The 72,089-nt window shown below is 33.0% G+C and overlaps 2 protein-coding genes and 1 long non-coding RNA gene across 6 annotated transcripts; all 3 read left to right on the top strand.

Moving 5' to 3' along the window:
• The first annotated feature begins 11,191 nt into the window (after positions 1-11,191).
• On the top strand, positions 11,192-13,759 carry LOC127260171 (subtilisin-like protease SBT1.1). The gene has a single exon (XM_051287873.1). It carries the CDS (start codon positions 11,306-11,308, stop codon positions 13,589-13,591), a length of 2,286 nt encoding a protein of 761 aa, XP_051143830.1. The 5' UTR covers positions 11,192-11,305; the 3' UTR covers positions 13,592-13,759.
• A 22,055-nt stretch (positions 13,760-35,814) lies between these two features.
• On the top strand, positions 35,815-43,063 carry LOC127261187 (phospholipase D gamma 1-like). 2 transcript variants are annotated; one of them, XM_051289433.1, is made up of 11 exons: positions 35,815-38,054; positions 38,644-38,760; positions 39,715-39,909; positions 40,131-40,379; positions 40,614-40,682; positions 40,769-40,916; positions 41,273-41,421; positions 41,632-41,802; positions 42,014-42,211; positions 42,336-42,657; positions 42,806-43,063. In XM_051289433.1, the coding sequence occupies exons 1-10, from the start codon at positions 36,321-36,323 to the stop codon at positions 42,627-42,629; spliced, it is 3,324 nt and encodes a 1,107-aa protein (XP_051145390.1). In that variant the 5' UTR covers positions 35,815-36,320; the 3' UTR covers positions 42,630-42,657; positions 42,806-43,063. The 2 variants fall into 2 exon arrangements, with proteins under 2 accessions (XP_051145390.1, XP_051145382.1); XM_051289425.1 differs by having other exon boundaries at positions 42,336-43,063.
• Positions 43,064-51,257: 8,194 nt separating this feature from the next.
• Positions 51,258-54,620, top strand: LOC127260281 (uncharacterized). 3 transcript variants are annotated; one of them, XR_007840690.1, is made up of 3 exons: positions 51,258-52,281; positions 52,365-54,286; positions 54,376-54,620. It is a non-coding gene; the product is annotated as an uncharacterized LOC127260281 (long non-coding RNA). The 3 variants fall into 3 exon arrangements; XR_007840689.1 differs by having other exon boundaries at positions 51,258-51,470; positions 52,244-54,286; XR_007840688.1 differs by having other exon boundaries at positions 51,258-54,286.
• Positions 54,621-72,089: the final 17,469 nt, after the last annotated feature.

Consider the following 72,089-nt stretch of genomic DNA (forward strand, 5'->3'; position numbering starts at 1 on the left):
TTGCTAGATAGTTTGTTGGGACCTCCAATCTATAGTAGTTTCAGGATCAAATGTGTGGTCCTGGACATCAAACTTATTCACCACAACTTCCATGTGTGCCAACTGCCTTGCAGATGTTTTGCACTACTTTCTTCAATATACCCCCCCTCAAACTTCACTAGGTAATCACCCAAGTGAAGTTTGCAACGTAGAAACTCGAAAGGAGAAAGGCTCAGTAGTGACTTTGAGAACAGATCCACAATATGATCTTTGGAAGGGATATTGATTGGATTGATGAAACCCTTCGCATAATGATCACAGATGAAATGGTAGTTTATATCAATATATTTTGTGCACTCGTGATGAACTGGATTATGTATCATGTGTATAGCAGATAAGTTATCACTGAAGATCTCAATAGGAAGTGACACATCAAGTTTGAAATCACGGAAAATATAAGAAATCCAAAGTAGCTCTGTGATTGTTTGAGCAATTGCGTGATACTCTGCTTCAGCGGATGGTTTGGCGACAGTAGACTGTTTCTTATAATTCCAAGAAATTAAAGAAGTGCCAAGGAAAATGAAAAAGCAAGTGATGGATTTTCTAGAAGATAAACAACTACCCTAGTCTGCATCTGAGTATATTGATAGGGTCAGGGCAGAATTGTATCTTTAGAGCAATTGGAATGACAAGGTACATTTGAGATAACAGAGAAGATGTTGGGCAACTTTCAGATGATATGTAGTAGGCCTAGACATAAATTGAGATAACTGTTGAACAACATACATAATGTCTTTTCGAGACATTATTAAATAGATCAATCTACCAACAAGTCGTCTAAAGTGATCAGGTTTGCCCAACTCACTACCTTGATCATGAGTGAGTTTTCCTCCAGGAGGTAAGGGGGTAGAGGACATTAAGTGCATCATGCCACATTGAGCATCAAAAGAGGGGGAATATGAGAGCATAGAGCCAAGGAAATAGTCCTGAAGATATTTGGGTTTTTCTCTGGTTCCATGTGGCTTGGAGGGATTTGGAGAGATAGGAGGTAAGAATTGAGGAGAGATATTAGAGAGATTATCTGTGAGTGAAGGTTCTTGAAGGGGGCTGGAATTGTTTGGTCAAAGGTTTGAGAAAGAGAGAAAGGTTGGTTATTTGATAGGGGCTCTAGACGTGGCGAACTCTGCGGCAGGACATGTGATTCAACATTATAAGAATCTGAAAAAATTGCAGGAAGAGATGGAGAAGTACCAGAATTAGATGGAGATTGAGCAGAGTCCTTTTGATGTTCTTGTGACAGCCCTGCGTAAGGAAACACCTTTTCGTAAAAGTGAACATCCCTAGAGGTAAACAGGGTGGAGGTTTCAAGGTTATACACTTTATGAGCTTTTTGGTTGGGGGAATGTCCAAGATAGATGCACTTGTGAGCTCTTAGATCAAGTTTGGATTTGTTTGGGGATAAGTTTGTGGCATAACGCAGACAACCAAATATTTTTATTTCTTGATAAGATGGTGGTTTGGAAAAGAGGAGTTCATAAGGGGATTTCCAGTTGAGGAGTGGGCAACCTGTTTATTAGGAAGGTTGCATGTAAGAGGGCTTCCCCCCAAAAATGTTGTGGTAGGCTGGCTTAGAAGAGAAGGGTTCGGGTTATTTGCAGCAGGTGTCTATACTTCATTTCTACTCTCCCATTTTATTAGGGAGTATAAGGACAGGAGAGTTGGTGACTAATTTCAAGCCTTTGAAACAACAGCTGACAATTTCCACTCAAGAATTCGGCTTCATTATCAGATCATGTGTTTTTAACGGTTTTATTGAACTAATTTTGTATCATGATAAAAAAAAATGACTCAATTATGTGAGATAAGTTGGCTTTTCAAGGTAAGAGATAGGTCCACACACTCCTTGAGTAGTCATCAACAATAGTGAGAAAGTAATGACAATTGCTTAATGTAGGAACTTTATAAGACCCCCAAATGTCTATGTGGACAAGTTGAAAGGAAAATTCAGACTGTGATAGACTGTTATTAAAGAGAAGTCTATGTTGCTTAGCCTTGTGGCAATCATCACAAGGACTAAGTTTATTTGGAGACTCGAAAGGTAAATGAGATAACACTTCAACACTAGGATGGCCGAGTCTTAAATGCCAAAGCTCATCTTTGTGAACTTAGGAACATAGAGAGAGTGGTAGGATCCTGTGAAGATATAGAGATGCTCCTTCTGCAAGGCTATTCCAAGAACTTCATCAGAACTCTGGCCCCAAAAAACACATTTATTAGAGCAGAAATTTATGGTTAGCTTAGAATCATGAGCAAGGCAGCTCATATAGATGAGGTTAAATTTAGAGTGAGACAGGAAGTAAACATTATACAATGTAATGGAAGAGGTGATGGGAACAGAACCAATAAACCCAAGGTATATGATTGTTCTAGCAGGTAAGCATATTCCAGTTCTAGTTTAACGAAGGCAACTGGACTTTCAGGAATTGAGTTCATCATTTTCCTTAACTCAAAAATCAATTATTAAAGGTCCTTTGGGGAATGAGTACCTTCTCTAGTGGTGTTGCCTTTCTCAATAGTAGTTGTCATATTCACTTGCATTTTCTTCTTCTCTTGCATCTCTTTAAACCATTCAGGCACACCATGAATCTTAAAGCATGTGTCCCTCAAATGCCTTTTCCTTTTATATATATCACATATTAGATTTCTCTTGTCCAACTGAGTTTTCTTCTTATCAAATAATTTTCTTCCAGTGGCAGAAATGTATTGAGAAGTGTTTTGTTGAACTATGTTGAAGGCTTTCATGTCGACAGAGTCAGGCCTGTTGTTCTACTTCTCAACTTGCAGAATCATGGAGAAAACCTTACTAACCGATGGCAAAGGGTCCATCATCAATATCTGATTCTTGATAAATTGGTAAATTTCATTAAGACCAGTAAGGAATTTAATTAGATAGTCCCTATCATGCATCTCAGTCAGAAGACCATTGACATTACATCAACACATACCACATTTACACTTTACTCCAGGTTCAATTACCTTAAGTTCATCAACTAATTTTTGCAATTTTGTGTAGTAAAAAATTAAGGAATCAGTACCTTGTCTTAGGGCAGAAATATCACATTTGAGTTGATAAATGAGGACACCGTTAGATTGGTCAAACTTCTCTTTTGCGCGTAACGACAAGTCTCTTGCAGGTGAGACATACACGAAACCTCAATGTAACTTAGTGGAGATTGAGTTCCGGAACCATGAATGAATCATAACATCACAGGCCCTCCATGAATCAAACTCAACTGACCCTTCGGCAGGCCTGGGAAGAGTGCCGTCTACATAGCCCAACTTGGTTTTTGCCATCAGCGACGTTTTGATATTAAAGCTCCAAGATAAATAGTTGGAGGCATTCAATGGCACTGTCGTGAGTGCCATACCTAGGTGTTCCTCTGAACCAAGTAAGTAGGTTGACCATAATGTTAGATGGGGATTGATGTTGCTAGTGTCACCAATATCTGAGCCAGCAGAGCTTGAGTCATCAGCCATGGAAAATGAACATCACAGTTCCAGGAGCAGAGGTTGCTCTGATACCATGAAAATAAAATTTTAGAGAGGGATGAAAATAAAAGTTTAGAGAGGGATGAAGACAGATGAATTCTTCTGCTGTAAATTATTTTCTATATTCACAAAGAAATAAAGGTATTCTCCTAGTTACATATAAATAGTACGAATATACAACAAAGGTTCTATATCTACAAATCCACACTAACAATAACAGTTTGTTAGATAGTTTGTTGAGACCTCCAATCTATCGTAGCTCCAGGATCAAAAGTGTGGTCCTGGACATCAAACTTACTTATCACCACAGCTTCCATGTGTGTCATGCAAATGTTTTGCACTACTTTCTTCACTACTTCTGTCTCAAAAGAAGGGTAATATTTTTCATTTTTGTCCGTTTCAAAACAAGGATGTCGTTTTCTAATTTAGTAATTATATTAGCTACATAGCATAATAAATACTCTTATAATTTAAAATTTATTACACAAATGTCATTATTTTTATATTATACTATACAAATAGGGGTATATTTGTATTTTTTTTTTATTAATTTGTACTACATACCAATATAATACTAATATTAAAAAATTTACGTGCAAAAAATAAATGACTTTTTTCTTCCAGAACGGAGAGACTAACATAAAAATTTATACTTCATTTGTCACGTATGTTTTCCATTTTACTTTGTTCTATATCACTTTATACGTTTTTATTTTTAGTAAATTATATTCATTTAAGACATATTTAACAAATATAACTCAATTTAATTAATTCATAGCATATAAGATTATACATCATGTATGACTCACTTAAAAAATTTCTATTCCTATCTCTCTCCTCTATAAATCAATTTCAAAACACCACTATTTTTATTTATTTTCTAAATAAAGATATATTCTTTTTATATTTATATTTTTCGATTTTTTTTTATAAAATCAACTTATATTAATTATAAAGAGATAACTATATTTTTTATTTGTTGTTATTATATAAAATTTTATTTTCTACAAAATGATATTCATAAAATATATATTGTATTGAGATATAGTATTTAAAATATTGAAACACATATTATAAATTTTTTTATTTATATATATATTTTTTTTTCTTAAAAAAAAAACATCACTACTCACATAAAATTAACTCCGTCCGCCCAACCTTAGTTTTTCAGATTTTCTATAGATACGAGAATATAACTAAGGGTATAATTAGTATTAAATAATTAAAAAATATATTAGTAAAAATAATTATTGTATAATACAAATAATAATATATTAAAATTAAAATAAATTATAAATTATGAAATTTAAAATGCGATTAATTTACTACACCAAATTATTATTTATATTATATATATAATCTTAATAAACACACCCCAAATTATTACACTACTTTATGATAATTTTGGTTGTATAATTCATAATTTACGACGTTAAAACTAGGCATGACAACATGACGGATTCATGACAGGTTTTGTAGGCCCAGAACCCACAATGCCAAAAAATTTTAAGCCTTAAAAACCGCCCCGCTTGCCTCGGCTCCGGCCCAAAATTTGCCCGTGCCTTAAATCCTTTGGATTCGGGACTAACCCAAAAATCTGCTTTTTTTAATAAAATATATTCTCTCCGTTCGCAATATTTAGCCCATTTCGGCTCAGCATGGGAATGGAAAAAACATATATATATTTTATTGAAGAAGTAGAAAAAAAAATTAGTAAGATAGTTTAAGGTATTTTTGAAAATATAGTTAGTAATTAAAGAGAATGAATACATAAAATGTAATAAAGTTAGTGGTATTTATTATAAATAAATATTGAATGAAAAGGAATTAGATAAATTAAACAGGCGGACAAAAAAAAAAGTAAAAATAAATTTGATGGATATAAAGTATTATTTTTATGGGACATTTAATATAAGATAATAAAAGTATTAAATATTTAAAATTTAAAAATCCCAATCACAACATGGATAATATATTTTCAACCGTAGTGGTGTATCATGCGATAATTAAAAAAAAAAGTGAGATAAAAGATAAATATATTGAAAATGTGAAAATTTTAAAAAATAAAAGATAATGAAAACGAAAAAGATGAAAGATTATATATTTAAATAATATGAATAACTATAGAAATATATAATATTAATTTTTAAAACTATTATTTAATCGAGTTTGGAACAAGACCGGGTTTGAGGCAAGTTTATAGCAAATCTGTAACTCGTTCGAATTCGCCCAAATTTAATTTTTTAAAACTCATAATACGCTCCGAACATAAAATTTCAAATTCAAATCCACCCCATTAGCACCGGCGTCGGGGCAGGACTATTGTCATTCGTGGATGAAATTACTGAGTTGAAAATAGAATATTTATAATATTTAATATAAATAAAAATATATCTTATGATATTTATAAGAGAAAATTATAGCATTTTCTCTATCTAATATTAATGCATTTATCTTATCATTTTGGATTGTTTTACTCTATCTGCCTATTAATAAACTATTCATTTTTTTCATTTTGATTTGTCCTACATAACAAATTATTTATTTCATTTTTAGTAACTGTACTATATATTTAATATTATATATAAATAAATATCTTTACAAATTTACAATATATTACACAAATACCATTACATTTGTATCATACAATACTAATAAAATTAGTTTAATTTTTTTTACCTTTCTACTACATCCTAATATTATATTAATATTCTTAAAACTCCGTGTATAAAACAAACAAATAAATAGATAAGGAACTTAGGGAATATAAGATCGCATAGTATTAAACATTATTCATCACATATATAATGTTACTATATTTCAATTTACGTACAAAAAATAAATTAATACACATTGTTTGGACGTATGAAATATATTTTTATAGCAATTTGTGAGAGTTATACTTCCTCCGTCCCTTAACAATTTATCCATTTTTTTATTTTGGTCCGTCCCATAATAAAGTATCCTTCTAATTTACAATATATTACACAAATGTCATTACTTTTATATCATACAATACTAATAAGGTTAGTTTAATATTTTTACTTTTATTTCGACTATATCCCAATATAATACTAATATTTCTAAAATTCCGTACAAAAAGTAAATGAATAGATAAATATGAGACTGAGGAAGTAGTAAATAATATAGAACAAATTCAAAATAAACATATAGTCTCCGTTCATCTAGCGTTTTCAGATAAAATGATTTTTTGTGTGTGCTATGGAAAATTGTGTCAATAATATAAAATAGATTGAATATTCAATTTTTTTACTTTTTATAATGTATATTTGAAGTTTTTTTACTTTTTAACTTTTGTACAAAATATTTTGTATTTTTTATTATTATTGTTTTAAATCGTAATTGAAAAATAATGTTAAAGAGAATATAGCATAGGGCTCTATTTGTTTTCTGTTTTTTGTTTATTTTCTTATTTTTTAAATATTATTCCCACCGTCCTGGCTACCGTGTTCATTTTACTGTAGACACGAGAATTTTTTCGAGATATAATTAGTAAATAATTAAAAATGTATAAGTGAAAATAATTATTGTATAACAAAAATAATAAAATACTAACAACATTACTAATATAGAAAATAATAAAATAATATTATAACTTATTATTAATAATTTATTATTCTATATTAACTAAGATTCTGAATCCTTAACTAAAAGGGTCACCTTAGGGGGTGAGCAAAATATCCGAAATTCGAAAATTCAATTCGAACCAAACCGAAATTTAAAATTTGGTTCGGATTTTTTGGATTTTCGAATTGGATCGGATTGAATTTTTAACAAATTTTGGATTTTCGGATCAGATCAGATCGGTATAGTTAAAAGCCGAACCAATCCGAAATCCGAAATATAATATTTTAATATATTTTTATTATATATTTAATATTTTATTAGAAAATATTATATTTTAATATAAAAAACTCAAATTTATTAATTATATTTTAATATATTTAATTTTTATACATTATATATATTTAATATTATAAAATAATAATAAAATATAAAAGAATTTAAAAAAATAATAAAAATATTTAGAATTTTGGATTTTTTGGTTTAGTTCGGATTACGGATTTTCGGATTTCGAATTTCGGTTATTTCGGTTCGGTTCGGATTGGTTTTTTCAAAAATTTCGAATTTTTCGATCGATTCGGATTTTGCAAATCCGAACCGAAAATCCGAATGCTCACCCCTAGGTCATCTTGATCTTGAAGGGATTATTATTATTATTATTATTATTATTATGTGCAAAATATGGATGTGTTTACTTGTAATATTTTAATTTTGAATTTTGGTTTTAAATAGTAATATTTTGAATTGAGATAGTTATTTGATGGGATATAAATATGTATTAATGTGATATTTTGAATGTAAAATAAAATTTTAGTATAATATAATAAATAAATAATAGATGTTTGATTTGATATTTTCGAAAAGAAAGAAAAGTTGAAATAGTAAAATTATGGTAAAAAATCCAAAAGTAAACAGATCCTAATTATATCACCCAAACAACATCCCAATACCCTCTAAATATTTTTACAATTCTTAATAACTAACAACAAAATTCTCTCAAAAGTTTAAATTCAAGATGTGTATTTTTAGTATTTAAATTTTTCGGAGGGTTTTGTAGCAAGCTATTGGAAATTGTAGAAGTATTATTAAAATCTTTAGTTTTGTTATTTTGTTTTTAGATATTTTGTGAAAAATAAATACTATTATTTATTTTATCCATCAAACTTATGTCGGTTTTTCTTGTTTGTTTGTAAATAAAAGAAATAAGTATACTTTTTTTATTTATAAGTTATAACAAAGAATTTTCACACTTTTTTTTTAAATTAATATTATTCAATATTACATCTAAGGCCGTTTGATACCGAAGATAGAATTACAGACAAATGGAGAATGAAATTGCAGAAAATTAAGCAGAGAATGAGAATTAATTCTCATAGTTTAGTAAAATAAAGAATTCGGTTGAGAAATGTATAAAAAAAATACAGTTATTTGAATTGATCGAATAAGAATAAATGATTAATCGAACAAAAGAAAATTTTAACGAATGAGAATTCATGAATAAATATTTTTGGTGATTTTTTTATTTTTATTTTTATAAATTATAGGAGTATATGATATTTTTGTAAGATTATATTTTAGTATAAATTTTTAAAAAATCATAAAAATTAAATATTTAAATAATAAATTAAATATAAATATTATAAAAACTAAATAGTATAAAACAAAGAAATGAAAATAATTTATTTCTATTTTTTAGATATGCGAGAGAAATAAAAATAATTTATTTATTAGTTTCATTTTTCTGATTTAAACAAAAGAGAAATGAAAATGTTTTCGGCCGTCAATTTCTTGTTAAAAACCACTCCCATTACAACTAATTATACAATCAATCTATCAAGATTTGATGATCTTATTAACTCATTCATACGTTTCTTTTTCAACATATTATTAATTTATATCACAATTAATTAATATAAATATTATATTTATTAAAATTCATATCCAACTTAAATAAACATATATTTTGTACAAGTATACTTTTACTAAAAATAAAAATGTATCTTAATAACAATAGTAAAATATATATATTTTGTACAAATATACTTTTACTAAAAATAAAAATGTATCTTGATAACAATAATAAAACATATATTTTGTAGAAGTATATTTTTATTAAAAATAAAAATGTATCTTGATAACAAATAAAATCCTAAAATAACACAACCAATATGTATATATATTGAGAACTAGAGAATATTGCAAAAGAATAGAAATAACGATTTTTGCAAACATGTGAAATACATTTTGTCAGCGAGATAAATACAGGACAAAAATGATAATGGGGTATACGTGTGTGATATTTTTTGCAATATTCCCTTGAGAACTATGATGATGGCTTTGAGTTGAAGCAAAGGGAAGAAGAGAATATAGATGATGAGCACAGTGGCCCATACTCTATGTGGACAATCATATCATCATATTGATGGGCTTTTGTTTATTTTAGAGTGGTAAGAAAATGTACTAGCTATAGAATAAATATATTTATTATTTGTAAATTAATTTTGGAATTCTTATACGAAATAATAAAATATTTTTATTTTGAGATTTATATTTATATTTATTATTAATGGGCAAAAAAAATTATATATATTCATTGTTCAATATTTTATTTAAAACTCGTTTATATTTGTTTGTAAAATTCATCACAATATGTCAGATTTGGTTTGTAGATTTAAAATACTGTAATGAAATATTAATTCGAACTTCTATGATGTAATTTTATTCTTATTTTTATTCATTTATAATATATGTTAAGATATATGTGGAAGATAGTATATTACATTTATGGTATTTATTTTATTTTGGAAATTTATATGATTTGTTTCTTTTCTAAACTTTTTTTAATACTTTCTCTCAAAAAATTATACTAATACTCACTAATTATTTTTATAATATCCTCACAACTTCTTATGTTTCACATTAAAATATTTTCTTCAAATTAAAACGCCAAAACAAACACACCCCTATAATTTTCAACTTATTTAAGCCTTTGTGTTCATAACCAACTACATTGAGTTCTTACCATTAAAAAAACACAAAAAACAATTTTATATTCTAATACTTCGTTTATCTATTTTTTAATATCCTATTTGATATTTATACGTATTTTTAGACAATTAGAGTTTTTGTTATAAAATGACAAATTTGTCCTTAATCTTGTGTATAGAAATCAAAGAGTAAATAAAGTAAGGGTAAAAGAGTAAATTTTGTATATAAAAGTAGAAAGAGGACAATAATTGTTGCATATTTCAAATAGGAAAATAGAACTTTAGCTTGTGGACGGAGGGAGTAATATAAAAATGTAATTAAAAAATTATCTTATTTATAATTTTTTTTTTCTTCTTCTTCTGCACGGAATACAAAAAATATTATTTTCATTCTTCTCTTTCTTTTCAATCAAACACACATGGCAATTTGGGGTGTGTTTGGTTATATACGATTGAAAATATATTATTTTTTTATAAAAATATTACATTGAAATATTATTTAAATTCAAACTCAAATCTAACACCTTAATTTCAAATCAAAATAAAACAACTAGGGTGTGCTTGTTTCTAGGTTTGAGGTTTTGGTTTGGATTTATAAATACTAAAAAATTGAATTTGAATAATTGATTGAAGTGATATAAATAAATATTGATGTGATATTTTAAATGTAAATTAAATTTATAATATAATATAATAAAAATGTAATTATTTGATTTGATATATTTTTTTAAAAAAATTAAATAGTAAAAATATGTATTAAAATCCACCAAACAACACAACCTTAATTTTCCTTACCTTACTATTAAACCAAACACAATTTTAGACTCATTTTGTAATCTTCAATTCTATTTGTTTTTTATTTAAATAACTTTTAAAACAACATATTCATTAATCATTTTTCTATAAAATATAACCTCAACTAACAACTTTCTTCTAATACCATTTAAAAACATAATAATCACAATAATAATAATAATAATAATAATAATAATAATAATAATAATAAATGCAAAAGAGCACACCCTTACTCATTACCCATTTGTCCTCTATAAATTTCAAGCATGGCGTGGCACATCAAGGCAATGCAAAAACAAATCTCTGTCGGGTGCTGACATGATTTTTCAGACAACAACGTAGCAGCAGCTACTCACAGTCATAGTCACAGAAGAACTCTTCCTGCACTAGTCGAAAGCCGTGTTGCCAACATGGCCGTGTTGCCAATGCCAATGCTCCTCCTCCTACTCTTTCTCCGCGCTTCAGCTGCCAAGAACTCCGACTCAAACCCATACATCGTGCACATGGACGTGAACAAGATTCGATCTCTGGACCCCGCTCCCGGACCTCCCAACACATTGTATCACTCCCTCCTCCGATCCGTCGCCGCCGATAACCGCCGGCTGCCGGCCGAACCTCCCGAGCTTCTTTACGTCTACGAAAATGCCTTCACCGGCTTCTCCGCAAAACTCTCCGATCAAAACCTCCAACGCCTTAAAACCGTCGATGGCTTTCTCTCGGCCACTGAGGACGAACTCCTCACCCTACACACGACCCATTCGCCGCGTTTCCTCGGGCTACAAAAAGGCCGGGGCTTGTGGGAGCCGGAGAATCTCGCTTCCGACGTCATTATCGGCGTCGTCGACACCGGGATATGGCCCGAGCACCCGAGCTTCGGAGCGTCGGGTGCCCCGCCGCACGACCCTTCCCGATGGAAAGGCAAATGTCAGCGCGGCGCGAATTTTACGTGTAACCAGAAGCTCGTCGGCGCGAGGGCCTTCTTCAAAGGGTACGAGTCGATAGCCGGACGGATAAACGAGACGTTGGATTACAGATCGCCCCGGGACTCTTCCGGGCACGGGACGCACACGGCCTCGACGGCCGGGGGCAATTTCGTGAGCGGCGCGAATCTTTTTGATCTGGCGAAAGGATCGGCAGCCGGAATGAGGCCTACGGCGAGGATCGCCGCGTACAAGGCTTGTTACCGGTTGGGCTGCGCGAGCTCCGACATATTGGCTGCCGTCGACCGCGCCGTCAAGGACGGCGTCGATGTCCTGTCCCTATCCTTAGGCGGCACGGCGAAATCGTTTGACGCGGATAAATTGGCGATCGCGGCATTTGGCGCGGTTAAAAGGGGCATCTTCGTCACGTTCTCTGCCGGGAACTCCGGCCCGACCGAATCGACTGTCACGAACATCGCGCCGTGGATGATGACGGTCGCTGCGAGCTATACGGACCGGACTTTTCCGGCCGAAATCCGGCTCGGAAATGGCCAGTCTTTCGTCGGTGCGTCGTTGTACGTTGGCCGGCCGACTAGGCCGCTTCTATTGGCGTACGCCGAGGGCGGCACCGCCGCCGCCCGTTTCTGTGTCGGAAACTCGCTGTCGCCGGAATTAGTCAGGGGTAAGATTGTCATTTGCGACAGGGGAATTAACGGCAGGGTAGCGAAGGGGGAGGAAGTGAAGAAAGCCGGCGGCGCCGCCATGATCCTGGCGAACAATGACAACCAAGGCGACGAGCTATTTGCCGATCCGCATGTCCTCCCGGCGGCGGCGATCGGCGCCACGGCAGCCAGGGCACTCAAACTATACTTAAACCAGACAGCCAACGCCACCGCCGGAATAAAGTTCGACGGAACAGTGTACAACAATCCGGCGCCGGTCGTGGCGGCGTTTTCATCGCGCGGCCCGAGCCGGATCGCTCCGGAGATCATCAAGCCGGACGTCACGGCGCCGGGGGTGAACATACTGGCAGCATGGCCGCCGAACATCAGCCCGTCGGAGATCCCGACGGACAAAAGACGCGGACTTTTCAACATCGTCTCCGGCACCTCCATGTCGTGCCCCCACGTCAGCGGCCTGGCGGCGCTGCTCAGGTCACGCCACAAGAACTGGTCGCCGGCGGCGATCAAGTCCGCCCTAATGACAACAGCTTACACCAAGGATTCAAAAAACTCCCCCATACCCGACGCCGCCGGGCCCAAATCTGCGACCCCATTCTCAATCGGGTCGGGGCATGTGGATCCGGAAAAGGCGTCGGATCCGGGTCTGGTGTACGACATAGACGGGTCGGATTATCTTCTCTACCTGTGCAGCCTGAGCTACAATTCATCGCAGATTGCGCTGTTCGCCGGCGGGAATTTCGCCTGCCCTAAGGGCTCCGATCTTCAGCCCGGCGATTTGAACTACCCGTCGTTCGCTGTCGTGTTTAATGCGAGCAAACCGAATTCTGTAAAAACGTACAGAAGAACAGTGACGAACGTGGGGATTCCTGTGAGCAGTTATGCAGTGAAAGTGGAGGAACCTGAAGGAGTGTCGATCGAAGTTAAGCCTGCAGTTCTTAAATTCAGGAAATTGGGAGAGAAGCTGAGCTATGGTGTGAGGTTTGATGCGCGGACCGGGGTTGTTTCGAGCAAATTTTCATTCGGTTCGATAGTTTGGGTTTCGGAGCATCACTCTGTAAGGAGCCCCGTTGCAGTGAGTTGGGTGAACCAGTGAGAGAGAGAGAGAGAGGATTAGGGTTTCCAATTTGAACGGTTACATGTTATTGATTCTGCAGTTTCAGGAATCTTCCATTATTTGCACTTTATTTATCGGGTTGGGATTAGGTGCATGATGCTCGTTTAACCATGTTATTACAATTTTTAATGCTTAAGGCTTGTATTAATTTTTAGAAGTTTAATAGTAATTTTAAATTTTTTTAACTAATTTATGCTTTCATTCTCCTTCGCCTTCTCACGTAGAAAAATACCTAAAACTCTTTCAACAATATTAATAGATGAAATTGAGGGACGCGAGTAAAATCAATTATTCATTATTAAAAAACGATCTGCATCAAATACGATACTTCGATAGTCAACATTTCATCTTCTATAAATCAGCATCTTGATACAATGTACACAACATCTCGTAAGTTGTTTTCATGTATTGGATTGTAATAATACTTCAATATTAGGTGTTTTTGTGGGATTTAATAATTACCGTCAAACATCTATATTTTGGGCAACATTGTTGTACGAAGAAACACAAGATTCATTCAAATAGATTTTCAATATTTTTTTAAATGCATAGGTTGTCGTGCACCAAAAACTATTTTTACGGATCAAGATTTGACTATGGTTCCAAAACTAAAGGAAACATTGCCAACAACATATCAGTCTTTGTACACATGATTTAATTGCAAAATATTATAAACATTGTATATAAGCATTTACATATACTAAACTAAGTATTTTACTAAATACCAATAAGCATATTTGTTTATTATATTTAGAATGTTACCGTATTATCAAATATTATAAGTGTTATCCAGAAAATGCCAAAAAATGAATTTAAACATACTTTTCAAAACCTATTAACACAAATAGAAAAAGGATGAATAAGCATTTAAATATTCTGAACCCAACATTTTATTTAATACGAACAAGCATCTCCATGTATTGTGTTTAGCATGTTACTGTATAATCAAACATTATGAGTGTTATCTAGAAATTGCCCAAAAAAACACCCTAAACATGTTTTTATAACACTACGGATTTAAACTAATATCCAAACAGAAAAGAGCCATCAAAATATCAGATTAGAAAATGCCGAAATAAACTTCGGTTTACGACGGGTCAATTGGGCGACGGTAGTGGTTCGCGGCGGGTCCTAGGTTAGCAGAAGAACGACGATTTTCGGCAGCGATCTGATCGACTGGTGGTCAACTGTTCGGAGCAAAAAGAAAAGAGGGAGGAAAAGATAGATAGAGAAGAAGAAGTAGAGAAGAAAGAAGAAGAATATGGCAGCAGCTGCTAGCGCTGGGGAAGGCGCTTCCGCGACTAGGCAGTGGCTATTGTCGGCGCGATTTGGTTGATCGCGAGAGAGAAAGGGGGAGGGGAAGAGAGAAAGAGGGAGTTGAGAGAAAGAAATATTTACGCACATATAAATCCTTTAACTTTTTTAAAACTTAAAAAGACAATTCTACCCCTCTTTAATCTAAATCATCTAAATTTATTTACTGTGATGGACGGTCCATATTCTATCAGCATGATGCTGATGGTGCACCATCAGCACTGAATCCATCTCCTTATTTACCTGTATTTGTCTATTGTAATATGTTGGATTTGGGATCAAATATGTGTATGGAATATATTGTTAAAGTCATTATTTTATCAAGTCATATTATTTAAATGGTCTAATTAATATAATTAATTTTATACTGGTAGGTTTGATTGTTATGGAATGAAAGTGCAGCTATCCGTATAATATTATTATTTTGGTGACGTGACAAATTAACAATATTAATTAAGGGTATAATTGTAATTGCAATTATGTTTGCCCTATTATAAATAGGCTAGAGTTAGGTCTCCAGGATCAGCACGCCGTAAAAGAGATCTTATTTTCCTTGCAGTTTTTGCTCTTCACCCGGTAATGACAGAAAGGAAGCCGACATCCTGATCTTGGAAGACCAAACCTTTAATCACCCAAGATTTGTATATGGCTTCATCTACAGGTACGCTTCCACTCTAAGGATCGGACATTTAAATTCAACAATTGGTATCAGAGCATGTTGAATTATTTGGATGTTTTGTCGGATCAATCAAATTTATTGGTATCGATTTTTGGGTTTCTTCCTTAGATGAAGTAATTTTTTTTAATTAAATTTAATTAATTGAAAATTTGATTGAATCCGGTGACTTATTATGGTTCGGCTTTTGTGCATCTGCTGTTTCTTTAATGTATTTATTTAAGTGCAATTTATGAAATTACAATTTAATAATATGGATACATTAATGCCATGTTTGTATGTATATATATATATATATGCAATTAATTAATTATGCATTGTTGGAATCCATTCACGAAATCAGAGATGCATATGACGTTTACTCATTCAATCATTTATTCGTTGGAATCAATTCATGAATATGCAAATTTTAATGACCATGCCTCGATCCCGCACCTGCGTTAGTTTGTTATTTATATTTTATTTATTTATTTTGGGAGAATATATGCATATATATATATATATTATGCAAATGATATGCAAAATTTTCTAGAAACAGCATGTGTATTTATTTATTTATCATGACTGTTTTAAACGATTTATGAAATTGATATATGCATCTTCAGAAATTAATTATTTTTTTGTATTGCAAATAATTTTAATAACTTGGAAACTCATTAATAATGTTTGCTGCGTTTTGAAAGTGAAAATCTAGTATAACCTCTCTTATATGAAATTTTTTCTTGATAACGTAAGTTTTTATATGTGTATTTTAATTCATGTGATTATTCTTCGGCCCAAAGGCAGCCGGTAATTGACAGAATAAAATATATATCTGCGATAATATGAATGGAACAATTATATGGATTTAACTTATGTGAATAGTGAGTCAGTCCAAATAGTGATTCATTATTTGACATTACCGTATATGATTATTGCAACAAGATGACTGCTTGCAGTTAATGGCATTGATCCAAAGATTAAACATTAATGTTGCGTTTAGTGTCTTGAGATGGGATTGCATTATTTTATTTTGAGTTTCATTATGCTACTTGAGTACTTATGTGTATATTTATTCCTTGTTATCTTCAGGATCGAATCTTATGGTATCTTCTAACTATTCAGTTCCAATATTGTCTGGGGACAACTATCAACACTGGAAAGAATCAATATTGATTCATTTGGGCTGTATGGATCTAGACTTGGCATTAAGGATAGACCAACCCTCTTCTCCTACGGAAGAAAGCACTGCAGATGAAAAACAGTTGTTTGAGAAGTGAGATAAGTCTAATCGCCTTAGTCTAATGATCATAAAGAAAAGCATTCAAGAAATCTTTAGGAGCACCGATATCTGATGATATTATTACTGCCAATGATTTCCTTGTCGAAATTGAGAAACGTTTTACCAAAAGCGATTAGGCAGAAATGAGTACTCTTCTGAAGAGTTTCATTACCATGAGGTATAACGGCAAAGGAAATATAAGGGAATACATCCTGAACATGTCTAATACTGCTATTAAGTTAAGAGCACTTAAGTTAGACCTTTCAAAGGACATGTTAGTCCTATTGGTTTTGCTCTCACTTCCTACTCAATACAATCAATTTAAAATCAGTTATAACTGTCAAAATGAGAAGTGGACTCTTAATGAGCTCATCTCTCACTGTGTTGAGGAAGAAGAAAGGATGAAGCGTAATAAGACTGAAGAGGTAAATGTAGTTGATACCTCAAAGGATGCATGCGGCAAGAAGAGAAAATATAAGGCCGTTAAGGTTAAGACTGCTAAGGTTCATGTTCCAGCTTCAGCTCCTCAGGCTCATCCTGAAAAGACTTGCTTCTTTTGCAAGAAACCTGGACATGAGAAGAAGAATTGTACTAAGTTTCACGATTGGTGCGTGAAGAAGGGTACGTTTCTTACTTTGGTTTGTTCTGAGGTTAATTTAGCTTCAATACCTCGAAACACTTGGTGGTTAGACTCTGGATCAACTACTAACATCAGCGTTTCAATGCAGGTTTGCCTGAGCTACCGAAACCCAACTGATGCTGAAAGATGCATTTACTTTGGAAATTGGGACTCAGTAGAGGTGGAAGCCGTGGGCATTTTCAAGTTTTTATTGAGTACTAGACATTTTCTTGAATTACAAGACACTTTTATTATATCATCATTTAGACGGAATTTGATTTCTGTTTCTTATTTAGAAAAATTCGGTTATCATTGTTCTTTTAGAAACAATAAAGTTGAGTTGTCTTTTAATTCATGTTTGGTTGGTTTTGGTACTTTTATGGTGAATGACAATTTATATACGCTCGATATGTTGGTTTCATAATAATGAGGCACTTAATACGGAATCAAAAAGTACTAAGCAAAAATTGCATGACTCTAGTTTATTGTGGCACAAACGTTTAGGTCATATTTCAAGAAACAGAGTTGAAAGACTCATTAAGGATGGAATCCTTGATTCCATAAATTTTTCAGACTTTGACGTTTGTGTCGATTGCATTAAGGGTAAACAAACCAAGGTTAAAAGGATAGGTGCTTATCGAGCTACGGATGTCTTAGAATTGATACATACAGACATTTGTGGGCCTTTTCCCACTCATTCGTGGAACGGTCAATAATATTTTGTGTCATTCATAGACAATTATTCTCGATATAGTCATATGTACCTTATTAAGGAAAAATCAAAGGCACTGGACATGTTTTAAGGCTGAAGTTGAAAATCAACTAAGCAAACGCATTAAGACTGTCAGATCTGACCGTGGAGATATTACGGCAGAAATGATGGTTCGGGTGAACAGCGTCCAGTTCCTTTTGCTAACTTCCTTAAGGAGTGTGGAATCGTCCCGCAGTACACCATGCCCGGTTCACCTAGCATGAACGGTGTTGCTGAGAGACGAAACCGCACATTGAAGGATATGGTTTGAAGTATGATTAGTCAATCTACTTTGCCACCATCATTATGGGGAGAAGCACTAAAGACAACAGTCTACATCCTTAATCGAGTGCCAACAAAGGCGACTGCCAAAACACCCTATGAACTCTGGATTGAGCGCAAGCCTAGCTTAAATCATCTTAAGGTGTGGGGTTGTCCAGCTGAGGTGAAGGCCTATAGGCCAAATGAACCAAAGCTAGCACCTCGTACAGTGAGCAGTTATTTTATTGGCTACTTGGAACGGTCAAGGGGGTATAAATTTTATGATCCCACATCAAGAGCTATTTTTTAGACGGCTACTGCCAAGTTCTTTGAGGATGTTGAGTTTAGAGGGAGAAATACAGTTTTAGACTTTACTTTTGAGGATCAAGAAATCACTGATGTGATTGATCAAACACCTTATGAGTTAGCAGTCATTCCAGCTCCCATATAGTTTCAAAGTGCGACTGAGGAACCCGTTCATATAGAACAGAAACCTATGCCTATGGAACAAACTCAACAAACTCGAGAACATACAGTTCAAGAGCCAACGCAATTGCGTAGATCCACTAGAGAACGAAGAAATGCCATTCCGGATGATTATGTGACATTTCTTCAAGAAAGTGAGGACAATGATGGCATCACTGATGATGATCCAATTAATATTTATCATGCCATGAAGGGTCCTTATTCAGATAAATGGATCGATACGATGCGTGATGAGTACAACTCAATGCAAGACAATAAAGTTTGAGAACTTGTCCCATTGCCAGAATATGCAAAACCCATAGGTTGCAAATGGATCTTTAAAACCAAACGGGATGCAAATGGTAATGTGGAATAAGGCACGTCTTGTAGCTAAAGGCTATACTCAGAAAAAGGGGATTGATTATAAAGAGACTTTCCTTCCGGTTTCTTCGAAGGACTCTTTTAGGACAATCATGGCTCTTGTGGCATACTTTGATTTAGAGCTCCATCAAATGGATGTTAAGACGACATTTCTGAATGGTGACATTGATGAAACGATCTATATAGTACAACCAGAAACTTTTGAGGTCGGTGACCCAAAGCAAATGGTTTGTAAATTAAGAAAATCCATCTATGGGCTAAAACAAGCGTCTCGACAGTGGTATCGCAAGTTTCATCAAGTAATTCTCTCATATGGTTTTGAGATGAATGTAGTTGATGATTGTGTTTATCACAAGTTTAGTGGGAGCAAGTTTATCTTCTTAGTTTTGTATGTGGATGATATTTTGCTTGCCACAAATAATGTGAGCATGTTGCACGAAACTAAGAAATTTCTCTCGAGTAACTTTGAAATGAAAGATCTTGGTGAAGCATATTTTGTATTAGAGATCCAAATATATCGTGATAGATCTCGGTGTATTCTCGGATTATCTCAAAAGAGCTATATTGATAAAATATTCGAGCGATTCAATAAATTAAGTCTCAGCCAATGCCCTAAAGTAAATCTGAAAATTGAGGAGATGAAAAAGATCCTCTATGCCTCGGCAGTTGGGAGCCTCATGTATGCACAAGTATGTACGCGTCCGGATATTGCGTACATAGTTGGTGTGTTAGGTAGATACCTTAGTAATCCTGGATTGCATCACTGGAAGACAACCAAGAGGGTGATGAGATACCTGAAGAGAACTAGTAATCACATGCTCATATATAGGAGGTCAGACCAATTGGAGATCGTTGGATACTCTGACTCCGACTTTGCAGGATGCCAAGATAGTAGAAAATCTACATTTGACTATGTTTATATATTGGATGGTGGGGTCATCGCTTGGCGCAGTGCCAAACAGACACTCATTACCAGTTCCACGATGGAAGCTGAGTTCGTGGCGTGTTTTGAGGCATCACAGCAAATGATTTGGCTAAAGAACTTTGTCGCTGGGCTGCGAATCATTCCGATGGTTGAAAAACCCATCAAGATTTTTTGTGACAACAATTCAGCCGTTGAATACTCCAATAACAATAGGAGCTCATCCAGGTCAAAACATATTGACATTAAGTTCCTAGTTGTGAAGGAGAGAGTGAAAGATCATCAGATTTCGATCGAGCACTTAGGGACAAAATCCATGTTAGCAGACCCCCTAACTAAAGGTGTAAAACCTAAGGTTTTCCATGAGCATACAGCTCATATGGGTGTGTTACAATTTGAGGAAGCTGCTGTAGTGGGAGTATGCATTTATATTCTTTTGTCGTTCACTTGACATTTGTTTTATACTCTTTTGATCATTATTTTGGTTATGATGTTTTGGACATTATGATTAAGTAATTTACAATCTCATTTAGTTTGGACTAGTAGAAAATTGACATATTCAGATCACACTTATGTAATTTTCTCTCTGCACGTTCCATGATTGATCTATGTCATTTGATTACACTGATATCCGTAATTACTGTGAGTTTAGCTGTTGATATGGTGAATGCTTCTTTAGTCCTATATTGCTGTGATTGATGGACCAAATTGTTGTAAGCCTTATTTTATAATGACTAAAAACTGAGCTCATAAGGAATAATATGTTCATTCAGACACATACTAGATCCAATGGGAGATTGTTGGATTTGGGATCAAATATGTGTATAGAATATATTGTTAAAGTTATTATTTTATCCAGTCATATTATTTAAGTGGTCTAATTAATATAATTAATTATTGACTGATAAGTTTGATTGTTATGGAATGAAAGTGCAGCTACCCGTATAATATTATTATTTTGGTGACGTGACAAATTAATAAAATTAATTAAGGGTATAATTGTAATTGCAATTATGTTTGCCCTATTATAAATAGGCTAGGGTTAGGTCTCCAGGATCAGCACGCCGTAAAAGAGATCTGATTTTCCTTGCAGTTTCTGCTCCTCACCCGTCAATTACAAAAAGGAAGCCGGCACCCTGATCTTGGAAGACCAAACCTTTAATCACCCAAGATTTGTATACGGCTTCATCTATAGGTATGTTTCCGCTTTAAGAATCGGGCATTTAAATTCAACATAATATTCTAACATGCAGTTGCCTCTATAAGAGCACTCATAGTACATGGTTCTTAGCCTTAAGAACGGTGAAGTGGAGTAGAGAAAAGATATGTTTTTTTTTTTCTCATTTTATTTTATTGTATATATTATATTTAATATAACTTAGTATTATATAACTATAGTTTTATTTTATTTTTAAAATTAATAATATTTTAAAAGATAATATATAATTTAATATTAATGATTAAATTATTCATTGATTATTGCTTAAAATAAAATTTAAATAGTATCATTAATTATTTTTAAAATTAAATACTTAATTATTTATAATGTTTGTTTGTTTATTTAACATGTTTTTATACGATTTTTAATATATATTATTTTATTATAAAAATTAATATTTAATATAAAATATTATTTTTCATATTATCGACCTTGTACCTTAAATCAAAATAAATTTAAAAAATAAAATAAAACTAAACAAACAAACTCTTAATTTTATACACTTTAACAGTAGTCCCTCAAATGTAATCCTACTTCTTTGAAAATAAATACAAAGAAAATGGGCTATTTCTTGGAGAGATGGAGTACTATATTAGAATTTAAATACTATTTTCTCTTTTTTTTTTAATACTTATATATAAATAAAATTAATTAAAATGCAAGTATCAATGAAAGTTAAAATAAAATTGTATATACATATAAACATAAATAAAGTACTATAAAAATTTTTTAGAATGATTTAAATATAATATATAATTTTTTATTTAGGTGGTGTTTGACAAATAGCTTATTGAATAGCTTTTAGTTGTTTGACCAGTTAAAAAACTAATTTAGGTGTTTGGTAAATCAACTTTTTATAATAGCTTTTTTGACCCAAAAAGCTAATTTCTGAAAAACTAACTTACCCAGCGTTTTGAAATAGTTTTTTTTTTCTGTAAATTTTTATTTATTCCTTATATGCCCTTAAAAATTTATTATGCATTTTACACAAATAAATATATTTTGATTATTTATTAATTATTAATTATATTAGAATATTTTATTATATTATAGTTTTACTTTTATAAATTTAAAATAATTAATTTTAATTTAAAAATTATTTTAATTATAAAATATATAAATTTATTAAAATCAACATAAAATAGAGAATATAAATATTAATTATATTAGATAATTTAGTTTTATATTAAAATTATATTATATAATTAACTAATCGATAACTTCCATAATAAATATATACATAAAAATTTATTATTTTATATTTTACTTCATTTTCAATAGAAAAAACTATTTATATATTTTAATAAAAATATATTATTTTTTAAATCTAACTGTAATAAAAATAAATACTTTTATAATTTTCAATAATTAATAACAATTTTTTTTAAATATTCTAAACTCAAAAGAACATAATTGAATATATTATAAACAAAAATAAAATAGAAATGTACTCGATTGTCATTTTACGTATAAACAACTAATATCAAACAGTTGTTTTACCTAACATTTTAATACAAACAACTAATCGAATCAGCTAACAACTATCAGCTAATTGAATCAGCTAACAGCTAACAGCTAATTGCCAAACACGCTCTTAATATAATAAGGGTGCGCTTGGCAATTAGCTTATAACATTTAGCTGTTAGCTGATTCAATTAGTCGATTCAATGAGCTAGTTTAACTAGTTGATTCAATTATCAGTTTGTATTAAAGTGTTTTGTAAAATAACTGTATGACATTAGTTATTTATACATAAAATGACAATTAAGAACATGTATATGCTATTCCTTAAAATATTTATTTTGTTCATTTTGGTTTAAAATTTTTGAAATTTTTTTTATTAATTATTGAAAATTATAAAACTATTATAACATATTTATTTTTATTTTTTAGATTTGAAAAAACTATTTTTATTAAAAAATAATAATAAATTTTTATTGAAATTTTATAAATATATAATAATAAATTTTTCGTATATATATTTTTATTATGTTAATTATTGTTTATTAATTTGTTCTATTTTATTTATTTTTTTGTAAATTTTTATATAATAGAAATATATATAAATAAATGAATAATATTTGTCTTTTTTATTTGATTTAATTTTAATAAATTTATATATTTTACAAATAAAATAATTTATATATAATAAATAATAGTCATTATATTAAATTACGAAAAATAAAATTATAATTTAGTAAATACTCCCTCCGTCCCACATAATTTGTCCTTATTTTCTATTTTCGTCCATCCCATATAACTTGTCATTTCCTTTTTTGGAAATATAATTATACACTTTAATTCCATTTTAAACTTTATATTTTATAACTTTTTTAAAATCTAAATTAAAGTATTTAGTTATCTTAATCTTAATCTATAATTATTTTTACTATACAATAATTATTTTTACTAATACACTTCTTAATTACTTACTAATCATACTTTACATAAATTATCGTGTCTACGGTAACACGCCCAAATTACCTAGGACGGAGGAAGTAAAATATATTAGAATTAATTAATAAATACTGCAATAAAAATATACTTATATGAAATAAATAATTAGTTTTTAAGGGTAAATAAAAAATAAACATAATTAGAGTGAAAAAACTTTTTTAAAACGTTGGATAGATTAACTTTTTTAAAAATTAGCTTTTTGGGTGAAAAAGCTCTTTAAAAATAATATATATATAACGGTTGACGACAATTCAAATGTAATATTGGGAACAAGTAGCCATTGTGTTAATGGAGGCTAGAGATTTGAGCAAGTGATTTAGGTGCCTATGTCAGAAATAAATTTCAAAGTATAACTATTTAGAGCAAGCAAAATGGGCACGTAATAAAAATCCTCAGAAGAAAAAAGCTTTGTGTATAATAATACTCCATCAAATAAAAATAGTTTGTATTAATTTATATATTAATATATTAGATAATAATACTATTATATCGTATTATTTATTTATATATTTGTATTTAATTTAATAAATAATCTTTTTTTATTATAAAATATATTTTTTATTATAATTATGTATTGAATAGTTTGTGACATAATTCTTTTTTTTTGTTTGTTCGGTTATAAATTTTGAAACTTTGGACTAAGAAATGAAAATTTGTTACATTTTCTTTGGTTGTAAAATTTTTGTTGCACAATTTGAAAGATATAGCTAACTCTGTTACAAGTTTGCGACGGAATACAATTTTATCAAAAATATTTGCTACAAAAATAAATAATCTTTTGTAGTGGCGGCTGTTTTCGTCTCGCCTGTTAGAAATATAATAGTAATATTATATTGCAAGAATTTTATTATCAAAATAAATTCGATATTACAATAATTTTATCAAAATAGATTCGATAATCAGAATCATTTATGAAAATGAATTCGATAATTACGTTAAGTCAAAGTATAACATCTCTCCGTAAGAACGAATACGCCCTAGTAGTACCTCCGGTTCGTGGCGCAATATTTCTAAAGATAAAATAACTTTTGTCTCCGAATTAGGTGATATTTCAATATTTCGGAGCTCCGATGAACTAAAATGAGGCAAACTTTCACTATGTCGGGAGGGTCGGAAAGGAAGAACAATAGCCGGAATATTGGCCGGAAAAACCGTCGGAAGGAACTAGAGAGATATGAGAATAAGAGAGGGAAGAGTATGGTTTAGGGTTTAGGGGATTTAAATTCCAGCCGAAACCGATGATTTATCACTACCAAAAAAAGGGCTATTCACCACGGGTTGAGAGTCCGTAACAATAAAATCGTAACAAATAGATATATTAGTTACGACAAAATCCGTGACGAAAAAAAAAAAAACCTTTCTGACAAAGTCCTTGGTCAAGGTCTTCGTGACATCCGCGTCAGTCCCGGACACACCCCTTATTTTGCCGACCATTTCTGGGGCGACTACCCTTCGCGATGTCGTCGGCGAAGATCCTATTGAGTGGAGCTACAAGGACGTAAGGATCTACTTTAATACCTTTCTTGTATTGCCTTCCGAAATTTATAAGAAGTATGACTTAAAGTAATCTCTGTGTTGGCAATTGCAGCTCATGCGCCGGGCTTGAAATGTTGGTACCGATACACCCATGTTAATTGCCCCGTTTGTCATATGGATTGAATGTCGAACCTGTCTTTGGATGGATTGTGTTGAGTTTTTGTTGAACTATGTCTGGAATTGATACGTAGACCTTTGTGGTTTGAATTCGTATGGCGAAAAATGTGCCTAATGGGATTGATGGATAACCGTATTTGCTTATTGCGTTGTTTACTTGTGTTTGAACTGTTAAGCACGTTTTGCGGAACAGGTTGTTGATGTGTAGATACTAGTAGGCTTGTTCTATGGGTTGCTTTACTTTGTTGGTAGGTATGGAATTCAGATTTTAATATGAATTAATGTTTGCGCGGGGCGTAATGATGATGATGTTTATAGCAATCTTTGTATTCGTAATTTATTTTCGTATCATACGCATCACAGCAGGTCCATTTGTTACGAACAATTTCAATTGCAGCGTACCCCCTGTTTTTCACAATACGCTATTTTTCCGTAACAAAAGGCCAGAAAATCGTTACAAAAAGTGGTCTTTGGATATTTGTTGTTACAGACGGTTTCGTGACTATAAGTAGGTAATATTTTTTTTACGGGGTTCAATGCCGTTACAAATAGTCGTAACAAAAACCAAGTTCTGAGAACCGGTCAATGGAAAACACTTGTAACGCGAGGAACTTCCGTAACAAATACCGTAACTAAAAGTCCTGCCACACGCGCGGAAGGATCTACCTTTCGTTACGAGAGAAAATTCGTAACAAACATCGTAACAAATACCATACTTCAGGGAGCGTTGACCGATCGTAATAGTTACGAAAAGTGGCGTGGCAAAAAACATTCGTTACGCGAGTACACATTACGGAAAAAAATCGTAACAAAGGCGTAGCAAATACGCAAATTGCACGAAATATGGCTTTTTGTTACGATTTTCCGGCCGTAATAGAAAACAGTTTTTTTGAAAGTGTATGTCATTGAATCAAATAGACAAAACCGACGAAATGGCCCCAAAATCATCTGGATCGTGCATGAATTGAGACGCACCCACTACATTTAAATCAAATGCATTTGCAATAAATATCATGCATGCTTTATATCAAACACATACATAACGAGATGTACGAATGCCTACATGATATTATTTTTCTACATTTTTTTCATTTATATATTGTTAATGTATTAGCTTTGTTGTGTTAGGTTGTAAAAATGCAAGTCTTCGAAGTCCTAGAGTGTCATTTTGCTTATATTTTGTACTTTTGGTTATTGATATTGGATGTTCTTTAGAGTTGCGTTTTTTCAATTCCATTTGCTATTTTGTAGTAAGTTACTTGTACAAAATATATTGATATGGATATCATTTTGTAGATCGTAACGTTTTCTCTAATACAATAACTTAGTTACAATATTCTAATGCTATAATATATAAAAAAAATGCATTTGAAACTAATGCAGGGGTTTTTGAATTTGTTGGGCACACAAAACAAAAAAAAAAATTAGTCCGACTGGACGGCTGATCTTACAGAAATAGAAGACATCCGATTTTGGGGCAGTCTCAAATGGTAACCGACCAATTCCCTCAAATTCATAATATAATTAAAATAATTAAAAAATAATTAAAAAAAGTTAATTTTTTTAAAAAATTCATTTGTTGCACAGAAATAAATATATATATATATATTTATATAATTTATTATATTTGTTTCTCTCATCTTTCTATCCCAACCGACTACTGGACGGTTCTCCTCCTCTTTGTCATACAACCAATTCAGTATATATATCATTTTGTAGAAATTATTTTTAATAAAATAGAAAAAAAATTATCCAAAAAAAAAATATATTTTTAAATTGGTTGCGTTGAGTACAAAAAAAAATAAAAAAAAAAAATAATAATAATAATAATTAATAATAATAATAATATTATTATTAATTATTATTATTATTATTATAATAATGGCAGTAGAATTCTGGATGTGTCTGAATATAAGCCAAACGGCCGATACAGAGGTCGGACAAGATGAAGTCGCGCGAAGAAAGAAGTATCGGCAGACACTGAGGTCGGACAGGATAAGGTCGGGCAAAGAAGAAGTATCGGCAGACACGGAGGTCGGACAGGAGAGGAAGTCGGGCGAAGAAGGATGAGACGGCCGATGCGAAGGTCGCTTGATTGGTTGTTCAGCCGAGTGAAGGAACTAGATGGTGGTCGCTTGATTGCGCGACCAATGAATCGTCTGGACGAATGGTTGTTCAACCGATTGAAGGGACCAGAGGGTGGTCGCTTTATGGGGCGATCAGTGAGTCGTTTGGTCTAGCGACGAGTTAGTATCTGGATTGGTCGGTTGGTCAATCGTTGGGTTATGCGGTAGGTTCAGTCGGTCGGCTTGCAGTCTGTCTAAAGTACGCTGGGCGGTTGAATAGTCGTTCGGGACTAACCGTTCATTTAAGGTGGTAAGGTGTTCAGAGGCGGTCGCCCAAGCCAGTTGAATGTTGAAACTGGCGCGAGCGGTTGGTGAGTCGGTAACACACGTGTCGACAGAGGAGAACCTTGTGGGCGGTTGAAAGCTGTTGTTGTAACCGGCCGGATATTGGTTGGTTGCACAGATATAAAAAATATATATTTATATAATTTATTATATATTTTTCTCTCATCGTTTTATTCCAACCGACTACTTACTGGAAGGTTCTCCTCCTCTTTGTCATCCGACCAATTCAATATATATATTCATTTTGTAGAAAATAATTTTTTAATAAAATAGAAAAAAAATATCCAAAGAAAAATATATATTTTTTTAAATTGGTTGGTTGCACAGATATAAAAAATATATATTTATATAATTTATTATATAATTTACTGGAAGGTTCTCCTCCTCTTTATCATCCGACCAATTCAGTATATATATTCATTTGGTAGAAAATAATTTTTTAATAAAATATAAAAATATCCAAAGAAAAATATATATATTTTTAAATTGGTTGGTTGCACAGATATAAAAAATATATATTTATATAATTTATTATATATTTTTCTCTTCTCTTTCTATTCCAACCGACTACTTATTTGATGGTTCTCCTCCTCTTTGTCATCCGACAAATTCAGTATATATTCATTTTGTAGAAAATAATTTTTTAATAAAATAGAAAAAAATATCCAAAGGAAAATATATATACATTTAAATTTGTTGGTTGCACAGATATAAAAAATATATATTTTTATAATTTATTATATATTTTTCTCCCCTCTTTTTATTTCAACCGACTACTTACTGGACGGTTCTCCTCCTCTTTGTCATCCAAAAATTCAGTATATATATTCATTTTGTAAAAAATAATTTTTTAATAAAATAGAAAAAAATATATCCAATAGGAAAATATATATATTTTTTAAATTGGTTGGTTGCACAGATATAAAAAATATATTTATATAATTTATTATATATTTTTCTCTCATCTTTCTATTCAAACCGACTACTTACTGGACGGTTCTCCTCCTCTTTGTCATCCGGCCAATTCAGTATATATATTCATTTTGTATAAAATAATTTTTTAATAAAATAGAAAAAAAATTATCCAAACGAAAATATATATTTTTTAAAATTGGTTGGTTGCATAGATATAAAAAATATATATTTATATAATTTATTATATATTTTTCTCTCATATTTCTATTCCAACCGACTACTTACTAGACGGTTCTCCTCCTCTTTGTCATCCGACCAATTCAGTATATATATTCATTTTGTAGAAAATAATTTTTTAATAAAATAGAAAAAAAATATCCAAAGAAAAATATATATTTTTTTAAATTGGTTGGTTGCACAGATATAAAAAATATATATTTATATAATTTATTATATATTTTTCTCTCCTCTTTCTATTCCAACCGACTACTTACTGGACGGTTCTCCTCCTCTTTGTCATCCGACCAATTCAGTATATATATTCATTTTGTAGAAAATAATTTTTTAATAAAATAGAAAAAAAAATATCCAAAGAAAAATATTTTTTTTTTTAAATGGGTTGGTTGCACAGATATAAAAAAAAAATATTTATATAATTTATTATATATTTTTCTCTTCTCTTTCTATTCCAACCGACTACTTACTGGACGTTTCTCCTCCTCTTTGTCATCCGACCAATTCAGTATATATATTCATTTTGTAGAAAATATTTTTTTAATAAAATAGAAAAAAAATATCCAAAGGAAAATATATATTTTTTTAAATTGGTTGGTTGCACAGATATAAAAAATATATATTTATATAATTTATTATATATTTTTCTCTTCTCTTTCTATTGCAACCGAATACTTACTGGACGTTTCTCCTCCTCTTTGTCATCCAACCAATTCAGTATATATATTCATTTTGTAGAAAATACTTTTTTAATAAAATATAAAAATATCCAAAGAAAAATATATATATTTTTTAAATTGGTTGGTTGCACAGATATAAAAAATATATATTTATATAATTTGTTATATATTTTTCTCTCCTCTTTCTATTCCAACATACTACTTACTGGACGGTTCTCCTCCTCTTTGTCATCCAACCAATTCAGTATATATATTCATTTTGTAGAAAATAATTTTTAATAAATTAAAAAGAATATATCCAAAGAAAAATATATATATTTTTAAATTGGTTGGTTGCATAGATATAAAAAATATATACTTATATAATTTATTATATAATTTTCTCTCCTCTTTCTATTGCAACCGACTATTTACTGGACTGTTCTCCTCTTCTTTGTCATCCGACCAATTCAATATATATATTCATTTTGTAGAAAATAATTTTTTAATAAAATAGAAAAAAAATATCCGAAGAAAAATATATATATTTTTAAATTGTTTAGTTGCACAGATATAAAAAATTATATATCTATATAATTTGTTATTTATTTTTCTCTCATCTTTCTATTCCAACTGACTACTTACTGGACGGTTCTCCCCCTCTTTGTCATCCGACCAATTCAATATATATATTCATTTTGTAGAAAATAATTTTTTAATAAAATAGAAAAAAAAATATCCAAAGGAAAATATATATTTTTTTAAATTGGTTGTTTGCCCAGATATAAAAAAATATATATTTATATAATTTATTATATATTTTTCTCTCATCTTTCTATTCAAACCGACTACTTACTGGACGGTTCTCCTCCTCTTTGTTATCCGGCCAATTTAGTATATATATTCATTTTGTAGAAAATAATTTTTTAATAAAATAAAAAAAAATATCCAAAGGAAAATATATATTTTTTTAAATTGGTTGGTTGCACAGATATAAAAAATATATTTTTATATAATTTACGGTTCTCCTCCTCTTTGTCATCCAACCAATTCAGTATATATATTCATTTTGTAGAAAATAATTTTTTAATAAAATAAAAAAAAATTTCAAATGAAAAAATATATATTTTTAAATTGGTTGGTTGCACAGATATAAAAAATATATTTTTATATAATTTACGGTTCTCCTCCTCTTTGTCATCCAACCAATTCAGTATATATATTCATTTTGTAGAAAATAATTTTTTAATAAAATTCAAAAAAAAATATCCAAAGAAAAATATATATACTTTTAAAATGGTTGGTTGCACAGATATAAAAAATATATATTTATATAATTTATTATATATTTTTCTCTTCTCTTTCTATTCCAACCGACTACTTACTAGACGGTTCTCCTCCTCTTTGTCATCCGACCAATTCAATATATATATTCATTTTGTAAAAAATAATTTTTTAATAAAATAGAAAAAAAAATATCCAAAGGAAAATATATATTTTTTTAAATCGGTTGGTTGAACAGATATAAAAAATATATGTTGATATAATTTATTATATATTTTTCTCTCCTCTTTCTATTCCAACTGACTACTTACTTACTGGATGGTTCTCCTCCTCTTTATCATCCGACCAATTCAATATATATATATTCATTTTGTAGAAAATAAGTTTTTAATAAAATAGAAAAAAAATATCCAAAAGTAAATATATATTTTTTTAAATTGGTTGGTTGTACAGATATAAAAAATATATATATATATATAATTTATTATATTTATTTCTCTCATTTTCTACCCTAACCGACTACCTACTGGACGGTTCTCCTCCTTGACCAATTCAGCATATATATCATTTTGTAGAGAATAATTTTTTAATAAAATAGAAAAAAAATTATCCAAAAAAAAGTAATTTTTTTTTTAAAAAATTGATTGGTTGCACAAATATAAAAAAATATAAATTTCTATCATTTATTATTGTTACGTAAGAAAAAAAAAACCAATGTGCATGGTTTTCGAGAATGGGTCTGTTAATGACAATGAGATCCTAAATGAGTTTGAATATAAGCCAAACGGCCTAAGTGTTATTAAGAAATGGGTTTTGTTCGGGAGAAACCTGTGATTAAGAGGTCGGGCTAAGAAGGGAAAACAATATACACTCAGGTTGGGTGGCATATAGGTCGAACAAAAGGAAGACGGGCGAAGAAAGATGAAACGGCCAATACGGAGGTCGGACAAAAGGAAGACGGACGAAGAAAGATGAGGGCCGATACGGAAGTCGGACAAAAGGAAGACGGACGAAGAAAGATGAGGGCCGATACGGAAGTCGGAAAAAAGGAAGACGGGCGAAGTAAGATAAGATGGCAGACACGGAGGATGGACAAGAGGAAAGGTCTGTTAATTGGTCGTTTAATTAAGCGACCTGTTAGTCGCCTGATCGATTGGCCGGTCATTTGGTCAAACAGTAGTTCAGTCGCTTGAAAGGGCGGTCAATAGGTCGCTTGATTGGGCGATCTATGAATCGTCTGGACGAATGGTTGTTCAGCCGTTTGAAGGGACTGAATGGTGGTCTCTCGAGTGGGCGACTGATTAGTCGTTTGTTCTAGCGACTTGGTAGTAACTGGATTGGTCGGTTGGTCGCCGTCAACCGCCCACTAAATCCTTCTCCATTGACACGTGGCTTTAACCGTCTCACCAACCGCATAACCCAATGATTGACCAACCGACTAATCCAGATACTAACTGGTCGCTAGACCAAACGACTCATTCGTCCCCACCAAGTGACCACCATCTGGTCTCTTCAATCGGCTGAACAACCATTCGTCCAGCCGATTCAATGGTCGCCCAATCAAGCGACCAACTGACCGCCCTTTCACTTGTCTGATCTCCGGGTCGGCCGTCTCATCCTTCTTCGCCCAACCTCCTTTTGACCAACCTCCGTGTCTGCCATCTCATCTTTCTTCACCCAACTTTATTTCGTCCGACCTCCGTCTCGTCCCTCATCTTTCTTCGCCCGTCTTCCTTTTGTCCGACTTCCGTGTCGTCCGTCTCATCCTTCTTCGCCCGATTTCCTCTTTTGACCGTCCTCCGTATCGGCCGTCTCATCCTTCTTCGCCCGACCTTATCTTCTCCGACCTCCTTTAAGATCCTGCTACCATTATTATTATTATTATTATTTTTTGTACTCAACAGTAATATTTAGATAGTTTAAATGAAACTTATATTAATTTCAATTATACATATAAAAAATTTAATGCTACCAATACTACGCACGCGTAGCGCGCTAACGAGCACTAGTATATATATACATGCAATAGCAATCAAATGCACGCGTGCATGTATTTTACCATATTTTATGCATTAATTTAATTTATGCACATTCATGTGAGTGAGTATTCTATTTCAATCATATATGTTTATAAATGCATGTTTGGGCTCATATTTTGGTTTAACCAAATTTATTTTTTTGGGTTTTGATTTCAACAAAAAAAAAAAAAAAAATTGTTATTCAATCAAGCTCCGGAGCAATATAGACTTTGTCAAGTTTAATATTTACCAAGCTTAAGCCTCAACTCACGACCAATAATGGTACAGGCAAGTGGTGCACGCCTGTCTCAGCACCATTTATATACCTTATACAGCTTATATGCATTTCAACTCAACGAATAATCGGTTTAAAAAAATTATAAATTTCATCGATTAAATAAATAATTAATTAACCGATTGTCCTTATGGACGTTATCCTGATTACCGGTAAATAGGTATCGAATAAGTCAAACCCTTCGATTTGTTTAAAGCCCTTTGCCACGATTCAGACTTTATATTTATCAATGGATCCATCAACTTTAAATTTCTTTTTCAGAATCTACTTACACCCTAAAGGTTTACAACCTTCGGATAAGTCAGTTAACACCCATGTGTTATTTTGCATGATGGATTTTATTTTACTGTCAATGGCTTCTTTCCAGAATGGAGCATCTAGACTAGACAGGGCTTCCTTGATCAATGTCGGTTCATTATCTAACATATATGTAACAAAATCTGGACCAAATATTTTCTCAACTTTGATCCTTTTGCTACGACGAGGTTTAGTAACCTCTTTATCAGGAATAGTCGTCCTTTTCCTTTTCTCACCACGTAGTGCTTCATCTACGGGTTCAGGACTAAGCTGGATCTTTTCTTTGTATGGGTAGATGTTCTCGAATAATAGAGCATTCCTCGATTATATCGCAGTTCCTTCGATCATTCTAGGAATGTCCGATTTATAACTATGAATCGATAAGTGTTACTATTCATCGCATATCCTATGATACACACTCTACCGTCTTCGGGCCGATAGCGACTTGCTTCGGAGACGGTACTTCCACTTTCGCGAGACACCTCCATATTTTTAAGTATTTGTATGAAGGTTTTCTACCTTTTCGTAATTCATAAGAAGTCACATCCTTACCTTTAAGTGGAATTTTGTTCATAATATAGTTTGCCGTTAGAACTGCTTCCCAACCCCCCGCGCAATTTTGGGATAATTCTGAACTAATCAACTAGGCATTCATTATTTATTTAAGGGTTCACTTTTTATATTCTGCGACCCCATTTGATTTAGGTGTATGAGCCGTAGTCTGATGAATTATACCACTTTCGTAATATAATTCTTCAAACGGAGCTACATAATCAATACGAACAGCTTTAATCTTATATTGAGATATGTTGGCTACAAGATTATGTTGGCTACAAGATTTTACATTAGGCGAAGCAATTTTAAATGCATAAATAACATACTATTTTTTCTTAATTAGAATTTTTATCCCACTTAATTTTTTTTTTTCTAATAAAATTTTAACGAAACGTATTCATTGTTTTCAATGGAATATAAGGGGGAAAGTATTATGACTAATCATATAAATTCATTGGTGTCATTTTTTGTTACATGGAAATTGTCATATCTCATTAATATGTGATGCGTTTTAATTACTATATTGTATTCGTGTCATTAAATGTAATATTCATAGCATATCTTACATTTTTGTAAATAGATACAATCAACTCATAACTTTCCTTTTATATATATATATATATCTTTCTAAAGTTTACCCGTCTATTTATATATATTTTTCATTCAAGACTAAATTTTTTATTTTACCATTTTAATTTGTCTAAATCAAAAAAATTTATTTTTTATTAAAAAAAAAAACTCTCAATTAAATATAAAAATATTCATATTTTTTATTTTTATATTATTTTTATTTTAATGTCAATGGTAAATAAACATTATACTACTTTATTACACTATATATCGATGAAATATTAATTTATTTTAATTTGCATTCAAAATCAAATCGGTCCCCACTCTAAATATCATTGTTATTATTTTTGTACGTCTCATTCAGAAATATTATTCTAAGAGTAATCATATACTAATATCAAAATATTTTTAATTTTTATTTCAAGTCAAAAGATAAAAATGTCAAAACTTTTTATATAGTTCCACTAACCAATGAAGTATTACTAATACCAGTGAAGTATATTCAAATGAAACGGAGAGAGTATATTTTATTTATTATATTATATATTCTCGTTGAAATTCATGAATTTCTTGATTTTAACATTCTTATATAAAAATAATATTTATAATTTATATAAAAATTAATATTTAATTGTTTTTGATAAAAAATAAATATTTTTCTATTAAGACGGAAAGAAAATAAAAAATATAGTTGGTGACGAAAGAAATACTGATATAACAACGAGAATAAAATGTAGTACCGGTGAATATCAACGGCACTATTTTCTGATTTATTTTTTTCTACGTATGTGTTATTAGGAACTCATAGTGCTTAGATCGACCAATGGCGAACTTCCACGTACCTGGTGCTGGGTGACTGGCTAAAGCTGTGCAACCTACGAGCTTCCTCTTGTTCAATGCGCACAACCTCTATCCCGGAGCAGCCGGTAAACAGTCAGCCTTCTGTTGGCTTGTCGAGTTGTCGTACGGGCCCCGAATGGTCCAAGCCCGGACCTTGAAATTGAATTCCATTCCCAGCACCATACCGTGTCGCGCGCACCATCCGCTGCTAATGGTGTTCTGTTGTTCTCAAGAATCTATTGTAGAGAGTCAAAATTCTCGAGAATTCATCGCAACAATCAAATTGAAGAGGTGATCGTCTGCCCAACTTGTTGTTTCTGACCTAATTTTTGGGGATCCAAGTGCTGGAAGGATAATTGGTTTCGACCTTCTTCGACTATTGGAAGAGAGATTGGGGAATTTTCCTCAATTGGGAATTGAGGTTTTTTCCTGACTACAAATACACTCTTTTATCTCTCTACTACTAATTTAATTTCTCTCCAATTTGAAATCGTTGTGCTGTGAATTCCTGCTAAGGAAGATTCGTAGTTGGATTCGAGGAAGGAGGAGATTTTGATCATTATGAAGTGTTTTAGCGTTTCGTGTGATTCATTTTTGATGTATTAGCGTGTAGTGGAAGAATTCAGGAGTTAAGAACAATTAGGTCTGCAGATGAACAACCAAAATCACTACCCTCCTCCTCCTCCTCCTCCTCCATACCCTTACAATCCCGGCTATGGCTACCCTCATGGTCCAGCACCTCCGAGTCAATACCCTAATCCAGGTTATGGTCCGCCGCCTCCTAGTTATCCCTCTTGTCCAGAGCCATATCCCTACCCACAGCAGCCCCATTATCCACCCCCTTATTCCCAATCACCTTCTGGTCATCTGAATTATGCATATCCAAATCCTTCAGCACCCTTTGCACCTCCTCCTGCACCCCACTACGCATCAGGCTATGGTTCCGACCCATACCAACATCATTTGTACCCTACTGTTCCAGCTCCTCCGCCATCGGCTCCTCCTCCATCATTGGATCCTCCTCACCCCATTCATCATAACCTTCAGCATCAACCATCTGGAAGATTGCAGCCTCCTCATATTCAAACTGAAAGTCCTCCAAAACCAAATGATCATTCCAACTATCCCCATTACCAAGGTGGTTCATTCTATGTGGATGATCCACTAGTGAACTCTAATAGATTGGATGATAGTTCCCCCAGTTATCCCTCTCTATACCCAAGAATAGATGATCAGTTAGAAAGTATGCATTTGTCTGATGCTCACCATAAGCCATCAGCACCAGCGTCGCCGCCAGGTCCGTCTTCTGCATTAATTGATCCCACTATGAAATTTCACTCTGGACCTTTGCCAAGGACTGATAAACTTGATATGGTGTCTTCGTATGGGTCTCACAGTAGCTCCTTTTCGAGGTTGGAGCAATCTCAGCTGGGCAAGGCAGATTCATTCTCAAGTACCAATGTTTCATATGGGTTAGGCATGCAGCTTGTGCCAGCTTCACCTTCTAAATCATCGCTGAAGGTCTTGCTCTTACATGGGAACCTGGATATATGGGTATATGAAGCGAAAAACCTCCCAAACATGGATATGTTTCACAAAACCTTAGGGGATATGTTCAACAGATTACCTGGTAACATGAGCAGCAAAATTGAAGGGCAAATGAAAAATAAGATTACAAGTGATCCGTATGTATCCATAACTGTAACAGGTGCTGCTATTGCGAGGACTTATGTGATAAGCAATAGTGAAGATCCTGTTTGGAATCAAAATTTTGTAGTTCCGGTGGCTCATCATGCTGCAGAAGTGAACTTTGTTGTGAAGGATAGCGATGTTGTAGGGTCACAATTGATAGGCACAGTGTCAATTCCAGTTGAGCATATCTATGGAGGAGAAAAAATCCAGGGATTTTTTCCAATTCTTAATGCTAGCGGAAAGCCCTGTAAACCCGGGGCTGTTCTGCGCCTAGAAATACAGTATTATCCAATGGAGCAATTGAGCATTTACCATAATGGAGTTGGAGCTGGTCCAAATTATGTGGGAGCTCCTGGGACATACTTTCCTCTTAGGAGAGGTGGGACAGTTACCCTCTATCAAGACGCTCATGTACCTGATGGTAGCCTCCCGATTTTGAAGCTTGATAATGGGATGCATTATGTCCATGGGAAATGTTGGCATGACATTTTTGATGCCATACGGAATGCACGCCGCCTGGTTTACATTACTGGATGGTCAGTATGGCACAAAGTTAGACTTATTAGGGATGGGGAGTCAGTATCGAACTACACTTTGGGTGAGCTTCTGAAGTCAAAATCTCAGGAAGGTGTAAGAGTGTTGCTGCTTGTGTGGGATGATCCAACATCCAGAAACATACTTGGCTACAAAACAGTATGTGTTTGACTTCCGCCAAACATGGCATCCTGAAGCTGCATAATATTATTATTATTTTTTATCATTAATCTCAGAATGTGTTGAAATATGCTGGTGATGTGTGAATTTATATCAGCATAATGAGAAATCATTGCGGCTTATGAAATCTAAACAACAGTTGTGGATCAATCCTGAAATTTTCCCGCCCCAAAATACTTTTCTTGAATTGGGAAAATAAAAGCCACTAATATGCAGGCATGAGAAAATATAGATGATATTCAACCATTACGTTGTTAGAGAAATATTTTTGAAACAATAATTTATGAGTTAGACCGCTTGATGATCGTTGATCAAATTGACTTTCCAATCTTACTGGTCTTAAGTTTTCCGTTATTTAGCTGTTTGTCATCCATTTTTGGAAATAATTGATTTGATGTGTTGAATCAGATTTCTAGTTGGTGCTCATTTATCATTTTTGTCTTGTGTTGCTAAGTGTAGTCTAACTTGATTTAATTGCATCTACAGTATTGTGTGTGATCAGTAATGTCTTGCTTGAGTAAAATTACATTTTAATTTTCTAAAGCATCCCTGATCCTTATATAATCAGGATGGAGTCATGCAAACTCATGATGAAGAAACTCGTCGTTTTTTTAAACACTCTTCTGTTCAAGTACTGCTATGTCCTCGAGCAGCAGGAAAAAAACACAGCTGGGTTAAGCAGAGGGTATGGTTCCTTTTGCATCTTTAATATTTGCTTCTCATTCTAATCTGTGATATTGATGCAATGCACACAACACATATCACTTGATTTGCTTCAAGGTTTTTGCTAGTTTGTTTGATTTTTGGTTCTTGAGTAGTAAATCAGTAATATGCATATTGATAGCATGCCTAGGACTGGTCATTCCGTGGTTAACTGTCGGCAATGTTGTGAAATAGAATCTGATTAGTTGATAAATGTTAGGAATGTTGGCAATGTTGTTTGACCTTAACTTTTTTAAGTTGAGGCACATGCAGGAATTCTCACAGATAAGTAGAAGCTGAATGCTAATGATCTGAGTATAATTATTGTATTGTATTGTATTGTTTATGCGTGGAGTTGAGAATCTGAAAATTCCTTAAACAGATGCCAGCCTGATAGTGTTCTGTGAAGGGGATAAGCAATGGATGAAAATCTTGATTGTATTTTCTATGCTGTGTCATCTAATGACGTTCACAATGTACTCTGGACATTTCTTAATTGATTTGGATCAAACTAAATGGTCCTAGTAATGAACATGATGACTTCACTGATGCTTTCGGTAAAATAAGAGTGAAAATACTATTTTACATTTGAAAAATATATTCATGGCTGGGAGTAATTTTCAGAAAATTGGAAGCGGACGCCATCTCTTACATTAAAATGGGTAGAATATACATGAGTTGTGTCCTGCTTGTAAGTCATTGTCTTCAGAAACTATAGATGACTGATGCTATTTAGCTGTAAATTAGGTTTGTTTGATTGAAACACACTCATCCTTTTCTCACTCTATTTATGTATTTCTTTCTTATTGCAGGAATATCTGTTTCTTTTAGCATGTTAGCCACTTTATTTAACTTAGAAGTTTTTATTTGAGATTTATTATCTCGACCTCTTGACTTGATACATGACATGTTTAATGTCTTGCAATTGCATAACTAGGAAGTTGAAGTCATTTATACTCACCATCAGAAAACTGTGATAGTGGATGCTGATGCTGGGAATAACAGAAGAAGAATAATTGCTTTCGTGGGAGGACTGGACTTGTGTGATGGCAGATATGATACTCCTCAGCATCATATTTTTAGAACACTGCAAACACTGCATTCAGATGACTACCATAACCCAACTTTTGCTGTAATTCTTTTCTCCTGTCTCTATTGCGTGATATATTATTAAAATGCTAATCTCTATCCAAGGTTTATAAATATTGTTCTGTTTCTGATCATCCAACCGTTAACCGTCTCATAAAATGATTTTATTTTCTTGGTGAAAATATGCATGTGTATTTTGAGAAAATAATGTGCTGCAAACAGAATTGCATCTCTATTTCTTGATTAATTTCAGTACATGAACAGGGGAACGTTGATGGCTGTCCAAGAGAACCATGGCATGACTTGCACAGTAAAATTGATGGCCCAGCAGCATATGATGTTCTGAAAAATTTTGAGGAGCGATGGCAGAAAGCTTCAAAGCGCCATGGAATTAAAAAACTAAAGATGTCAGATGACGATGCCTTGCTTCGATTAGACAGGATGCCTGAAATATTAGAGATATCTGATGCTCCTTGTTTACATGAAGACCATCCTGAGGCTTGGCATGTTCAGGTAAATTGGTGATTGACCTTTAGTGGATTCAATGTCATTTGGTTCATTGTCGTTTGATGAGATTTTTTATCCAAACAATTGTCCTTGCCCTTTACTTTCAGTTATTAGTTTTACGTGTTGTCTTTGTTTTTTTTCCAGAAAAATCCCGCATTGAAATATAGTATTAAATATCTCAGCATTACCTTAATATTGTAGAAATGGGCTTACAATGTTCAGTTTTGATATGTCATTCAGGTGTTTCGATCCATCGATTCAAATTCTGTCAAAGGTTTTCCAAAGGATCCTAAGGATGGTCCAGCACGTGTGAGTAAAAAAACATGATTCTTTGCAAACAATTAAATGGCTACAAGTACTTTTACTTGTATAACATTGTTACCACATTGGAACAGAACCTCGTGTGTGGGAAGAATGTTCTTATTGATATGAGCATACATACAGCATATGTGAAAGCCATTCGAGCTGCCCAACATTTCATTTATATTGAAAATCAGTACTTTATTGGGTCCTCATACAATTGGAGTCAACACAAGGGTGTTGGTAAGTGCAGTATTCATCATTTCAATTATTATTACCAATTTTATTTATTTATTAATATCCTCCATACTTAAACTGGCTTTGTTTGTGGAGGTCATATTTTGCAAAAAAAAAAATGTATATGGAAGTTACAAGGATATATTTCCATGCATATCTTGTTCTTTCGGTTGCTGTTCTATATGCCTTGATCTGCTACAATTATATGGTTATTGAAACAGTTGTGCTGCCTGATCATAGGGACCATTTTCGGAAATTTATTGTTGCCATCCTTTCAAAGTTATTAAAGTGCTAATTCATGGTTCCGGTAGTGTTCAATTGCCCACAGCTATGCAATTTGAAAGCATTTTGATTTTGTGCAGGTGCTGATAACTTGATCCCAATGGAAATTGCACTAAAAATAGCTGAAAAAATTAGAGCACGGGAGAGGTTTGCCGCTTATATCGTCATCCCTATGTGGCCAGAAGGCAATCCAACAGGAGCTCCTACACAAAGGATTTTATTCTGGCAGGTATGCACGTTCAAATTTCCAGTGGTTTGTCAAATCAGTCATGTGATGTTATATATCATAATAATATGTATATATTCTGTTCCTTGGTTTCTGAGGTACAAACTGAATGAACAAAATTTGCCATTTAAACTGCCCTTCTTCAGCCTACAATTATATTTACATTTGCCTTGATTGTTTTTCTATTTTTGTCCTTCTTTTTTCTTTCTTTAGAATAAAACAATGCAAATGATGTACGAAACCATATACAAAGCCTTAGTGGAGGTTGAGCTTGAGACTACTCACTCACCGCAAGATTATTTGAACTTTTTCTGCCTTGGAAATCGTGAAGCCGTTGATGCAGGCACCTCGGTTGAGAGTCCGCCTGCTGCAAACACTCCTCAGGTATTATATTCTGCATTTCTGTTTGTAAAATTAAATTTCATACTCTTCAAAAAAATTTATATTAGCAGCTGCCTGAAAAGGAGAGGTTCTAAGATTCTTACTTCCCCGTATTCTAATGCAACAGTCTCTGCTTTTGAGGAATACCTTCTACACATCCTTTTAATTTTCTTTGGTACATTATTCACCAATTTTAAATACATTTTTATTTCAGGGATTGTGCAGGAAAAGCCGCAGATTTATGATTTATGTTCATTCTAAAGGTATGATTGTGGACGACGAGTATGTGATAATAGGGTCTGCAAACATTAATCAACGGTCTATGGAGGGTACTCGGGACACTGAAATAGCAATGGGAGCCTATCAACCTCATTACACATGGGCAAGAAAATTATCAAGTCCACAAGGACAGGTAACTGAGTGTTCGATCAAATTGAAATCAATTCAGTAGAACATAAACTTAGGGACACAATTCATTAAACTGAAGCCCTCTCTATGACTCTGATAAACTGTATCTCTGACTTTACATAATACAGATATATGGATATAGAATGTCCCTATGGGCCGAACACCTCGGATTCCTGGAGGACTGTTTTACTCAACCAGAGTCTCTCGAATGCGTGCAACGTGTTAGGTCTTTGGGTGAGGCCAACTGGGAGCAATTTGCATCCCCCACAGTTTCTGAAATGAGAGGACACCTCCTCAAGTACCCTGTTGAGGTTGACCAGAAGGGCAAAGTCAAGCCTCTTAAGGGATGCGAAACATTCCCTGATGTCGGAGGGAACATAGTCGGTTCCTTCATCGCCATACAGGAAAACCTTACCATCTAACTTCTCATAACCATTGCTGCCATGCTCGGTATGTTTCTGCTTTAATCTGAAGTGGCGATTTTCTTTCTTTTTTTTTTTTTCTTCATCTTTGTGTTATTGAATGTTTATTACTTCATTGAGGAAAGATATTCCAGTTTTGGTATTGATTACATACATTTGTGTGTGTAATATAATAGGGAAAATGATGGCTTCACTCTCAAGAATCCCTACTTCTTTGGTGTACATTCCTTGACTTTGAGGTTTCTATTTAAATTTTCTGTCTGTGTAATGTAATCATTGGGAAATTATCTTGGCTTTGCACTTAGACTTGATTGAATTTTAGTTATGTATGTATGTATGTATGTATGTAGATACATATAATTAGGACAAGTGCATAAACTTTTTAGGGTCCATTTGTTTGAGCACTAGATTGTTTGAAGTTATGGTTTTGGTCTTGCACTATTTTACTTTTTATTTTTTTATTACTACTGTTGGTTTGTTTGAGCTCTTAGAGGTGTTTGTAGAGAATTAACTTTATTTATTTGTGCGTGTGTATGTTTTGATTGTGTTCTAACTATTGATATTTTTAGAGTAAAATAGATGTGTTGTACGCATAATAAATACGTGTACATAAATGGATGCTTTTGATCAATTATGGGTAGAGGCTACTTAGAGATCTTGTTGGTATTTTTGTAGTCATCTACTATCCTTTCTATTTATTATATATATATATATATATGTATGTTTCACAATGTAATAAATGCATGAACAAAAGAAATAAACACTCCACAATTACTTCTCCTTTCTCACGTGTCTCTCTCTCTCTTTTACTTATATATATGTATACATATATAGCATATTTATTATATAGATAATATTATATTATTGCATGCACACATATACATATATATATACACCCACACTCATAGCATATACCTACTACATAAATTATAATATATATGAATAAAATATATAAAATAGTAGTTAGCGATAGATGTCCGGGATAAAAATTCCCCGAGCCTAGATCGTGCAAAGGCCATGATTTTTTTGTGCCATCACATCGATGAGGCACTGAAAATGCAGATGTCACACTGGAATCTCCATTTGAATTGTGGGAGAAATTGAAAGAAAGATACGAATATATAAGGCTGACTATGTTGCCAAGAGCACGAAGCGAATGGCAAAGCCTACAGCTTCAAGACTTTAAAATAGTCCAAAAATATAATTTTATCATGTTTAAAATAACATCACAACTGCCTCACTGTAGCGAAAATATATCTGAATCTGATATGATAGAGAAAACTTTCTCCACTTTTCATGCCTCTAACATAGTTTACAGTAGCAGTATCGCGAAAGAGGCTTCTAGAAATATTCTGATCTGATCACATGTCTCTTGCTAGCTTTTGCTGGCAGAACAAAATAATGAATTACTGTTGAAAAATCACGAATCTCGGCCGAAAAGTGCAAATTCATTTCCAGAGGCAAATGCAATACAACCGGCAAATCCGGTGCGTGGTCGTGGGCAGGTCGGAAATCAACGAATTGATCGCGATCGAAATTAGAATCGCGGCCAGGGCCGAACAAACTCATACGGTCACAATAATTATCAGAACATGTTACGATATGTGCCAAATCGGCGTTATATTGACAGAAGGCCGTACAGACCTCAACGGAGGTTCAACACCAGGAGAAACAGAAACAATGACAAAGAATGTACCTGGGGTGTGAATCAAAGGCCATTGGGCCCATATTTGTCTCACCATCAGTCACTTACATGAATTGTATCAGGCCTCAAAAGGAAGGTAGGGAATAGTTGCTGCCGAAATAAACCACGCTGCCCACGATGACATATTTGATTATGTGATGAATGAAAATATCACGCACCTGGATGCCGATGATTTGTTTGACATAGCTGATGATGTTAAATGTTGAAATGTTGTTGTATCGCTTTTGTTATTTTGATGTTTTCTGCCCTTTTTTGTATTACCCCATATAATATAAATCTATTTTGATTATGTTACTAATACATGTCTTTTATCATTTTTACCTTTTTTTCAAAGATATGGATGCCAAATATTTTGGAGCCGATGACAATAACTGCCTTATGGACAGTGCTACGACTCACAACATTATGAAAAACAAAAGTTATTTTTCCCATCTAAAGTTATTGTCATCATTTTCTTCCGGCTTGTATTACTAAAAAATAAGTGTCATTGAAACACATCACCTAGTAGACCAAATGACTACTAGCGAATTTAAAACTTGACACGATCAACTTGGGCATCCTGGCAATGTCATACTGAAGCGAATTGTTGAAAATTCAAATGGTCACTCATTGAAAAAGAAAATTATTTTAAGTCCAAATGAATTTGCTTGTGCTGCCTGTTCCCAATGGAAGTTAATAATCAGGTCATCTCCAACAAAGGTTGGATTTGAATCTCCAGCTTTTCTGGAAAGAATTCAGGGTGATATTTGTGGACCAATAGATCCACTGTGCGGACCCTTCAAGTAATTTATGGTACTGATCGACGCATCAACGCGATGGTCACACGTATGTCTGTTATCTACTCACAATCTAGCTTTCGTTAGACTACTTACACAAATAATTAAATTGCGAGCACAATTTTCAGATCATCCGATAAAGAAAATACGTTTAGATAACGCTGGAGAGTACTCATCACATACATTTTATGATTACTGCATGTCAATTGGGATTACTGTGGAACATCATGTTCCCCATATACATACGCAAAACGGTCTGGCTGAATCCCTTATCAAAAGATTGCAATTAATTGCTAGACCATTGTTAATGAGGTCTAAACTTCCTGTATCATGTTGGGGACATGACATATTGCATGCAGCAGCCCTCGTGAAAATAAGGCCGACAAGTTATCACTGTTATTCCCCTACTCAATTGGTATCTGGAAAAGTGCCAAATATCTCTTACCTGCAAATTTTTGGGTGTGTTGTTTATGTGCCAATTGCGCCACCCCAACGTACGAAAATGAGACCTCAAAGAAGGTTGAGTATATATGTCGGGTATGAATCACCCTCGATTGCAAAATATCTTGAACCAACAACGGGTGATTTATTTACTGCAAGGTTTGCAGACTGTCACTTTGATAAATCTCATTTCCCGACATTAGGGGGAGACAATAATCAACTGAAAAAAGAAATTTTGTGAAAAATACCACTTGAATTTGATCCTCGTATGAAACATAGTGAACTTGAAGTTCAAAGAATTGTGCATTTGCAGAAAATTGCAAACCAATTGTCTGATGCTTTTAATGATGCTGCCAGAGTTACAAAATCATATATTGTAGCAGCAAATGCACCAGCTAAAATAAATATCCCATAAGGGAAGGTTCCGAGTGCTAATGAGCATACTGCCCACTTAAAACGTGGCAAACTGTTGGGTTCCAAGTAGGGATGTCAACGGGGCGGGTTCGGGACGGGTTCTGCAGGCCCCGAGACCCGCCCCGCTAGAAAATATTAGGCTCCGAGACCCGCCCCGCCCCCTTCCACCCGGCCCCAGGACCCGCCCCGCCCCGAACCCTCCGGGTTCGGGCCAACTCGGCAAACCCGTTTTTTAAAAAAATATATAATAATAAATATTTTTTAACAATCGAATATTAAAACAAATAGCATTAAAAGTACAAAACAAAATCTAAAAAAATCAAATATTGATCCATAAAAATAAGATAAATAAATAAATAATATATTTTTATTATATAAATATACATATATTAGGTATAATAATTTTAAAAAATTATTTGAAGCAGGCGACTAATTGAATTTTATATTTAAAACTATTTAAGTAAATAAATAATATATTTTTATTATATAAATGTACATATATATATTAGTTATAATAATTTTAAAAAATATCTGAATTCGGGTCCGGGTCCGGGGGGTTTTTAGTAAAACCCGTAACTCGCCCCGAACCCGGCCGGGTTTAAAATTTAAAATCCACAACCCGCCCCGAAACATATTATTTAGACCCGAACCCGCCCCATTAAGAGCGGGTCCCGGGCGGGTCCGTGGCTAACCCGCCCCATTTGACATCCCTAGTTCCAAGAATAAGAATCCACGAAAGAAGAAAGTTGTAAATACTGGTGAAGAGATCAACAATGATAAGATACCTAAAAAGGTCAGTACAACCCCTGAAGAGGTTGATACTAAAAATTCTGATGAAAGTGAGGATGAAGTTATTGAAACTTTTGTTAACTATACCACCAGTGGAAAATGTTGGAACAGAAAGAAAACAAATATTGATAATGCATTTTCATAATCTGTAGCACTTGATATAATGAAAGATGACGAGGATTATGAACCAAAATCAATTGATGAGTGTTGGCAAAGAGATGATTGGGCAAAATGAAAAAACGCAATGAAGTCTGAATTGGACCCATTGAATAAACGGCAAGTATTCGGACACATTGTCCAAACACCTGAAAATGTGAAACCTGTTAGTTACAAATAGGTGTTTATGAGAAAAAGAAATGAAAATAATGATATCACAAGATATAAAGCAAGACTTGTAGCCCCGAGTTTTTCCCAGAGACCGGACATTGATTTTGAATAAATATATTCTCTGGTCATGGATGGAATAACATTCAAGTATCTGGTAAGCCTGACAGTACACAATAATCTTGATATGCGATTAATGGATGTGGTTACTACCTATCTTTACGGCTTCTTAGACAATGATGTATATATAAAAATTCCAAAAGGGATAAACATATTTGAATCATTCAAATCAAAGCCAAAATTTCCATCAAATTGAAAAAAAAATTTGTATGGGCTCAAACAATCAGTCCGAATATGGTACAATTGTCTCAACGAAAGTTTAACAAAAGAATGTTACATAAATGACCCTATCTGTCCATGTGTTTTCATAAAGAAAAAACGGGCCTGACTTTGTAATCATTGTTGTATATATCGATGATCTTAATTTGATTAGAACTCCTGATGAAATCCAGAAAGCTGTTGAATATCTAAAAAAACAAAGTTTGAAATCAAAGATTTTGGAAAAACTAAATTTTGTCTTGATCTGAAAATTGAGCACTTGGAAAGTGAAATCTTTATCCACCAATCAAATTATACCAAAAGGGTACTAAAACAATTTCTGATGGATAAGTCACATCCGCTAAGTACCCCAATGATCGTCAGAGCACTCGATCCATCAAAAGATCCATTTAGATCAAAAGAGGAAAATGAAGAAACACTTGGCCTAGAAGTGTCATATATGAGTGTTATAAGCATATTGATGTATCTTGCTAACAGTACACGACCCGGCATATCATTTGTTGTAAATTTATTGGCAAGATTCAGCTCATCGCCTACTCGACAACATTGGAATGAGAAACCACATTTTTCGCTATCTCCAAGGAACAATTGATCTCGGGTTATTCTGCTCGAAAGATTCTTGACATGAACTTATTGGTTTTACAGATGCAGGATATTTATCTGATCCTCATAAAGCCAAGTCACAAACTGACTACATTTTTATTTGTGGCGAAACTGTGATCTCTTGAAGATCGATGAAACAAACGTTAAACGGCCACCTTATCAAATCATGTTGAAGTATTGACAATACATGAAGCTAGTTAAGAATGTGTTTGGTTGAGGTCAATGACTCAACATATTTTGAAAAATTGTGAGTTAATATACCTGATGATAAAATTCTCTAAACTACAATGCATGAAGATAATGCAGTTTGTATAGCCCAATTGAAAGGGGGTTACATTAAAGGAGATACAACGAAACATATTTCACCAAAATTCTTTTTCACTTATGATCTACAACAGAATGGTGAAATTAATGTACAACAAATTCGATCAAATAATAATTTAGCAGATGTATTAACCAAGGCATTACCGACTGCAATATTTGAAAAATTTGTAAAGAAAATTGGAATGCATTGGTTCAAGGATCTCAAATAATGCTCAGATCATGGGGAGAATCATTACAAGAATGATGTACTCTTTTTCATACTCTTTTTCCTTCACTAGGATTTTTTCTCACAAGGTTTTTTCCTAGTAAAGTTTAAATGAAATACATTTTTTATATAAAAGCATCCAAGGAGGAGTGTTGTACACATAATAAATACGTGTACATAAATGGATGCGTTTAATCAATTATGCATAGAGGCTATGTAGAGATCTTGTTAGCATTTTCGTAGTCATCTATTATCCTTTCCATTTACTTTATATATGTGTATGTTTCACAATGTAATAAATGCATGAACAAAAAAAATAAGCACTCCACATTTACTTCTCCTCTCACCGTCTCTCTGTTTTACTTATATATATACATATATATATATTCATCCATACATATATAGCATATTTATTATATACATAATATTATACTATTGCATGCACACATATACATATATATACACACACCCACACTCATAGCATATAGCTACTATATATATTATTGATATATATACATAGGGAACCTTAAAAGATTGAATAATACAATGGGAGAAGAAAACACAATTAACCAAATATTTGGTTCCATTTTTTCAAGTATTGCTTGGTTTTTTCTTTTTTCGATAAACCGTTATTCGAAAGTGCACACTGGGTAAACCATGTGTGGTAGGTGGATCTGGAGGCGTCGGGGTTCGAACCCATGACTTCACAATCACAAGTTTACTCTCCACTTCACCATGTCATTTTTTACAGGACTAAATATTGTTTGGTTTTGGTTTGAATATTGTGTATTTTATTTGAATTTTGGTTTAAATAATATTTTTGATATGATATTTTATTAAAAAACTAATAAGGGTACATGTTGAAAGCACATAGCAAAAAAAAAAAAAAAACAATCAGCAAACGGTATAAATACAAATAGCATATGTTATGTTAAATAAAATCGTACAATTGTGTTGTTTTTTTACTTTTTATTAAGCTGAAATCAAATCACTACAAAAAAAATTGACCTTTTGTAGCAAGTAAATTGACCGTAACAATAAAATCATCACAAAAAGATCTTTTTGTTACGAAATTTGTTGGTTTAAAAAGTTTTAATGTTGGTCAATAATTTTTTTATTTGTTTCGATTAGTTATCTGTAACAACTACATATAGGACGAAATTTCGTGCTAAATATAATTGTTACATAATTCAACCCGTAACAAAAAGAGTAATATTATAATTATTAAAAAGAAAAACATTTTATATTAAATGTTTATAAAAATTAAAATAAAAATTATTTGTTTCGGTAAACTATCCGTAATGTTTACATATAATACAAAATATGATCGTATATTTATTTATTATGCAATTAAAGTCGTAACAAAAATCAATATTATATTTATAATATTGTTGTAGGCATTAAAAATTAAATCTCTAAATTAAATTAAATATCACGTATTTTGGAAGAAAATAAAATTTCAATAATATAAATATATGACATTTAATTATGCACATATGTTAATTTTTGTACAATAAATATCAACCATTAATGCAAAAATATGCTTAAAATGGAAGATATCGTACAAATATTACGTATATAAATAGAGCCATAATAAATTTGGCAGCAAAATAAAATTAATCTTGTCAATAAATGAAGTATATAAATTAATATCTTCCAAAAAAGGCAATGATATAAAGATCTTGTCAATAAAGGAAGTATATAAATTAATATCTTCCAAAAAAGATAATGATATAAAGATTTTGGCGAGAAATGAAGGTGCACAATCAAATCCGTCAAGAATGGAAAACAACATCTGATGGAAAAGGAAAGATTATAAAATCTTTCCATCCACCTAGCACCATCCGAAAAGGAAGCCAAGGCCACCCTCCCCTATAAATAGGAGCCTTGGCCAATTTATTACACACCGAAGTTCATTTGAAGACTCGCGCAAGGGTAAGTCTCTTTAGACTCTCTGCAATATTCTTCATTGTTATTTGTGTCCTTCGAAGCGTTCTTCGTCGAAAAGTCACCGATGTGGACAAATGATCCAATATTGTTTGGCGAATCGATGAAGTTAACGTTCTTCGTCGTATGTCCGAGCCGGAGGAAGGATCAAAGCTCTCAAAGCCATCGAAGAATCCATCAAAGCCAAGGAAGAGCCTTCAAAGCCGCTCTCAAAGCTTCAAGATGTTCGTCGCGTTCTTCATAAAAGGCGCAAACCAGGCCCTCTTCGATTCAAAAGTCAAAGGGACACGCCGCCAAAAGCGTTATGGAGCACCAAATCTCCCCCCTCAAAGATCAAATTCCGTCGGATCATCCAAATGGGGCATCAATCCAAAGTCGACGATCAAAATCACCAACACGGATACCAAAGTCTTCCAAAATCCGGCGAAGTCAAACCGAAGACCAAAATCCCTTCGGATCAAAGAAGCCACCCAAATTCAAATTGGAAAAATGGATCGACCCGGAGAGAGAATCAAAGGATCCGAATAGAGAATAGGACCCGTATATATTTAAATTAAATGTAATTTGTACGATTTTGTGTTTATAAAAAAATATAACACAATTTTTTTTGTCTACAATTGCAATTAAAAACAACTATATTAATATATTTAAAAAAATTCAAAAATAAAATAAAGTAGAATAAAAATTGAAAAGCGTGTTAACGCTTCTACCATAAATATCCATATATATACAAGAAATAAGTTAGACAACTCCACATTTTGACCTCATCTTATCCCAAATTGATCTCCCATCGCCCCAAATCGAACTCCGATCCATAGGCGATGCTCTTCGCTTTGAGGTAGGCCAAGAACGACCATGGGCTACCTTCCCTCGACGGCGCGGTTGGACAGTCGTCATTCTTCGAGTGATTGGCGGTGTAAATCTTCCAAGCCGCGACGCTGTGCTCAAAAGATCGACATGAGATAAAAACCTAGGTATTCTATTGTGTACTTAACATCCACTTCCTTTTCTTTAGTAATTTTAAATATTTAGGAGTGAAAATTTCTAAGAATATTCTGGGAATTGTCTTGTAGTAGTTTAAGTTGCTTTTTCGGTATTTTCGTGCTTGTGAAATTGAAGGAATTTTCATGGTAGAATGGTGGATCTCTTCTTACCTTATAAGTGCTTAACTTTTCTGTCATCCCGTGTCTTTCTTAATCTTTCTCTGCATTTTGGAAGGATGACCAATGCCATGGTGGTAAGTAATCAAGGGATTGCTATGCTGTGCTATTTTTTTGACATAATCTTGTTATTTTGATGAGCTATGCTTGCTGATTACCTTATGTGTTTTGTCAATTGAGGTTGAGAGAGGGATGAAGAAGATGGTGACAATGATAGCACTCTTTATTTTGAAATATATATGAGGGTGTGAAATTGGGATATTTTGTTTATTAGTGCTATTTAATCAATCTATCGATGAGGTTGTGTCTTGAATATGTGGTTCAGTGCTCTCAATATACTATAGAATATAATGTGAATGAAAGGGATTTGGATAGAAAATGGATTTATTTGCAGTGTTCTCAGACTTCATTTAGTACTAAACTTAAGCATATTACCAACAGTATCTATTTTTATGAAAATCAAGCAATAAAATCTATTTACTCATTATCCGATTCTGCTATTTCTTCTGTTTGGAAGTAACCGTATTAGCTGTAGTATCCAGTTTTGTGGGAAGACTAAGTTTGTTTGGTTTGTTTTTCTGTTTCAGGTATTTTGAGGATAGTAACAAATTTGAACGTAAATTGGGTATTGAAGACTAGGTTTTTGATATAATATTTAAAAGAAAAATAATTGTTGATATGATATTTTTTTTGTTTTTGTTTTTGCAGAAATGTAATTAAGAACACAAAAGAGCATAGCCTAGCACTTTTAACTTGAATGGTGTAATGAAATTCTTATTGTTTCGTTTATTTTATATTGTCGTAACAGAAACTGGAATATTTGGTGATGGTAGCCCAAATAAGTTATTCGAGAAGTGTGAATGCTACTATTCCTAACAATATTTTGTATCAAATGCATTATTGACCTTTTCTTGGATAATGCTATGACCTATTCATCAATTCTTGAGGATGGGGTTTTACCTACAAAAATTAACACTCTCCTTCAGACATACTTATTTTTCTATTACCCTGGCTGATTGAATTTTTTAAATTGGAAAAATAGATCAGGTTTCTCATGAGGATATCACAGCTGATGGAGAAGATGATGAGTAGCTTTTGAGTGTAGTATTTTATATGAAGACGCGAGTTCTTATTTGTTCTTCTTAAATTCCGAGGAAGCCAGAATTTCACTCATAATCCAGTTTATAGATTTCTATCAAGAGAAATTAGCATAATGGTAGGTATTAATTATGAACTTATGAATTCTATACAGGTTGTTCTTATCTCAGATTGGTAAATGACTACTGGGTCATATTTTGTGAATTACATGTGATATTTACAGGACTAGCAAAACCAGTTCTAGTTGGATTTTTTCATATTTTGTGAATTACATGTGATATTTGAAGGACTAGCAAAACCAGTTCTAGTTGGATTAAAAAAATCCTTAGTTTCGAGACCCTTAATATAATAGATGTTATATTATAGCCTTGTATGTTTGAGTCATTACTTGTTATTTATTATAATGAAATATGTTATTTTTTAGAGCCAATCGATTTCTATTATGCTTGAATCATGTAATTAGCATTATTTATGTGTAATTTAAGTATGACCTGAGGCATCGGGGGTTTGAACCCATGACCACAAATCCAACCCCTACACCACCAAGCCATCCCTTATGGGACAGGTATTTGTTTTTATTAAGATGAGTTGTTGCTTCACTAATCGTTTTCTTATTATTAGGAATTTGGTTGTTAATGTTAAAGTCGTGCTTTAGTGTACTGCTTCAACTTTATTTTCTTTATTTTATTTATGTTTCAGTTTTTAAAATTGTGGATTACTTCAAATAACTTAGTTAGGGTTGTTCCTAGCATTTAGGAAGTAGTCAGTGATTCAGTTTTTATTGATGTCTTTTAAAGCCTCTCTTCAAGTGAATAAACGAGATATCCAGTTTCAGATTCTTAATTTTATTTTTCTTTTCTAATTCCTAAAATATACCAATAAATAAATACTTGAAATTTCATACCTAACTCTTGCATTGATTAAATATATGATATATATACTTTCAAAAAACCTACATTTCCTCACTAATTTTACAATTAACAATCACTGTTTATCTAACTTTTAATTTTATGGGTATTTCTGTGTAGTAAGTACCACATGTAATTTGGAAAATATTTAGTAGAACAGAATTTCTCATACAACTTCTTCACATGTATGATTGCAGCTGGTCTTAGATAAGTGATTTTAATACAATTGGACTGAAAATTATGTCAATTGATTTTGATCGCTACTTAAAACTAATCTATGTCTCTCTATGATACGGTTTCACCTACTTTTCTTGGAAGGTTTTTTACATGACCTTATCATCAGTTAAGGGGCTTACCCTAGTATGATTATTTTTTTTTTATTGTTCCTGATATTATAAAACATAATTTATTTACTCCATGATTTATCCCTCAAATTATTTTTTTGTAAGAGTTTGACCCTAACTTATCAACTGCATATTATATAAGTGATATCCTAGTCATTTTCAAGTATTTGTTATAGTTGTTACGATCCTGGAGACCGTACTTATTTTTCCGACTAATCCGGGAGCGAAGATCCTCAGTGAGGTACTTGACGGAGATAACATCGAGTGGACTTAAAAGGATGTATGCATTTTTAGATGTTTTATTCTTTTGGGAATTAAATTACTTCAATTGGTGATAAATTCTTATATATCATTGAAAATTCATTGCAGTTGGTTCGCCGCCCCTGATTGCTTCATCAGTGATTCTGCAATCGATGAGTTTGGTCATTCGTAGTTGTCTTTATTCACATACATTAAGATTGTATTGTGGTTTGATACTAAAATTATCTATTTAGCTATTACTTATTGGATTAGGGGATCGTATGTTAGGAAATTGTTAGTTGGTTGTTATGTTGTACGACATTGTGGTATTTTGGGATGCTTTAAAGCACTTGATGTCTAATATTCTTTTTTTAGCACTGTTGACTTTGGTTTTGTAACACAGTTTTTGTTACGGACAAAGTTTCGTCACAAAATGTTTTATGACAAGATGCCACTTTTGTACCGTATTTTTCATTCCGGACATATGTCATAACAAATAGTTTTCTGACAGCATTTAACTTTTGTGCCATATTATTTATTACGGATATATGTCGTTCTAAAAATATAATCGGTTCCTTCTGTTACGTACAAAAAAATGTAACAAATACAATTAAAATGTGCTTATTTTGAGGGTTGACCACAACTTATTTGTTACGAATTTTGTCGCAACAAAGACTTTGTGTACCGCGACTTTTAATAGCAGTCAAAATCCGTAGCAAAGTCAATACAAAAGGCTATTTTGCACGAAAATTGAATTTTCATTACGAATTTTTAACCGCTACAAAAAGTCTTTTTTTTTTTTTTTGTAGTAAATAGACTGTAATATTTTTTATTATTTGATTATAATATGTATTGTTCAATTTATGTTAAATTGTTAACGTAATACAAATATAATATATGAACATACAACACAATTTAAATCAACCACAATAGCACAAGCATCCTTTTCTTTTCTTTTCTTTTTTTTTTTTATCGGAATAACAAGCATCTTTTTTAATTTAACATATTATGTATTATGTGTGGTGAATGTCATTCTGCGCAGTGATCGAAGATTTTTGGAGAGTTTTTTAAAATATCTTGTAAGATACAAAAAAAAAATGATATATGTATAAAATGAAAATAGTGTTGTGCGTGTTCGTGTAGTAACTCCAAAAAGTTCGTTAAAAATAAAAAATCTCTTAAACCGGTGAGTGTCCGGGTCGAACTCAGGGAATATGCGAATATCCTATATTTAATTAGAAAAAGTGCAATGAGTTAATGCAATCGAAGAAACTGAAAAGATAAATTGCGGAAATTAAATCTAACTAAAAAGCGATAAAATATACGGATCTCGAAAAGGATGAAGCGAGGCGTTTGTGTCTGACTTTTGCGTTCCTTAATGGCTAGATTTCCATGGATGAAATGAGCGGGATGACGATAGCGTGATAGCGAAAAATATATGTATAATTGCGGGGCGGCTCGAAAAAATGAATGTGATCGCATTTGCTCGCTTAAGCTGATTATCGACTCGGTTGGTACTTGATCTTGGGGGATTTACAACGAGGCTTCAGCGACACCCGACGAAGAACATTATAAGCAAGAAACCCTACTGTCACTAGGAATCTCTGTAACCCAATAGACCCCCGCCTATGCCCCATGAATTATTCTTCCAACCATTCTGCTAGTAGCTCTACCCCTTTTGTTACCTCTCTTTAATCAAAATCGAATTCAGAACAGCAAATAAGCAGGTCGACAAGGCTCCCGCGTACTTAGCTACGTTGAACTACCCGGAAACCGCTTTTGGCGCATAACATGGCTGAAATAGTCGATTCTTCTGTCGCCCTTCCGCAACCTTTTCGAAATCCAACTTGAACAATTCAAATCGAACATGGAATTTTTGGGTGAAGGTGAGGTGGAGAAATATGATAGGAATTTTACTGGCTAAAATACTATGCTGAAATTAAAAGAAAAAGGGGGAGAAAATCAGTTTGCTCGCGACACAAAACCGAAAATCTCGTATTATTAAACTAGATAAAAAAATACGGAAGAAAAGAAATGGAGAAAATAGAATGTATATTATTGTGTATATATGGTGTATATATATATCTATTGTCTATATATATATGGTACAATTAGAGGGGATATTTATAGGGGAAAAACTTCTAGAAGCTTGACGGTTACAACCGCCAATAAATAACTACTTCTAAAAATAACTACTAACTACCTCTAAAAATAACCATAAATAACTAACTCTAAAAATAGCTACTAATATAACTACTAATAACTACCTATTTTCTAGAAGGTTCTAGAATAAAAATTACACAAAAATAACCAAAAATTGGCTAAAAAATAGTGCAGGATATTAATTAAGGGAGCTGAGAGAGTGTAGTAAATGCAGGAGCTGAGGGTGCAGAAGACATAAATGCAGCAGAATTCTGTGCAGGAATTATTGTGGCGGCGCAGTAAATGCACTGCTGACCAGCGGCAATAAATGCAGCGAGAATTAATGCAGCCGCCGCTTCGCTCACTTCCACGTATGGCTTTCCGCTCCGCTCATATTTTCGTGTCAGTCGCCGCTTCGCTTTCCGCGCTCGCTTGCCTTCCGCGCCAGCCGTCGCTTGCCTTCCACGCGGCCGTCGCTTGTCTTCCGCGCTCATAAATACAGCCGCCGCTTGTCTTCCGCGCGGCCGTCGCTTGTCTTCCGTGCTCGGTTGACTTTGACTTTCGCACATTGACTTTCTGGCGTTGACCGTTGACTTTTGTTGACTTTCACGCTGGTGACTGTTTTTTTCGTTTCTGAAGCCATTTTTTCACTTTTTTAGGCCAGTTTTGGGCTCCCATATCAGTTTTCAAGCATTATTTCACCTATATAAATAATGAACATCTTATAAATATTTCTTTAAATAAATAATACTTATTAAATAAAATTAATTTAGTTAAAATTAAATACTTAAATAGCACATAAATAATGCCAAAAAATATAATTCAAGAAACACATCAATTAATTTAATTTATGCACCAAAATAATTATAAATTGCACTTAAAAACTAATAAATTAATATTATACAAACAATATGAAATGAATACAATTATTAGAATAAATTAACATAAATAATACCAAAATTCGACATAAACAAATAATTAAATAGATAAATATAAGCTATAAAATATGGCAAAATCAAGTGTTATCACGCAGGAACCATGAAAATAGTAGTTATGTCATGTAAAAATATTTATAATATAGTTAAAATGGTAAATTACATAACTTTCTTTATATTTTAGTAAAAATGTATAAAATATTGTGTGATTTATTGATGGTATGAACGTTAATGTAAAATTTGCGGAAATACTATTTTTCTTCAACCTGTAAATATGAATTCAACACTGCAAAGTTTTATATAAATAAAAGAGATAAAATATATTAAATAATTTTTTTTGAATAAAATTAATAAATAATATATAATTGATTAATCCTTCATTTTCTAATTTTTTTGGAGACATTATTATAATAATTTATGAATTAATTATTTATTTATTTTATTCAATAAAAAAAATTTAATATATTTTATATATTTGTATAAACCTTGAGTAATTTAGAGTTTTATTTAGAACTAAACATAAGGTGGATATTTTCGTACAAAGCACATAAAAATTTGACGTAACAAATAAAATACACATATTTTGTATATTTTTAGTAAAACTGAAAAGATTCTTATATAATTTACCATAGTTAAAATTTAAACAATGTATATTTTACTTATAATTTTTTATAAATATCAAATTAAATATATATTTTTATATTACTAATTAAAAATATTATATTAATTTCTATTTATATTGTATTAAATAATTATTTTAATTATAGAAAAATTTATTTTAAAAACATCCAACCAACGCAACTCTCAACAAACAAAAATGGACCGCGTACGAGCACTCAAAATTAACATTCATTGAACCCATTGAGAAGAACGGCTCCTTTTAGACAAGAAATTTTAAGAAAGTTTTGGAATTTTAAAATTTTGAAAGAAATATATAAAAGTAAAAATTTAATATTTAATTAAATATTTTATAAAAAAATATAAATATATATATATTTGATATAATATTTTTCTAAATGAATAAAAATTAGAGAAAATTGTAATAAATATTCCGTATATATAGCCAATTGTCAGCTTGTCCTTTAAATCGTTACACATGTCGCACGATCAGTGTACATGAGAAATAAAATTGATTTAGTATTTATTAATTGTTATTTCTTTCAAAATTACAATTCAATCCTTAGGTATAATTGCAATTTACTCTAAGGATCAAAATGCAATTTAAACATTATATATCATTGCCATCGTCTTTCATCTCAATTCAAAATTGTAATTCCGTCGATTTCTGTAACTCGAAGAGGTGTCTGGTCGCTCCATCAACTCAAATTTTCCATCCAGTCCTTTCGCCCATACCGAAGACGTCTTCATTATTTCTCTCCAGGTTAAGGGTTTTCGAAATGTGTAATGTCATACATAACTAGTTCGATGGAATGTTATTGCGGTGCGAAGGAAAAATTGAAGTGTTCTTGCACAAATGACAGCCAGGGTCGTTGGTTCCATTCATGTAGACATTATCGGGTAAATTCTTATGTTCGTATGTAGTTTTTTCTTTATCTTCATTATTTCAATTTTTTCTTCTTTTTCGGCAGAATGGTGGAGGAGGATGTGGATTTTTCTCTTGAGAGGATTTAGATGCTTTTAAGAAAATTAGATGGCAAGGACAAGGAGATATTACTCCTCAAGAAGAAGAACAAACGAAACTTGAATGTCGCCTTTTTGGTTTGCTATTATGATACCATGTTTGTCCATTTTCATGATGTTATCTTAGTGTTGCAGGTGCTTGTTTAGTTATGTTTGTTGTGCAATTCTCATGCTGCACAATGTTAGAATTTATTTATGATGTTAACTTTGACTAGGTGTTTTGTAATGTCATTCCCATTTTGCATGAGGATTATTTATCATTGTTTAGTTGTGTTTGTAGTGCAATTTCTATTTTGCATAAGGATTATTTATTGATGATGTTATCTTAGTTTACTTGGTGTTTGTTAAGTTATGTTTGTGGTGCAATTTTTGTTTAGAAGTTGCAAGTGTTGCCCATTCTAATATAGAAATATTTCAACTCCAAATCAACATAAACGAGATCGGATGATGATTGTGATCTTGTGTTACGAATGTAGGTGCAGAAGCAGTAGTGGAGGTTCTAATGCGAGATGTTGCTCTCGGTCGGATCACAGGGGGTAAAACCCGTCCGGAATTTGTGTTGTGTAGTTGATGGCCCCTACACATTATTAATAAAGTGGAGATTGATATTGACATACAAGAAACATGTTAAAGTCTTGATATACCTGATTTTCAGGTTGATGTTGAGGCACAGATGTTCGTGGTGGCCTCCCTCTACGTTTGGCCATTTGCACTGTTATTGGAGCGGCAACAGAATTTCTTCTGATGGAGTGCATGATGTGGGTGCATTGCTAGGCTCTACAGTTTGAGCCCCCAACTGTACACAACATTTAAAGTGTTAACATAAGCATGTTCGAATGTAATATTGAAAACATATGCGGTATCCCCACCGTGGGTTGTTCAATCTCATCCCCAGTTTCCTATAACAAAATAAAGCGTGCTAATCCTCAAGGTTGTCCAGGAAAGTAATGAACTTAATTTAAAGAGACTAATATGAGGTTGTGATAAATGGTTTCGTTGGTAGGGCACGTACTTCTGTTGTGTCCTAAAACACCACACCTCCTGCAACGAACGGTTGTCTGATCTCTTTCTAACTGGTTCATCTTGTTGTCTTTGTCGACTCGTGGTGGGCCGATCAACTACTTGCCTAACAGGGGGAGCTTTTAGTGGATTCAGTCCAGTTGCCTCCCAAAAAATACCACTTGTCACTGCCATAATGGCAAGGGCATAAAGACTCTTGTATTCCTCGATAGAGTAGCAGTCATCGATGTAGTCTTGGACTTCATCACGTTGGTTCAAAATAGCAAAAACCGCATGCTTGCAAGGAATTCCTTTGAGTTGTCATTGTCTGTACGTAGAGCTATTAAACGAATCTGAGTAGCTCGCAAGTCAAGCTCGGCTTGTTAACGGCTTGACTCAGCTTGTTTATCTTTATAAATGAGCTGAGCTCGAGAATTTTTTAATTTTGTAAACGAACTCAGCTCGAGCTCGGCTCGCGAGTAGTTCGAGTAGGCTCATTAATATTGGGGTATTTTTTTCATTTTATATGTATGAATATATATTAATCTTATTTTATATTTTTTCAATTTATATTCCTAAAATTTTAAAATTTTCCAACTTCCCACCACATATTCCATTATATTTTATACTTTCACTAATACAAACTTTTAGTTCTATTTTCAAAGAAGATTAAAGCCAAAGCATCACATGCCATAAATTACGCAGTAAATCTTGCGTTGGTATTACTTATTAGTTTTATCCCATTTATTTATTTATTTATTTATTTATTTATTTATTTATTTATTTATTATTATTATTATTATTATTATTATTATTATTATTATTATTATTATCTGTATATGTGTAGTTCCTTTTAATTGTTTCTAATTATTTTCTAGAGCATTGTTTATCTAATTTATTGAATTAGGTGCACTACAAAAAAAATATTATATTAGTAATGAATTCTGTCCCTAAAATTCACGTAGCTAACGTAATTTCATCTATAATTTCGTCTCTAATGTCATTAGTAATGGACAAAGTGGATTTAGAGACAAAAATAACCTTTGTTATAAAAATTATATTTTCTTGCAGTGGTGACTTAGTTAGGAGCTAGTAATTTTGTTTTAGATGGATTATTTTTTATTTTCTAGTTAAGTTGTTATCTATATTTACATATATCATGCTTTATTTGGAATGAATTTTAAAGAATAGTTTAATATTTAAAATAAATGAAAATTTAGAAATATTGTTTTTTTTTTTTTTTTTTGTTTATACGTTCTAAACTTTTTTTTGGTTTATACGTTCTAATAATTAGAAATAATAAAAATAATTTTTATATTTTTTATTTTCAAATTATTTTAAATTAAATTTGTGAAATATAATATTTTAGTTTTATGATTTTGCATATTCGTACAGATTTATTTTATATTGATATCTTTATATTTTACTATTCGCTATATATATATTTGTTTATGATTAATTAGAATATAATGTTGGATTATAATTTTTCTTTTAAGGTATGCACAATTCTTCCTTCCAAAGTTTATCGTCAACTCTTACAATAGAGCAAAACAATGAAGATATGGAACATTTTAATTTGATTGAAGAAAGGGATGATGAAATGAGTGAAGAAGAGTTGAAAATTCTGAAAGATGAAAATAGTTTAAAAGACAAATATATATATATATATGATCAAATTGAGCCTTTTAAGAAAAAACAAAGAAAAAGGAAATCCAAAATTTATGATGAAATGACAGAGATTAAATTTGAAGATGGAACAATCCAAGTGCAGTGTAATCATTGCAAATGTCATTTTTCTAAGAGTACTACTAAAGCTACTTCTCAGTACAACAGACATTTGACATCTTGCTTACAAAAGAAGTTGTCTTTGGGGAAAAAAATAAGAGCATACAAAAAGTGTTGTCGTTCACACAGAAGGATCCACTGCTGGTATGACTTCTATCACTAACTTTTGTTATGATCATGCCAAGGTTCAGGAACTTGCATCTCACATGGTACTCGCTCATGAATATTCAGTTTCTATGATGGATCATATTGTTTTTAATAAATTCATGAAAGCAGTATCTCTATTTTATAACAAAATTTTCTGACAAATGGTTAAAGAAGACTGCATGATTACTTATGAAATTGAAAAGAGAAAATTGAAATCATTGTTGAAGGGTGCAAGTGAGATTAGTAATACTATTGATTTGTGGAAATCTGGTCAAAAAATTCAATATATGGTTGTAACTGTAGATTTTGTTGATTCTGATTGGGTATTTCAAAAGTGAGTGCTGAATTTTTGCAATGTCCCCCCCCCCCCCTCACATAGAAATTATTATAGTTATGCTTTAAGCAAATGTTTTGTTGATTGGGGAATTGAGAATAAAGTTGCAAGTATTACTGTAGACAATGTTTCGTATAATGTTTTGTGCATTAGAAGGCTTAAAGCAAGAATTTTCTCTTCGGAAAAGATTAAGTATTGATAGAAAAATTTTCATGTTCAATGTTGTGCACATATACTTAATCTTTTGGTGCAAGATGGTCTTGATCAACTTGGTGATGTGATTGATGTTTTTAGAGATGGCATAAAGTATTTGAATAATTCTGAATTTAGGCTTATTCAATTTGCAAAGATTAAGAAACAATTACGGTTGTCATCTAAGAAACTGGTTTTAGATTGTCCAACAAGATGGAATAGCACATATTTGATGTTGGCTCCAGCTTTAGAATTCAATGATGTTTTTCTTAAATATGCAGAAATTGATATTGGATTTCGATATAATCCTTTAGTGGAAAAAAGTGGAAGAATTGTGAATTTTTAAGGATATTTCATGAAATCACTAATATAATTTCTGGATCTATATTCATTGGCCAATATTTTTCTTGTGGAGTTGTATAGGTTTAAAGAGTTGTTGAATGAAAAAAAAAATGAAAAAAGAAGAAGACGATGTCTCTAATCACATTAAGTTTATGGCATTTGGTATGTCTACCAAGTTTGATAAGTATTGGGGGAGAGCAATATTCTATTATTATTGGGAGCAGTTTTGAATCCAAGGTACAAAATGATTATTATTAATCATGCTTATCCAGTATTTTATGGTGAGAATGCAACGAAATATTATGCGATAGAAATAAAAATAATTCTTCATGAGTTGTATAATGAATATGTGAATAGTCACATGTATTTTCAATTTGATTAACAACAGGGGTTGTCTAAAAAAAAGTAAAATGAAGTTACTAGTTCTTCTGGTAAAAAAATCTGGTTCATCAGGTATTTTAACTAGTAAGGAAAAATTTCATGTGCTTTTGAGTAAAATTGATAAAACTTCTCCAAAAATATCAGATTTTAATGTTTATTTAGAAGAAGGTAAATATGTTTGGGATGCAAATGAAAATTTGGATGTTCTTGGTTGGTGGAAAAAAGAACAATTAAGGTTTCCTATTTTATCAAGGATGGCTGCTACTTTATGTCCTTGTCACAACAATGGCTTCAGAATCTGCCTTCAGTACTGGAGGTGGAGTGATTGATGATCGACGCGCTTCTATATCTGTTAAAACAGTACAAATGCTATTGTGCAACAATGATTGGATTCATAGCCGTTACGGATTCAAAAATAAATTTTATGCAAGTAATTTTAATTCATATTATTTATTCATAGTTGATCATTGTATATATTTGTATTAAATTTCTCATATTATTTTATAAGAACGCAATGAGACCAAATCAAGTGCATTTGAAGAAGTTGAACTTTCTGAAAATTTTACGGACTCAGCAATCTACATTATGATATATTTTTTAGATTTTATGGTAGTCTTTATTGAGATTTCAAGGTAAACTCTTGTAGTTATTATTTAGAACTAAAATATACTATATTTTTTTTAGTATTAATTTTTTGATTTTATTAATGCAGATACTGAATATCAGAGTTTTGATCAGAACTAATTTTCTTAGAAAATGCTCAGTATAGTTGATATGAATGTGGTAAGTTTATTGATTCATATTAAATAATTGTATGCATTATTATTTTTAATGAAAAATTTAACATATATATTTTTTGTTTCTTTATTTTTATTACGGATGAGAAGTAATCAGAAAATTCACAAAAAACTTATGCTTGAAGTCAGAGATTGCCAATAGTTTTTTTTAATGGGATTGTTGGTGTTGTCAATAGCTTTATGAGATCGTTGGTGTTTAAAAACATTTTAATGTTTACTCTGAATCACTAATTGGTGGTTATTATTATTATTATTATTATTATTATTATTATTATTATTATTATTATTATTATTATTATTATTATTATTATTATTTTGTATAAAAACTTGTATTATTAGTGAAATATGAATATTTTATTAAAATAAGTATGTATTAAAAATTATTTATAATTTAATTCGAGCTTAAGCTCAAGTTCGAGCCTTGCACGCCAAGCTCGAGCTCGAGTTTGAGACTTACGAGCTGAGCTAGAGCTCATGATCAAGCCTTGTGAGCCGAGCTCAAGCCACAATTTTAGCTCGAATTTATTAAGGAGCCGAGCCAAGCCAGTAACAATAACATATTTGAGTCGAGCTCGAACACCATATACTCAAGCTTGTTCAACTCGTTTAACAGCTCTCAAAGACAAACACTTCATAGTGTCCTTGATCAGAATATAGTCTGATACCTTACGGACATTTCTCTCTAAAAGCTTCAGTGCATTCGGACAAAACCATAGTTCATGCCACTTATTTCGTGCCATGTCTCTATTTTGTTATATCAATTTCATTAAGTATTGTCTAATAATTTCCAGCATGGTTAAAATAGGCTGCCTTCGGAATTCCAAAATAGCATTGTTAAAGCTTTCGAAAATATTATTCAGTAGCATATCACACTTTGAAAATTCATTAAACCCTGATCTACTCCATTGAGCAGTTGGTTTATCCTCGAACCAATTGTATGCCTCGACGTCTAAATCCCTCAGCTTCTGCATTCGACGTCTAAACTCCCCGGGGTTGATGCCAAAGCAGCTCGCCATACAACATTTTTTAATGTAGTTCCTCTAAAACCCGCAGTTGTGAAGTTATTATGTAAATTCCTTACACAAAATCTGTGATCACAACCTCGGAATAACCCCCGGAAAGCTTGCACCAAACCTTTTGCTTATCCGACATGAATGTGACCATATTATCACTCCCAACCTCTAAATTTTCTTCAAAATTCTTAGAAATTAGGCCTCAAGTCTCCTTAGATTCGCTACAGACCACTGCATAGGCAATCAGAAATAAATTGTTGTTCGGATCATCCCTACTGCAGTGAGCAAAACACCACCGTGTACTGTCTTCAAATGGCAGCCATCCACCCCAATGATCGGTCTACATCCAGCCTTGAACCCATCTTGAACCCATCCTTCAAGGCACAAAAGCATACGTAGAACCTATCAAAAAATGATTCATCATCATCTTGTTCTACACCCAACAAAACTGTTGATCCAGGATTAGTCTGCCTCAATACATTGGCGTAATCCCACAAACGGCTATATTGGTACACTAAATCGCCAGATATATGTTCCAATGCTTTTCTTTTTGCCTTATATGCTTGATCCTTCGATATATTAACATTCAACTCTCTCACAATCTCTTTTCGAAAACCACAAACATCTCTTTTCGGATGGAGTATGCATTAAATTAATGAGTGAATTAATTGATATGTATACAAGAAACCCAGAGAGAATGTGAGGGAGGTAAATTTTGTATTTCATTCCAAGCAAATAACCTATATATAGGTTTGATAAAATTACATTCATGGCTACAAATGGTACACCACATGACTGCGTAGTCAAGATATGTAATTCAATAATAGCATCCATGTAGCGATGATATATTATGTACGTATATACTATATGTATTATATATATATATATTTAATAATTTGAATTTATGTTAAAATAAATTAAATGTGATATAGAAAATGTTCAAAGGCCAATGCATTTGTCCAAAAAATTACTCTTTTTGTCCCACAAAATTTGTCAATTTTAATGTAAATACGAGAATTTAAGAAAAGTATAAATAATAAATAATTAAAAAGTGTATTAGTAAAAATAATTATGATATATAAAAATAATTATAGATTAAGATTACGATGGAAATAGAAAATATGGATATTTTATGTGGGACAGATAGAATGATATACTATACAATCATTATTTTTATATTATATACACAATTTCCTATACCTAATCTCAAAACAATTTCTTCAAACTAAAATATAAAGCAAACACACCTAAGTATTTATTGAATAGGTTGAGATTCTTTCCGCTGAGGTTGTTTCCTTCGCGTAATTTTGAAGGAACGGCATTGTAAGAAAAAATTTAGAAAAAAAAAACGAAAAAAAAGAAAAAAAGAAAAAAAAGAACAAAAAAAAAAGAAAAAGAGAGAGAGAGAAAGGGAGAAGAAGAAGATGAAGGATCAGGGCAGAATGAAGAGGGCAGGGACAATGGCCGCGGTGGAAGAGTTTTATTTAGTAAAAAGTGCATTGATGTTTTTTATAATATACTCCATTCGTCTCAATATAATAGTCTTGTTTACCATTTTTGTCCGTCTTAAAACAATAGTTTTATTTTCATAAATAATCATATCACCATAAAACTACCCCTACTTTTTTTTATTACACAATTGCTACTGTTTTTTACACTAATACACTCACAAAGGCAAAAAAGTCTTTTATCCATACTTTTTACCAACTACCAATATAATATCAATATTCCTTAAATATCGTGTTCAACTCAATTAAGACTATATTAATGGGACGGACCGAATATTTATAAATAAAAATAATATAGGGTATGTTTCCCAAGATGGTTCGAGGGAGTTTTAGTGTGCAGTGCACAATAAAAATTTCTCAAACCACTCATGTCCCTCCTCGGCTGGAAATTCTGCAATATTTGCAGTTTTTTACATTTTATTTTTTATTCATTTGATATTTATAAAATTATTCTATAATAAAATAATAATTTGATAATTATAATACTTATTATATAATTGTTGATTGGTTATTTTCAATAAAACAAAGTAAAATTCGAAAAATACTATCGAATTTGAAAAGAGAATTTATAAAGAGTGAAATACATGAAAATAAAAGGTGACTCTCAAAAGTGAAATTTGCAATTAATTTTTCTTTCTGAGAATTGAAGACCCCTTTCCAAAATAAACCTAAATCCTTAAATATTCCCTAAAGAAAATATTTTGAACCGTCGTCTGGTCGATTACAGCAACCGCTATCAACCGCCCACCAATTCCTCCTCTATTGACACGTGTCTTAACCATCTCGCCAACCACTCCTACCAATTACAGAACCCAACTGGCTCGACATACCGCCTCTGGCTACTTTACCTCCTTAAATGGACAGCTGGTCCCGAACAACTACTCAACCGCCCAGCAATAACCCCTGACTCCTTAGACGGACCGCAGACCAACCGACTCCCTTGAGAACCCCTTAATCAACTGGTGGGCCTAACGACGGGCCCACATCTCCTCCTATTTTGGGTCTTTTACCCTAATTATAAATTTCATACGTAACAACTTGTCCCGCCGCAATCGGACTTTCAAACGTCACTCCTCGATCGCCGCATGACAGGACGTTTGGAAGTCTACAACCTATGTAACAGTGCCGGTCTGACTCTGTTTTCCCGTCACATCAATAGGGTTTTAAATACCCCATTTTGAAATTATTACCCCATATCTCTTTTAAAACCCCCCCTTCAACTTCGCTCATTTCACGCATCCACTATCGCAAAATACGTTTTACAAAACCTCTCATCTTCTTCACTGGTATTTCTCTTCTGCAACACATATACCATGGCGAATCAATACGTACCTGCACTCCCTTTTGACGGAACCGCCCCAGAAGTGCCTTTTGTTGCCACGAAGGTACTGATTCCCACCATCCGTCCCTATTGCACAACTCCCGAAGACTCCTGTCGGATGAGGGGGTATTGGAAGCAGGCAACCCCCTCGCCGTCAACAATCCCAGCTACAATGCTATTCGCCTCCATGACAGCATCAAAACACATCTGACGGACCCCAAAGACCCTTACTGCACCTGGTATAATAGGGTGGCGGAGCGTTTCCAAGACCAGCGGAAACGCCAAAAAATCGACCAAGCGATACTCCTATCCACTCTCCCATTTCACTTGCACGAAAAAATGCTCCTGGCGATGTCGGCTTTCTGGCACTCGGAGATGGGTGTCTTCTTCTTGCCGACGGGCCTCATTGGCCCAACTCTTATGGATGTGGCCATGATCGCCCATCTTCCCGTCGTGGGTGAGGACCCTGTGATGGGAGCCTTAGATGGGCAGGAGCTAGAGGCGGATCACTTGGGCTAGTCTTTAGCTGGCGTGAAAGAATTGGGCTTGACCAAGTTTGCGACCGACCAGCAAGGGGCAGCAGGGACCCCTGTGACCGACCGCGAACACGTCGCCTTCCTTCTCTTCTGGCTCTGTAGGTATGTCATAATCTCCCCTTCCAAATGTGTTCTTCCTTCCCACCTCGACCTGGCTATCCATATAGTTTCGGGTCGTTTCTTTTCTCTTGGCACTCTCTTTCTAGCCAATCTTTTTGAAGTTCTTTCTAGGGTTAGTACCCGTCTTGTAGATAGTGATAGTAAAAAATTAGATACCGCCACATCGGGCCCTTTTAGGTTCTTGGAACTTTGGTTCCGTCTTTATTTTCCCGACGCTTTCCAACTAGGTCGTCCTCCTATTCCCCAACACCCGACAAATCTTTGGGATTAGCCCTTAACCGACTCTGCCTAGGCCACAACAACCTCCAATCATCCGACCCCATCATAACCGCTATTCTAGCCGACGACGGCAGCAACTCCCGATTTTACATATATAGGAAGTATGCTGGCTACGCGTCTGATTTTTTTTGGCCTTTTCCTGTGTCTTCACCCATGGCCGAATCTGACCCTCTTCCTCATCCGACCTACTCTTTTGCCTGGGATTCTGCCCTTAAACCTAGGTCCTTATTTGTTAGTAAAAAATTTGATGAAAAGGGCCAAAAATCATTTTATACTTTTAGTTATCAGCCTCAATTTTTGGCACGCCAATTCGGCTGCCGCCAAGGCTTACCTGGCCCCATCGCCCGTCCTCACCTAATACCTCAAAGTTCGGATGGGCGGGTCATCCCTGAGTTGATTTCTCCTTATATTTCTCAACTCACCAACTACATAACTTTCAATTCTTACATTCCTTTCCATTCTTCTCCCGAAACTGTCGAGTCGTTCCGTGAATGGTGATCGGTCACTTAGGCCCTAATTGCCTCTGAAAATGATCGGTTGCTGGGTGTTCTTCTATCCCAGCCTGCCTTGGTTTTAGGGGCGGCTCGACCGATTAGCGCCCGAAGAAAGGTAGCCGCCTCGGGTGCCGGGTCAAGCACCCCAAAAAGGAAAAGTGGACCCCTAAACCCTAAACCCGCAGACCAACCGACTCCCTTGAGAATCCCTTAATCAACTGGAGGGCCTAACGACGGGCCCACATCTCCTCCTATTTTGGGCCTTTTACCCTAGTTATAAATTTCGTACCTAACAATAATATAATACATACAATATATATTATTGTGTAGAAAATAAAAATTTTTATAATATAAATAAATAAAACTTTTAAAAAATATATGTATAGCTATAACGTAAATTTATAATCAAATCATACAATTACTACTTTTTAAAATTTAAATTTAATACACATTTATATTTTTATATTTATTACCCATCAAATCAATAATATCAAAACTCTCCAAATTCAAACCAAATCTACACACAAAAAAAACACATAAACGCAAACCTATCTTAAAATTCAAATAAAACTCAAACTCAAACTCAATTTTCGCCAAACCCTCATAAAGAAAAACACCCATAGTCTTTTACTTCTCATTCAAAATATTTTTTTACTATTTTTTTTCCTGTTTCACTTCAAATATCTCTTTCTATTTTAGAAAAATAATTATACATTAATATAAAAATATCCTTAACTTTTACTTAAATTACAAACATACCATTACACATACAATTATTTTACACATAAAATCAAAAGACAAAAATGTCAAACTTTTACACATTTCCACTGACTAATAAAATAATATTATTTCTTAATCTACTAAAAAAAATCTCAAAAGACCATTTTGATTTGGGACCAATGGAGTATTATATAAATTAAATAATATTATTATCAATAAAAAATCAATTCATTTAATCTAACATAATTATAACTTATCAAATTACTATTCATCAATTTTTTAATTTGAACAAAACCTATTCGGGAAAAGGATATCATGATACATGATGTAAATTATCATTTCAAGTATAAATTTGAAGGGATACACATCATAATTTATTTATTTATATCAGAGATTCAATCAACACGCTCCCTCACCTGCAATGTGATATGTGTCAATAGAGGAGTTCAGGGGATGGTTTTACCATAGCTTAGCTTGCAGTTCAGTGACTGGCAAATGATTTAACTGTCTATGCTTTTGACATTCTTAGCAGCCTCTTGCAAATTGTATACAATCTTCAAATATCTTTGGCCAGAAGAAACCCAACTGGTAAATAGTCCATCTCATATTTAAACCTGCTCGATGTGCTCCGTAGATCCCGCTACGTATTTCTGTCATAACTTCCAAGGCTTGCTTAGGCCCTAAACATCTTAAAAGTAATCATTCGAACGTACTTTTATACAAGACCCCTTCTATCAGTTGGAATCGTAAGGCCTTCAAACGTACCCCTATCGGCACATTTGCTCCCGGATTTTGCAGATACATGACAATTTCTGTCCTCCAATCGGTCCCATCTTCTGTTTCCGACTTGATCTCTGCACACATCTCTTTCGGGATTCCTTTACATGTTTTTTGAGCTAACTCATCTGTATGTTGATTCTCTTTTCTAGGGATGAATTCAATCATCACCTCTGAGATTTTTTATAACAATCGATATACAACATCCCTGTATCTGCGTAGATGAGGATAATTGCAAACATATTGTTTGGTCACCTGATTGATTACCAATTGAGAATCTCCCCTTATGACTACTAACTGAACATTCCTGGCTATTAAGGCTTCCAATCCCATGATTAGGGCCTCATATTCTGCTGAATTGTGGGTCATAGCCTCTAATTGAAGCTGTAACTTGATCTTTTGACCATTTGGTCCTTCTAACAAAACCCCTGCACCTGATCTATTTCCAAAAGTAGAACCATCGAAGACCATTGACCAAGTTCGGGTACTTACATAAGATATGCACTCGATCTCTTCTTGATTGTCTCTTGAAAATTCCGCCAAAAAATCTGCTATTGCTTGACCCTTGACCGCCTTTAACGGAGAATGTTGCAAAGCGAAATGAGCCAATTTAATGGCTCATTTCATAAGTTTGCCCTGCATGGTAGGTCTCTGCAAAATTAATTTGATGAAATCCACCTTTGAGATAACTTCTACTCTCCTAGGCAGCATATAATGCTCAATTTTGGTGCATGCGAATACCAATGAGTAACACATTTTTCTGGCATAGTATAATTTAATTCTGGTCTTGCAAGAGTCTTATTCAAATAATAAATTGCCCTCTCTTTACCATCATCACCATCCTGCGCTAGTAAGCAGTTGACTACCTCATGCGTATTTGCCAAATAAAGCTTGAGGGACCGACCTTCCCTATGAGGCATTAAGACTGGAGGTTGAACCAAAGCTTGCTTTATAGCATCTAATGCGGTCTGCTGGTCTGGTTCCCACTCAAAGTCATTCACTCTGGTTTTTAACAACTTAGTGATTGGCTTGACTTTCCCAACAGCATTAGCAATGAATCTTCTTAAATAATTTTCCTTGCCCAAGAGACTCTGTACTTCCTTAACCGTCTTGGGTGGTCGGATGCCTAAAATTGCTTTGGCTTTGTTGGCCTCAATTTCAATTTCTCTTTCATGCACCAAAAAACCTAAGAAACTTCCAACTGATATCCTAAAAGCACATTTAGTTGGATACATTTTTAGATTGTACCTCTTCATCCGGCTGAAAGCATCTTTTAAATATTTCAAGTGATGATCAAACTTGGCAGATTTGACGATGACATCATCAATATAAATTTCAATAGATTTGCCAATGAGGTCATGAAAAATTGAATTTATGGCC

The sequence above is a fragment of the Andrographis paniculata genome, unplaced genomic scaffold (genome assembly GCF_009805555.1).
Source record: "Andrographis paniculata isolate CXL003 unplaced genomic scaffold, ASM980555v1 Contig15END, whole genome shotgun sequence".
Taxonomy (NCBI): domain Eukaryota; kingdom Viridiplantae; phylum Streptophyta; class Magnoliopsida; order Lamiales; family Acanthaceae; genus Andrographis; species Andrographis paniculata.

Bases quoted from the DNA above. Each gene is read 5' to 3' on its own strand.
- LOC127261187 (XM_051289425.1), top strand. From the start codon at position 36,321: ATGAACAACCAAAATCACTACCCTCCTCCTCCTCCTCCTCCTCCATAC. The intron at 39,910-40,130 runs GTAATTCTTTTC...GTACATGAACAG, and splicing joins ACCATAACCCAACTTTTGCT to GGGAACGTTGATGGCTGTCC. The intron at 40,380-40,613 runs GTAAATTGGTGA...TATGTCATTCAG, and splicing joins CTGAGGCTTGGCATGTTCAG to GTGTTTCGATCCATCGATTC.
- LOC127260171 (XM_051287873.1), top strand. From the start codon at position 11,306: ATGGCCGTGTTGCCAATGCCAATGCTCCTCCTCCTACTCTTTCTCCGC.